Raw genomic sequence first — 61,904 nt, 5'->3', positions numbered from 1 at the left:
GACATTTGGCATGGAATTGATAAGAATGATTTCTGTTTTTTTTTGCCACATACATGCTTGCAGACTTCTGACAGTGTGTGCATGCCTAGTTTGACAGCCCAGATACTGTATGAGGATGTGAAAACACAACTTCTCTTCATAGCAGATGGTGTAATTCGAGGCATTTGTTGAATTACTAAAGCTTGAATGTCATGGTTACAGCCTGGAATCACCCAGATATTTACTCAACATGGGACATAAACAAAAGTGAACAATAGTGACCGACAGATTGGCTCTTATTATGAACAGTCACAACACAACCCATGTTCATACCCTTCCTGTTATTTTTCTTACCTCCAATAATTTTCTAAATGTGTTTTTGCTCATCCATAGCTCAGGCCTGTTTTTGGAGAACATTCATGAATGAATTATCTTTAAAAATGATAGTAATCGTGTGTGCCTTTATTGAGACTACGACAAGGGATCTAAATTGTCCAAACTGAGAATTGCTTTTCAGACTCCTCACCCATCCCTGTGACTGACTCCTCCTGTCCTTTCAACCTTGACAATACTGTCTTTATAATAACTCAGAAAGTGTGCTTGTGTAAACTGGTCATTTCTCAAAAACGTTTGAAATTATGCTCAAATTTTCACTGTCTTTTTGTCATGGTTATTGAAGAAAAGTTTCAGGACATTTTAAGTTAACTTATACCCACATGAAAATAGTGTTTTAAAAAAATCGTTGAATTTCACTTAATCGTCAGCTCTACCTGTTTCTTATTTGTGAGAACAAAGCGTAACCTTCTAAGAAGACACTGTGAAATAATGGTTTCTTCAGCCATTCAGTCTGCATTCACACTGGAAGGTACTCTGCACTGACTTGCTGTAAGCATAATACATGGATACCACAATAAGGTGGCCTCAATGCCTGAAAACAGTGTGACTGAACATTGGAGCCACATGTAAGCAATTACGATACAACCAATGGATAACAAACGTACATCTCTGGTGGATCAATTCTCCATTACTGACTCTTGGTTGCTTGTTTTTTATAAAATCTGCCCACATCACTTGCTCAAATCACAACAAATGAACTATTATCTCAAGACACTCTATAAAAAGAGCAGGACTAGACTCAACCCTTTGTTTTTGCTGTTCACAAAGACCCAATGTCAAGATGGGGAACACACAAAGAAAGATAGAAATTGAATTGAGACAGCTAAGTGTCCTTCCAGTGCTCATCTACCAAGCAGAGCTAACGTAACCTCACTCTTCATTTTATTGACAGACTCTCAAGTTTGAACAAACCACTGCAGAATAACTGCTGACTGTGGGTTTGAATGAACATTATCACAAAAAGCAGGGGCTGTGAGGAGTTTCAAAATGATCTTGAAATATTCTCCCTTTTTGACTGACTTTAAAATGAGATTATCAGCGCCAATGTTACAGGTTATTTCAAAATGCTACTTAGTAGCTTCCCTGTCGTTTGAACAGGACCAGATTGATTTGTGTCACCTCTAGTTTTCCAAGTCAAGACCACGCTGGCTGGTGAAGTTTAGAAGTAAGAAGATGCGCATGTGTTTTTCTCTACTTGAAAATAATTTCTGTTATTAATTTTGTAGTGATGGTGGACACGGGGGCCTAACTGTCAGACAGAAGAGCAGAAGAAAGTTAAAGGCTAAAACAGGAGCTAAACTATTTGTGATAATGTAGGGTGACCATATTTTGATTTCCAAAAAGGAGGACAACGGCACTGGCCTCAAGGCACAAATTCAGACAGGCTTCTTATATTCTTAATATTTTCACTGCCCCGTGGTTACTCCCGTCTGTGGAAACACCACAGTACTGGATTTTTTTGAGTGCTTCATGAGTGACTTCAACAGAATGGGGGGCTATAACACCTAGAGATGGGTACCGAATCAGGTACTTCAAAAGGTACCAACCAAATTCTGTCAAAAGTACCGAGTACCGATTCATGTACAATCAAAAGGTACCATGTTTGGGTACCTGAACACATCCTTGTGACTGTGAGGAAGTGAAAGAATAGTCGATTTTCCATGATGGACATGAACACAGCATTGCAAGGGTTTATACTGAAGGATATATATGTTAAATTGAAATTTTTTTTTTATAATATTGTTAAAGAAATTGATATTTTTTACCACATAACTACAAAAAGTGCCGAAAATTTGTACCGTTGAGTACCGGGCATTGGTACCGTATCGGTTCGAATGTGAAAGGTACCCATCCCTAATAACACCATTGACAATGGCTTCAGTCTTGGTGCGAGCACTACTAAACTTTTTAGCAATGTTAGAATCAGGAAATGTCTTTTTTTTAGCAAGGCACTGGTGCAATCCATGGACCTGTAGCTGTTGAGGTGTTTTACAATATGAAATGCCATTGCACCCTCCGCTGCATTTACAGCAACCTCTGTTTGCCCAGGTCTAACAAAGAACTCAGTCAACTTTGCAGAAGAATTCTCACCTCGCACAGCTTTTTTGTGTTTTTCGGTGTCCATGTGAGCTTTGAGATCTCCAGCACCTTCATTGGACACTAAGACATATGTGCCAGCTTTGCACACGGTACACTCCGCCTCCCACTTGTCCCGACCAGAACGGTATGTCCGAAAAAATTTTTTGCAGTTCATCTGTGAAGCTGCACTTACGCTTAGGCATCTTCCGTGCAATACAGCTCCCCCTGTCTAAACAGCCCCCTGTCTTCTCCGCTCTCCGTCTATGGGTGCTTCCCAATGTGCCAAAATGCAGTCTCCTATCTCCTCTCTCCTCCGCAACACCGGAAGTACTTTGTGAGCAGCCATATTGGAGGACATTTCAAAGCGCCAAATGTGCTTGGAGGAGAGAGGATAGAGGAGAGAGGAGACTGAGCTGGAGGAGGCATAATCGAGGAAACACAAGTGCAGGCTTCGCGGAAGTCTTTTCACTGACCTCCCCCTTGTGACGTATCAGAGCCGGCTATAAAGCGTCAGCTGTCCACATGTGTGAAATGTGAGCTCCATGGAGCAAGATAAGCTGTATAAGTGTAAAGTCTGGCTCACACTACAGGATTCTCGCCCCGATTTAACCCAGATTCGGTCCTCCCCACTATCAGGGAAGAAATCTGGTCTGGGACTAAAATCAGCCCCAACGTTTGGCAAAGATTATCTTCTAGTGTGAGCGGTTGACAGATGAATCCCTAACCCCTACGATAGTCTCACAGACTCGTTGGAGCCGCCCCGATAATTTTCAAACATGTTTGATATTTATCTGGATGATTACAACATTCATTCTCACTGAGGATGACAACAGACAATTAGAAACAGCCCCAGAGACTGGACAACAGACAACAAATTTAGGCTTAAAGTGAAACTGAAAGGCTCCGGGTCAGCTGACTGCACGCTCCACTGGCCCACTCGAGCCAGTTCAATAATGCCTTTAAAAATAACACATAACCACGCCATTTTCATACAGTAGCAAACTGTTGTTTTATCAGTGATTGGAGTGAGATCATGCCATTATTGGCTGATACAGCAACAGTTTCACCTCTGTCCCTCTGCGTGCGCGTAATGGATGAAAGGCACCGCTGCAGACAGCTCCGCTTCTCTCTCCTCCTGTCCCACCAGTGCGCTAAGCAGTGCTTATAGCAGAATAAACACATTATTTATGAACACAAAGTGGCCATTATTTTCATTATTCTCATTATTTTCACATTATTTTCCTTAGTTTAGTTTGTCTCATGCGTTCAGACCGGTTTATCCAGCTGTGACGCCGTCATCACTAAAATACGTCGCTTCATGTGACGCTCCAGAGGAGAGGACATCTCAATGCTCATAAAATGAACCTCCTCGTCTCCTCTCTCCTCTCTTCGTTTCCTCGCGTCTCTGGCATGCATCTCTGGTGGGTGGGACTAAGACGCAAGTGGAGGAGGCGAGGATGGAACTTTGGAGCTTTGAGAAGCACCCTATGTCTCTCTCTCTCGCCTTCTCTCTGATCCTCTCACTCTCTATGTGTGTGTGCACGTGCAGAGCAGACCTGCCCACAAGGCAGCCTCTCGATAAGTGATGCCCATCATAGTGTTGTTTGCAAGCGCCAGTCAAATTACGGACTTGTGTAATGGTCCTATGAAAATCAGTGAACACCGGACATTTTCGTGAATTTATTAAACCAAATTTATTAAAAAGTGGACATGCCCGGGCAAAAGAGGACGCTTGGTCACCCTATATAATGTTCACTCCAACCCGCATGCAACAGCTATTCTGAAGTGGTCTATTCAAACTTGAGAGTCCATCAATAAAATGAAGAGTGAGGTTATGTTAGCTCTGCTTGGTAGATGACTGGTAGGACATAGCTAACCAGGATTTACTGACTTTACACATTACTGACACGTCTCACAGCATTAGGTTGTCAGTAGTGCCACATATGGACACCCAGATAGCAAAAAGAGACTGGGCCGGATCTGGGCCGAATCTACTGTGAAATCCGGCCCAGATCCGGACACCAGATCCGGTCCAGTGTCTAGATGCACGATGGCCCCAAACCGGCCCACATCCCAATTACAGATCAGACCCAGATCAGTCCCAGAACTGGTCCAGTTCTGATTTAAAAGTCTCATATTTGTCCCAGATATGGTCCAGGTGCAGGATCTCCCTCAGAAAAAGCCCCATATCCAGATTTGGCCCGGATCCATAAATAACCTTCAGATCATCTCTGACCCTGCTCAATTTCACACATATTTGCTGCACACCATAATTAATCAAAGACATTTGATTGTAATAATTAAGTAAAGAAATTGGAGAGTGGCTTAATTTTTTTCAATGCTGTAAAATCCCTGCACTGAATGACTGATGACTGAATTGTAGAAGGGCATGCAGACAGATGAAGTCAGTGAAACAGCCTAATACTCAGTCAAGCAAAAATGCAGACACTGCAGACTGTATTTTTAAAGTCAGGTCATTTTTATTTTCATTTTTATTCATAAGGTCTTCATTCTATAACCAATGTAAAAGCTGTAGAAAACCGGACTTAACCTTAACTCCCCAAGCCAGCCCTCATTGTCTTGTCCTGCTGCGTGCCTGACGCCCACCCTCTCTGTCACTGGCCAAACAGCACCTACACACAAGTAAAAACAGTGGTGAAAAAGAATGGTTTCGGCACATTTATCTCATAATTTTGCTCTGGTCTAATAGAGCTATGAATTAGCCACTTACGCATCAGTAAGACTTTGGCTCCCATTTGGTGGAAGGCCCTCTTCCAATTTACCCCTTTCCAGTTGATCTTCTTTGCAACGCTGCATGAATACAGGCGTGCAAGGATGTTCCACGTCACTTTTTTGGGGTCTGGACCCTCAATAGCTGTTAAAGCAGAAACCTGGGCAAAGATGTGAAAAACAAGGGGAGATAAGACCATATGAAGTGCAGAGTAAACACCAAAACCCCAATGATACATCGACCCTTTGCAGCTAACCTCGGAATACAAGCAGCTATTGGAAATCATATTTACAAAAACACTAGTTATCAATGACTTATACAATTTAAAATGAAATGTAACAACAATTTGTCTTTTGTATTTTTAACAGATGTTGGTATGTAGTGGGGTTCTTTATCCATACCAAGTTCTGCTTCCTCCCCTGGTTTTCTGGATCCCGGATCCAATTCTCAAAGTCTTCAACTTCCTCTAGGTTGTCCAAAGGAAACTGAAACTCCTCTGGCAGTTCAGATGGCACTGGGGTGGACCCCAGCCTGCTCAAAACCATGTTGACTGTGTTTGCCAGTTGAAACTGTTGTTGCTTTAGATTTTCAAGAAGCAAAAGGATGTGTAGTTGGGCAGCTAAGAAAAAAAGAAAAGAAAGACAAATTTCTAAACAAATCAAAGATCGACATTAATCACTGGATACATTCATATTTAACTTATTTTCCAAGATACCAAAAGAAACTTCACACATACTGGAATTGCTTGCCTACCTGAGCAGGGAATTTGGGCACCACTTCTACTACCACCAACTCTGAATGCAGGTCTGAAGTAGTGCTCCGCCCTGGAAACTAAAGAGCCACCATGGCCTTGACAGTTTGCTGTAATGGGGACAAACAGAGGAAATCAATTTATACCCAATTCACTGTTAGATGGATTTTTACAGTAAAAACAAAGTGGTCAAAAATTTACATTTTGTGGAATTTCATTTGCTAACAATAATAAGCAGTTCTATAGCTTGACTGCAGTATGTTTAATTATGACTAAATGACAGCTCTCACCCTATTTTCTTATTGGTTAAGATGTATTATGTGACGTGTTTCTTAGTTAAGCTAGAGCCAAGAGCACAATAGTTTTCGACCATGTTTGTACAAAATTATTGTTCTAAGTTTATTGTACATTTTTTTATTTTCTAATTGAAAGAATATTTTTCGGTAAACATTGCAAATGAAGAACATGGACTGCAGAGTCTTTTTTTTTTTTTTGAAGCATGTGTAAGCTAAGTGCCCAGGCTCCACAGCTGTAGTGGATTTTTGCAGAAAATAGATGAAGCCAAATTAACAATCACTACCATATGCTGTAAATTGCTGTTATGGACATCCTTTATAGAGAATATACCCTGAAATGCGCTATAGAATTTCATGCAGCAAAAATGTATGTTTGGACATCTCTTACCAGCAAGCCCCTGTGGGTCCTGAACAAGGTTCTTCCAGGTAGATGGAGCTTGATGGAAACCCATTTATTTCACTTCGGGGGACAGTGACTGAGAGGGTCAACAGAAAGAGAGAAATGTGTTCTATCAATAATGGACTTACTGTCTATTGTAGGGCTGAGCGATTATGGTAAAAATAAGAATCCCGATTATTTTAAGTGATATTGAAATCACAATTAATATACACAATTATTCATTTATTCAAAAATTTCAGTAGTGATTTAAACACAACTTTAAAGAACCAGCAAGTGGCACATACAGTATTATTGATACACATAAGTCACACACACTCGCTGTGGCTGCACTTTAACTGAGGTCAGTGTGTTGTTGACATGTGAGTGATCAGTCTGCGACGGAGTGGATGATTGCGCGGCAATCAGCGTAACTGGTCAGACGTCAGATCATGAATCTATTTCACAGTTAGCCATCAAGTCCTCTGTTGTCCCCATTGTCCTAGCCCTGGGTTTAGTAAAGCCCTCGTTTTGTAACACAGAAGACACATTTATTAACGGGAAAGTGAAAGTTAAATTAACACAACCCTGTTGAGCCTCTTCGTAGTGGTTATGCGGTAATTCAGTGTGGGTTGTTTTTCTATTTTCTCCGCAAGTCGCACTGCTGCGACCTTGTCGAGTTTTAACTCGCAAATTTGGTAGCATATGCGACCTAATAGGCATCACTCTGGAGCTCTGCATAAGCGTAAGCCGAGGTTGATTAGCTATAAAATAACTGACCAGGGAGAACGTCCTAGCTAGCTAGCTTATCAACCAACAGAGCTACTACTTGCTTTGATTTATGAGTCATACTCGCACTCTTTCTTGACATAAACTTTGTTTCCATAGTTGTAAACGTAAGTAGCATTAAGGTTTATTACTTTTACAAACACTATAAAGAGAGACACTTACCGTTTCTGTCAGTCTGTGGTGTAGCGGGGGTGACAGGCAACCGACAGAAGCAGGTAATGACGTGAACTACGGTTGAGAGGGGGAGTGGTCCATTGCGTTGGGACAGAACCAGCTTCGTCAAAATGATTCTTTTACCCAAAAAGAGTAATTAACAAAACATGTATTGTCTTATTGTTGACCCAAATCACCTTTGAGTTCCTGGTATGACATTTTTATAGGCACATTTATTTAATTTTCATTTTTTAAATAATGATGCCCCTGTAATCATAATGGTACAGCCCTCATCGCTGTATTTACGGATTTAATGTGATTTGGCCCAGATCCGACCAGCGCCGCACAAGCTGATTTGATCTCTGTATTTGGCGCCTTCGGCTCAAGATCTGTATAACATATTCGGGCCGAAGCCGGTTTGTCACGCACATTGTCATTTAACCTCAGCTTTTGGCGCTTTCGGTTGAGGTCTGTATTACATGTGCGGGCCACAACCGTTTTGCACTCACAAACTGAAAGGCCGTTTTACATGTGTTATCGTCTTTCGGACCAGATCTCGTAAGTCAGTTTAGCCCGTGTGTGCATTACAGCCGGATCTGGAAGCTTTAAAACTGATCCGGCCCAAAGACTTATGCTATCTGGGCAGCTACTAAACTACTATACGAACAGTTTGCTTGTTGTCATGTTAGCCCATGGATACCTCTTAGAGGCTGCTAGTAGCGCTACTGATACATGGTACAAACTTACTTTTGCTTGTTGTCATGTGTCAAACAACAGCTCTACTGAACTGTACTGATACTTTACCTTGTTGCTTTGTATCTGGTAAAAAGTTGTGTTGTACAAAGAAAATTTGGTCCATAACAAACACACATTTTGTTCAAAGTTACATCTTTACAACAGTGTGCGTGACACTCTGGGCCAAAGGGTGGCAATGCAGTCAAATTAGCATCTCTAATCCGTGTTTTGTGATCACAATAAGTCTTGTGAGAGTTTCCCAAGATCACATACAGTCCTTTGGGGTTTTCAATGGGCCTTTTTGCACAATTATGAAATGTACAGTATTTTTCAGTTTTGAGTAACTCAACCTTTTTTAACCTCTGGCAGTGCACTGCTTGTCTTGAACTGCAATTTTAATATAGGCCTACGGGAAAAACCGGGATGTTCTGTAACTTTTGCCCTATAGTGTGTATTTCTGGTACAATGACCCTGATTTAAAGCATTTCAAATGTTATCAAAACATTTTTTTGACATGCTTTTCAAATCTGCTTCATCATGTCAGTCATTCAGTGTCCTCCGGGCTCTGCAGTCCGCAGACAAAGCGGATCTCGTCGCCTCGCCTTTCTGCAGCCAATCAGCGCCATCATTGTTGAATGACGTCAGAGAACTGCCAACTTCAGGAAGCAGTAAAAGTTAATGCGACTTTCTGTTTAACTTTGGTACTAATTCGACAATTTTAAGACTATAATCTATTTAGGGACCGAACTGTCCCCGTAATTTACACCCTAAAAGCTGTTTTTTTCGTCAACCATTGTGTTAGCTTTCCGCGGGAGGACGAAGAGGACACAAAGTTTCCACACATCACTACATCAAGATGTTATCCCCGAGTGTACTGGCTAACTACTGCTCGGAAAACCACGATGACCAAACACAAAAAGTAAGTTTTGGAGGTAAAAAGCTTGGAGTTAGTTCGGGGCAGTTTTCAGAGTGTGCTGAGTAATGTTCTGGTGAGAAAGTGATAATCGGGGTCAACAGGTTGCACGGTTCCTGGGCTGGAGCACGTATACGTTTGAGTGGAAATACTCCTATTAATCAGCTGTATTTCTAACGTCACCCAGACGAGGGATCTATGAAAGCTTTTTGATACCGTAAGTAAAAGGTTTGCCCACACAGTTTCTAACAGGCGTTATGATTGATCGAGCTCTTGTTGATCAGTTTGAATTAAGGGCCTGGCTGTCAAATGCCGTCTGTATCACGAAAACAAAACCAGCTAACTAGGGCTGAGCTACTTTAATGACTTGTTAATGCATCTCATAATGGCAGACGAGCAGCGCCTTTCAAACTGTTGTGTTGCTTTTTCTGTTACTCGGGCAAATTTAATCCTTTCACGTAGTGTTTACTCCTAATTTGTTTTCTTTTTTTTTCTAATGCTGTTTAATTTATGGCGCAGTACGCTTTCCATATTTTCATTTTAATGAAGTTGCTTGTTGTCCTGCTGTTAAGCATAACCTGCTATTTGTTCCTCTTTGATATTGTCATTTTTGTGGTGGACAGGTGCTATTACAGATACTTCCTACAAAGATTTACCATTCATTCAAAACAACTTGAACTTCTACTGCCTGTATATAATCAGTACGTAAATGCTTGTGAGAACACTGTGTGGCTCTTGAGGTTTCCTTTCATGCACACTGTAGTCTGAACACAATGTAAATTAGTGTCTTAAGAGCACCTGCCTTATGTGTACATTTTTTTAAAACGCTTTTGCTTGCTTCCTATGCTCGCAAAGTAACCCTATGCCTTACCTACCATGGGGGAGGCTGTGTTTGGGGAATCACCTACCAGTAAACAAAGCTGTGCTGTCATTACAGAGCAAGGACTCCTTGAATTTCAAATAACAGAACAGAGATTGAAGTATAAAACTCATTTTGCTGCCTTTTATATAGATTTCACCACCAGCTGTTGTATCACACAGAATGTTCCATATGCTGGTTGAAAAACCTAAAATTTTTTCATCATATAATGTTAAACTGATAAAAGTGTAGTAGTTGGGGACTAACAGGGAGCAAAGGAGGAGGGAAGTGTCATAAACTGAGCTCATGACCATGTCAGTTAATGTGAGCCAAGAGAATAAGTGACTTAGAAGACAAGCTACTGGTAATTTTTACTCATGTTTTATCTTCTTCAATCACATCTGATCATGATTTGAGCCTCTGTGTGATCTCATATAAATGGAATTGTTGCAACAAACGTCAAGTATGTGGTGGAGTGGTCTTTTGAAAAATGTGTGTAGTAGTCGCAAGATTGTTCGTTTGCTAAAATGTTTTGTGTGTAAACAGAGCATATCTGCCTTCCTTTGGCTCATCTAAATAGAAATGTGTGCCTCCTTGCAATATGGTCAACCGATACATACCTCTAGAAACCGGTTAATCAACTTCACCACAGGCTCAACATGCCCCTGTAACTGTCCTGTAATCTGCATCTTTTTCATTGTTTGTTCACTAGTCAGCAGACTGATCTGAATATGGTTAACTTAACATTGATGGTTATGTTGTTTGCCCAGTTGTGTCTTCCTGTTTGATGAAGTCATGCCTGCATTTCTTAATCATCGCCAGCTGCAGGATGTTGTGAGCACATGTGACATAGTTGCTTCAGAGTTGAAAATCCCGTTAATTTGTCCACTTAAGCTGACTTCACAACCCAAACTAGTCCCATGAGCCTCTATGTTAGTTTGCCCCTCTTCACTGCATAATTCACCACGTTAACCTGTTTCCATAAGTGGATATGAATATGTAGTGGGGCTGCATTGTTTAGTGAAATTGTGCCACACGATGTAGTAACTAACTTTGCAAGTTTTGGTACAGGATTTCTTTCCGTTCAATGTCATTGTAAATGAGAACAGTGTATATTACCATATGCTAGATGTTGCACCCTGCATACATTTATTCCTCTGTAGATGAACGAGAATGCAGCAGCACGTCTGGTATTTAACCAGCCTCAAACAGCACGTCACCCTGTTAATCTCTCTTCACCGGCTTCCAGTAGCAGCTCAAATCAATTTTTATTAAATTTAGAAGTGAATTACCCAAAGCAATACAATCCACAGTCCCTTTCTACTTTTGAGAGATGTCTGACGACTCGTCTGTTCAGGGAACACTTAGGCCCAGCTCTTTGTGAACACGTAGCATTGATCATTGAATGTTGTTCAAGGTTGAATGATACAGTTGAGGTTGATTTTTAGTCATGGTTAGCTGTGGCTACATTATTTTAGTTAGGGAAAAACAATAACGACACTTTTTCTGGCACTGGATTACAGCACCTGCAGGCAAACAACTTGAAACACTTTGTCGCACCAAGGTTTTCCCTATGTTCTAAATTCTTGCTTGTGTTGTACATTGCTTTAGACAAAAGAATCTGCTACATGAAAGTGTAGAATTGTAGAATGTTGTGTTTTTTTCTCCTCTTTTGATGAGTAACACATCCCCTCTAATGTCTAAATTCTGTATAGGATTACAAACGGGGACACCAATAAGTTGGCATTGTTCATTAAGTATATAAGTAGAAATATGGTGCAAATTTGGTAGCCGTCACTGAAGCAGCAGCCACTCTTCCTGGGGTCCACACTAGGGATGGGTACCTTTCACATCTGAAACGATACGGTACCGATGCCCGGTACCTGGCAATCGGTACCAGTACTCAATTGTACCAAGTTTCGGCACTTTTTTGTGTTTATGTGGTAAAAAATATCAATTTGTTTAATAATGACATACAAAAAAAAAATTCAATTTAACAAATTTATTTTTCAATATATAACCTTGCAATGCTGTGTTCATGTCCAGCATGGAAAATCACCTACTCTCCCACTCCCTCACAGTCATAAGGATGCATTTAGGTACCTAAACATGGTATCTTTTGGTTTTATGTGAATCGATACCCGGTACTTTTGACAGAAATTGGTCGGTACCTATAAAAGTACCTAATTCGGTACCTATCCCTAATCCACACACACCTTCCCTCAAAATTATTCATACAAAGTTAATTTTTGTTAGTTTTTTCAAAGAAATGAAGGCCCTTTGTCATGTTTGTTTAGAAGTCTTATGTATCAATTGTCACTTGGGCCTTGGTAATGGTCTGAGGGATGTTGGTGACCACTCAACAAATTTTCCTGTCAATTTTGGAGGGCACTTTACTCTTCCTGCCACACTCACTTTAACAGTGCTCAACCTCTTGTGCTCGTTGATGCTGTGGACGGTTGTCATAGAGACATTGTACTGCTTTAAAATAGCTTTGTAACCTTTTTCTTCACTGTGGGAACTCACAAGACATTGATGAAGGTTCTCACTGAGCTCCCTCAGATGACCAGAAAAGGAAAATGACCTGAACAGGTTTCCTTTATTCAAACTCTTCTGAGAAGATGTTATTTTAAATCACCAATTAACTAACGTAGTAGCTTTTACAAATGAAAAAGAATGTTATTTTCCTCGATGTACCAATAATCTGGAGGACGACTATGCACAAAAACTCTCAGGGGTCAAAGCCCTGAACTCCAAGGCTGCATCAACTTCAGCTCACTTTTGACCAACAATATCCCGAGGAACAGGCCTGTGTCACTCAGCAGTGCAAACTGAGCTGCTTTTAAGCAAACAAAAATGTTTGTTTACATTTCAGGTGCACAATGCCTTTAACAAGTGTCTGTTACCATGCAAACTGTGAGCCAGATTGGTTATATACAAGCGGCAACCTCCAGTCTAAGAATATGAGACAATGCTGAAGTGCTAAAATCTGCTGTTTCTCGAGTGTCCGCTTGAGGCTGGCTCTGGAAGTAGTGGAAGTCACATACACACCAAGCCATGAAAATCCATTTTCAAAGCAGAAATTAACCCATTTACAGCCTGGTTCAAAAAAAGTCTCCTGTCTGAGTCGCTAATTTTACTACCGGCACCCACTGTAGGGGGGGTGAATTTTTTCTAACTCGGCCGTTCAGAGGATATTAAGATCCCGAGCTCCCCCAATAAGAGGCACAGCTGAGGGTCACGTGACCAACAGGCGCCCTATGGCTGTAGGCGAAGCCCTTGCCACTACCAATATGGCCGCTATAGCCAATGTGCTTCATTTTCTGTTTCAGAAACAGACAGGTGATGTCGGCGAGACTACGTCCATTTTTTATACAGTCTATAGTTGTATACCATAGTTTGCACTCACCCTTCAAAGAGTTGTTGAGATGCAAGTTGTTTCCGTACTGCAGAATCTTTGCATGAAAATGATCTGTTAATTTAGTCTTGAGAATTGAAATGCATGTAGTGTTTATTAATTCATTCATAGTCTCCTTCACCCCTAATGATTTATCCTCTTTCAACTCATTCAGGTGAACAGATACTTGCCCCATCTTCAGCTCTCAGTTGAGACCATCATGGACGTGTCGGTAAGGTTTCGACGGGAGATGGACAAAGGACTGTGCAGAGACACCAACGATGCAGCTGCTGTCAAGATGCTTCCCACATTTGTTCTCTCCACTCCTGACGGAACAGGTAAGGAGCACATCTCCTCCTCCCTCTGCTTCGATGACATCTTCTTGCCCTGCTGTTTTTTTTTATTTTTAGCATCACAGAACAGACAAACTAGTAAGAACCATCTGTGATTCTGTATTTAGTGGTCTGCCAGACGTGCTTCAGCAGGAAAAAAAATAGTTGTACTAACAGGACATTGAATCAACAGACATATTTGATAATAAATACTCCACAAATGGAAGATGATATTCCTCATCTTTGACTAAACGTTCCCATCTTTCACAATGTACTTCTAAAGTATGACTAATCCGTCGTCATGCTCTCTGCTTTCACTTTTACGCTGACGATATCCAACCTTACATCTCCACCAATTCCATCACTGCTCCACCCCTTTTCACTCTGACCAACTGCCTCACAGAAATTAAATCCTGGATGCAAGTCACCTACCTCCAACTCAATTGTGAAAAATCAAATCTGTTAATTATTGGCCCAAAATCCCTCAACACAACCACGAATAGCTTCAAGCTCTCAGTTGACAATGTTTTCCTCAGCCCATCCTCACACATCCACAACCTTGGTACCATTCTTGACTCCTATCTCACTCTGGAACACCATATCAATCAACTTACCAAAACTGCCCTTTTCCATTTAAAAAACACTCCACTGCTCACCAGCTCACCCACATACAATCCCGAGACCACATCACAGCTGTCCTCAAAAACCTCCCCTAGCTCTCATCAAACAACAAATTGATTTTAAAATCCTCCTCCATAACCAGATCTCTTCCTACCTCTCCAGCCTGCTCCATCACTTCACCCCCTGCCGCCCCCATCCTCTGGAATTCCATACCACTTTATTTTCCTAACTGTCTCAACCTGTCCTCGTTCAAAACACCCACTAAACCCTCCTTTTAAAAGATGCTTTCAATGTATGCCTGCCTATACTGTTTTGTTTCTTGTTTTGCTGTCTCATTCATGTTTAATTTTCTTTTCATGTTTTAGTATTGTGTTGTTGACATGAAGGTTATGTTTTTTGGAGAGTTTTTCTGTCTCACTGTTAGTCTGTGAAGAACACAACTCAAAAAGTTACAAACAGATCTTGACGAAATTTTCAGGAAATGTTTAAAGTGGGATAAGGAAGAAGTGATTGAATTTTGGAGGTGATCCGGATCACCAGGATTTTTTTAAGGATTCTTTATCATTGTGAGGTAGGGCCGTTTTCAACATATGTGTATATAACTCCACGATAAATGGTCGGATTGCTTTGTGAAACAATACAAGACAAAGTCACAATAATTTCTGACAGATGTTGAAGTACGATCCAGATCCTGACAATATTCTGGATACTAAGATCCACAACATGAAATATGTACTGGGTCATCATAATTTTTAACGTTGTCAGGAAACAAATTATTGTACAAACCTGCAACTAACACCAAATTGTAGCAGACAGTCTGCTGAAAGGGAGTATAACATTAAAGTAGGACTAATGTGTTGGTGATAATCACAATATGCTTGGCGGAGGTCTGCGCTCTCTGAGTGCTTTTCTAGTTTTATATGATGTTTCTATTTTCTGAAAGTGTCTTTGAGTGTTTTTAAAAAAGCTCTATAAATGATATGTATTATTATTATTATTATTATTATTATTATTATTATTATTGTTATTATTATTATTATTATTAAAGGGTGTCAACCAACCAAATTTTGTTTGGATTTCCAAAAACAGATGAGCTATTTATTTTCTTACTTTGTCTGTACCTCTGCTCCTCCGCCTCAGGTACATACACATTAAAAGGAAAAAGCATGCTGGGATAAGACAGAGCAGGAAATGTTAATTGATGATTTAATCAACAAAAAATAAATGTCACATCATAAAATGTTCCAGTTGGTTTATTGGCCAAATCTCTTACTAAACCTTTTCCCAGAACAGGTAGAATGAATTTGAGGATATTTCTTGAGGCAATTTGATATTGGTAAACGCGTTAATTAAATTTGTGACATCCAATAGCATATATATAAGTAAATCACCTGAAACAATAATTACCAATTAATAATTATTATTATTATCATTACTATTGTTGCATAATTTTTTCCTGAGGTTTTTGATAACTCCAGCATTTGATTATTTTACAAATATGACAAGAAAGTAAGAAGTGTACATGCAAACATAAGTTATCTGAAAGCTATACTGATCATTCATGTTAATGCAGGAGGGTTTGCCTTAGAATTTAACAGAAGGAACCTTCATTAAACTGAATGTTAACATTTGTTTTTTATTATTTTCCTAGAACAAGGTGAATTTTTGGCCCTTGACCTTGGTGGGTCTAACTTCAGAGTGCTCCTGGTCAAAGTTAGGGCCAATGACAAACAAGAGGTGGAGATGGAAGATCAGATTTATGCCATTCCTGAAAACCTGATGAGAGGCAGTGGGACAGAGGTAAGAGTGTTTTACATTACCGCTGCAGTGACACTGAGATACTTTTTTCAGCTGTTGCGTTCCTCTGAGATTTCACAGCTCCTGTATGAAGAAGAAGTGCAACATGCATACACTCATACTATCATGCACAAAACTGAAAGTAAACCCTAATAATTTATTAGTGTTTTGTCATTAATTTATCAATCTTCCTTGTGTTTTCCCTGAAGCTTTTTGATCATATCGCTGAGTGTCTGGCCGACTTCATGGAGAAGCTTGGAATAAAGAATAAAAGGCTCCCTCTGGGTTTCACCTTCTCTTTTCCCTGTCAGCAGACAAAGTTAGATGAGGTGAGTGGTTTCATTCAGTCAAACTTTATATTTTCATGTAAATCTCTTGTTTTGATATTGGCTGGCAAAGCTTTTTACAAAGCAATACGTCCACACCTTTTTTTAAGTTTAGTACACAGAATTGAAAAAAGTTTCCAAGTTGCCAGTAAATAATAAAACTGGTGCCATGAGCTCATGAAGCCAGTGACGTTGTTCGAAAACATCACAGATTGTCTAATGTCAAGCGTATAAACTAGTTACAGGCTGTCTTTGCTATGCGCCACATTTATATTCAAGATTTCTGTCATCGGTTGAACTGGTGCTTGCATCTGGGGTTCATTTTTAACCATTTTCTAGGTAATGTTATATTTATATAGAATAGAAGACATATACTAGGTCCACTTCATTTTGTCACAATGGTGCCACTCACTGAGAGAACAGTAAAGTGGGTTCCTGGAAAATGGAATGGAGTTTCTCAGCTAGTAGCAGTGATTGCTTATAATCAGGGGGATGAGTCAGTCAGGTACGTTAGGGTAACACTTGGTCATCTCTCAGAAGAAAGGATCATTGTTTGATTCCTTGATCCCAGGCCTGCTGTCCACATTACCAACTGTCTTTTGGTAAGACACTAAACATGTCTGATGACCGGCCCAGTGGTGTGTGGCTGGCATCAGTCAATATTGATGATGATGATGGATGCTTCACATAGCAGTCACTGCCATCAGAGTGTGATTGTAGCTGTATGAGACATTGTGGCATGTATATAAGAGCACTATGATTAGAGCTCTTGGTCCAGTCCATGTACCAGGAACCATATCTGCTGCTTTGTCTCTTACTGTATCTATATTGTCAAGTGACACACACACACGCGCACACAATAGGCCTTGGCAATATAATATATATATATATATATAATATATATATATATATATATATATATATATATATATATATATATATATATATATATATATATATATATATATATATATATATATATATATATATATATATAATTTCAATAGAATTCCTGATTAGCAAAACGTGTCTATGGAAACATAGACAAATGGAGCAATGCCAAGTCTGATTGAGGCACACAACAGATATGCAGCTGCCAGCAGCAGCACATGTGCTGATGGTTATGTTTGTAAGTCAGAGGTTACAGAGATTATTGACCTGATCTACTTAAGGTTTGCATGTATAAAAACACATGCAAAGCTGACTTGCTAACCCTGTGCACCAAAAATTGTGTCTGTTAAATGAGCAAAATAGCAGGTGCAGTCCATTTAGCATGTTTGCCTTCATGAACATGCAGAATATTTACAGATCATCTGAACATGCAAAATTCAGGGAGGAGGAGATGCAATTATTATCATTTCGTGCCCATAGAGTAATCTATCAATCCTGAAACTGTCAACGTCCGCTGTTTCTGCATCTATATTCAGCACATTTGAAAGACCGGTGCAAACTGACAGCGTTACGCACAAACAGCTGTGGTTTTTATTTATTTATTTATTTATTTATTTATTTATTATTTATTTGCACATTTAAAAGAACAACATAATTAGAAATATTAACATAAATCCTTTGTGCAGGTGAGATTTAGAAACCCTGTGGGGTTGTGAGCTTAATCCCACCTTAGAAAGTAATCATAATATACAACTTAAATGATACAGCAAGGCAAAGAAACAACAATAACAATGCATATAAGATAAAAAGAAAGGAAATAAATAAAATAAAATATGTATGTGTGTGTGTGCATTGTGTGTGTGCGTGTGTGGGGTGGGGGAGAGAGAAAAGTGAATTCAGTTTATCAGATGGTTTCTGAGCTTGTGTTTAAAATGATTTAACAAGTTCGATTTTGATGAGATTCCTATATAGCTGTTCCATAGCTGGGCCCCCCTATACCTGATAGAAAACTGACAGAAAGAAATATGAAACTTTGGGACATGAAGATGGTTTGCCTGTCTTGTTCTAAGCTGATGCACATCACTGTCAAACTGAAAAATGGCTCTACAGGGAGTAGAACATGAATCTGGCTGATGAAGGAGCTTGAAAATAAAACTGCAGGTTTGGTATTTATTTAGATTCAAGATTGATACGATGTTTAGTTGTTTAAAGAGAGGGCTAGAATGAGCTGACCAATTACTATGTGTGGCAATCCTGCAAACTTGTTTTTGTAGCATACAGAGTTTCTGTAGATGAGTATGATGAGTAGCTCCCCAAACTACATGACAATATGTAATATACGGGTAAATTAAGCTATAATATTGAGTTAGAAAACATTTATCTAGAATCAAACTATGGAATTTGCCAATAATGCCAATAGATTTTGAGATTTTATTACATACATGGGAAATGTGTTTATCCCACGTTAGCCTTTCATTGATATTACTCCAAGGAAAGTCGTTGATGAGACCTGATTGATGGGGTTATTTCCAATGGATAGACAAGCATTAGATTTACAGTACTTCTTGTTTTTTGATGTAAATATAATAAAATTAGATTTTTTAATATTGAGTGATAATTTATTTAATTTGAACCATTTTGAAATACTTTCTAAAACATGATTAGCCTTTTCCATAAGTACAGAAAAATCATTTTGTGAGATAAATAAATTTGTGTCATCAGCAAAAAGGATTGAAGACATGGAGGACAGAGCTGCAGCCAAGTCATTAATATAAATAATAAATAATAGTGGGCCTAGTATGGATCCCTGGGGGACTCCACATGTTAAAGTGGCATTTTCTGATGATCTTCCATTAACTGTAACAAATTGCTGTCGGTTATGAATATAATTGTGAAACCATGTATAAGTAGTCCCTGTAAACCCATAGTGTGATAACTTATGTAATAATATCTCATAATTTACGGTATCGAAAGCTTTAGATAAATCAAGAAAAAATCCTAAGGCATATTCATTATTATTGAAGGCATGATGGACTTAATCAACCAGTTGAAGTATAGCCATTTCTGTGGAATGATGTTTCCTGAATCCATACTGGTGATCATACAGAATGCTACATTTCTGTAGATGTTCCATCATTCTGTTATAGACCAACTTCTCTAAAATTGTGGTGTGGATGTGCAATGAAAGACAAGTGAGAGAGGGAATCTTCTGTGTGCGTATCAACACAGTTGGATTGTCAGATATAAAAATGCTGGACACATCGTTCATCCATCCAACATTGGGCCTCCCTCTTTATTCACTGGCGGCTCAGTTGAAGGACAACTGCCACTGAATGATCTCCTGATTGTTTCCACGGCATTGACTGTCATTGTCAGCCCAGACACAGCACTGACCAGCTGCTTCGTGTGTGAACCATACTGTGACCCATACTTCTGATTTCTTTTTTTTTTTTTCTTGTTTTTTTTCCCTTGTCTGCATTATCTTTTCTGCTGAGCACTGTGTCATATGACAGCGTTGAAAAGACCAATGCATATTTTTTCTAGCAGTCAGAGAGATGTAAATATGATTAACTGCTATAGTGACCATCACCATCCCTCCCTGTAGGCTTCTACATCATTCTAAACTTTATTTAACCCCTGATGTGAGCTGAAGGGGACCATGCCATGCCACACCACAGTGTGAAAGAAGGGGAAATAATGACAGGCAGGACGAGACAAGACAAACAGAAGGAGGACAAACTATTGTTAATCTAAGATAGCAGCTCAAGTGCTGGGCCAAATCAGTATAGGAAGTAGAGGTTGTACGAAACCAGGGACACCAGAAATGTGGGGTCTTGATAGTGTGGGGAGTGTGGACCTACGTGGACAGGAGATGAAGTGGCATGCATCACAGGATGTGAGAAGATGTGTAATAGTACCCGACTCAGCATGCTCTGACGGGATCTATCATATCTCTTAGTTAGTCTCAACAGAAGCTTGAGTATCTGCATGCGTGTGAGGTGGTCACCAAATACCGAAGTAAGTAAAACACAGCCACGGGCGCCCCCCGGGCCACCAGGGCACCCGGGCCCCCCCCCACACAGTCCCCAAACCGCCAGGCCCAGGAACAACCCCAGGACTCAAGGGGGCACAGACCTCCCTCCCTGCCGATACCAAAGACAGCACCCAGGGCCCAGAGCAGCGGCCCCCCCTGCATATAGCACCCGCCCTCCCCGACCACCCTGTTCGCCCCGCCCCAAGCCACCCCCACCCCGGCAGGGAGGCCGGAGGTCCAAAGCCTCCCAAGAGCCAGCTCCCCCTGGACCAGACCCCTCCCCAGAGGGGAAGCCCCGAACCACAGCCAGGCCAGGTGGGGCAAGATGTGGGCATGTAGCCCCGAGGCCATGAGAGGCCTTGGAGACCGCTGCCCAAGCAACAGGATAGCCCCCACCGGCAACCTGCACAGGACAGCACCCCACAGGGAGCGCGCCATGCTGAGGCCCCCAGCAAGTAACAGACCAAAGGATCACGCACCAAGCCCACCTGATTTCTTTAAATCCATGGCTTCAAACTTCATTTTTAGGGCCCGAGCCCCAGAGAATCAGGGGGGCGAAGCCCTCTTGTAACCGTTAGGATTATTCTTCTGTCTTCTTTGTTTCCGTCGAAATAATGCCACTTTGCGTGCCTTGGCCTTGAAAAAAAGGTGAAATGACCTAGCCACAAAATTCAAACTCGGCGAAAAATTTATGATTTCAGTGTCTGTGCAAAAATCCATCCCCCCTCGCGCCCCCAAGGGGCTTAAAACTGCAGCCCCTTGGTCTACTTTAAGGTACAGCCCTGAAATTTGGAGGGTATAACAAGCATGCCCACATGAACAAAAAAGTCTATTATGACTATCATGAATTCTCAACACGAACTTCGCTATTAGCACGTAAACTTTGGATTTTGACGATTTGTAGCCTACGCATTTGAACGAACTAGTCCTAGGGCTTTTGTCACACCAACTCCAAACTTGGCATGTGTATACTAAACACATTGAAGATTAAAAGTTATCATACAATTTGTAGAATAGTTTTCCGTTTTGCTAGGACACGGGCTCAAAGTTTGGCTTTTTTAAACTTTCTCCGATCTGCACCAAAATGAACACACATGTTCAGTGTTAAGCCCCGGACGCAGCCATGTCACTATTCCCCCCCAAAAGCACAACGCCTCCTGATGGCAATGGCCTGAAATTGCCAAAATTACGTTTTCAGGCTATGTATTTCAATGAACTACTCACAGCTTTTCAATCTGATGCACTCCAAATTTGCCTTGTGGAAACTACACACATTGAAGATGAAAACTTAGAATACAACTCTTATTATCTTGTATGGCGTGGCCACAAATTGCCGCCAAAGTTCACCAATTTGCTGCTTCATGAAATTCTTAATAGCTCTCTTGTACAATGTAGGAACAGACCCCAAATGCACACACATGTTAACTGTCCCATCCCCAACGCATCCATATACTTCTTTACAGCTAACAGTACAGCGCCCCTTACTGTTAACAGGAAGTCATGTCTTTTCCTCTGTCATTTATAGCTTCTTCATTTTTTGGCATTTTCTTTTTCATTCTTCTTTCAAATGTCTCTCATGCCTTCATAAAGCATTACAAATCAGCTCATGTCCTGAAGGTCAATGCTGTGTATATGCCACTAGCTTCACCTCGCTAATGTCAAAAGACAGCAGGAAGTAGTACTAACTCAGTCATTTAAGGTCTAATATCCTTCAAACTTTACACACACCATGAAAGTCCATCCCCTAACACTTCTATAACCTCAAATCTCTGCTACTGCAATAGTGCCACCCTCTGGAATTGCATGACAATATTAATACTTTCATTTTAACATTCCCTCCCAATTTTACACACATAAAGTAACTCCCACTCCTCACTGCTGTTTACATGCATCACAGTAATAATGCAGCTCCCCCTATTGGACACGGGGATCCTGAGTGTGTGTGTGTGTAAGAGGTAGTATCCTCTGGCTTTCTGAGACAGGTTTGAAACCAAATAATAATCATATCAACTAGGATTCCAATGTACCATGTAAGCTTGCTGCCAGGGCCAAACCTCATCCATACACATAGCTCTTGGCTAAGGCACATTTTGCTGCACTTTGGCTACTTGGGAATTGCCCCAATACGGACTATTTTCCGCGGGGCTCGGGCCTGTCATTGCTGCATGCAGCTATATTTTTCTTTGCAGCCTCTCTGCTCCTCCAAACTATCAATGGTGGCAGAAGGCAGCATGGGCTAAATTCTCATTTATTCATTCTCATTGGGCAGTTTGCTCCTGTTATCAATTGTGCACAAAGTCTTAGTAAAGCACCTGCAACACACCCACTTATAACGTGCAATTTTTTTAGTTTGTCCAATTTAGCGCATGTTATTTGGAGTCTTAGTAGATCAGGCCCTATGAGTGTTCCCCTGGGAGAAAATCTGTCTCTGCTCTCTGATACCCACCAGAAAACAACCTGAGTAAGGCATATGCAGCAAAGGCAACAGTCTATTGAGTTTGCTCTCCCCAGTGTCGTACCTTACGACAAAAACAGAAACAGAATCTGGAAGAATGAGAGATTTTGAGAATTGGTTTCGTATTATAATATTTATTTTATTCATTTGGCATTTATTAAGGGAGTTTACATGTCAGCTTTGTTTCTGCTCTCCCAGAAAACTTGAACGCATTAAGATTCATTTTCTGAATTAAGCTTTTATCTAATTGAATTTGTTCAACAGAGTTAATGGTCTGTTTGTCTCTTCTTTAAGTTAAGTCCAAAATAGGTGTTCCTGTTTTATTTAACTGAAGTCTTATGTTCTTCAGTACATCTGGCACTTTCAACCTCTGACAAAAAAATAAACCATGTCTAAAATAACCTTCTGACGTCTTCACAACTCAGTTATCTTAATAGGATTTTCTTTCGTATTGCCCAGCCTTAACACACACACACACACACACACACACACACACACACACACACACACACACACACACACACACACACACACACACACACACACACACACATTTATTTAGACATGTAGACACTGTGAAGACTTCCTGCTGAATTTCAAACTGAGCATCGTAATGGAGGAGAGAGTTGATTCAAGAGACTTTGGATGATAAATGGTTGTTGGTGCCTGCTGGTCCAAATGTTTCAGAAACTAAATTATTTCTATGTTATGACAACCCTTCATGAAAAAAAATAAACCATGTCTAAAATAACCTTCTGACGTCTTCACAACTCAGTTATCTTAATAGGATTTTCTTTCGTATTGCCCAGCTTTAACACACACACACACACACACACACACACACACACACACACACACACACACACACACACACACACACACACACACACACACACACACATTTATTTAGACATGTAGACACTGTGAAGACTTCCTGCTGAATTTCAAACTGAGCATCGTAATGGAGGAGAGAGTTGATTCAAGAAACTTTGGATGATAAATGGTTGTTGGTGCCGGCTGGTCCAAATGTTTCATAAACTAAATTATTTCTATGTTATGATAACCCTTCATGAAAAAAAATCTTATAGTGGGTTAAGCCAGTTTGTGTCCCTTTAAACAGAGCCATATTTGAAAGGACTACTGTGGCATGAGCATCAAAGCTAAGTAAGTGGGTTGCATGTATGAAAAATTTGTCAAATCTTCTCTGCCAACTTACTTGATGTTTGTTTAATTGACTGGATAATTGAAGTCTGAAGAAAGAAGAAATATTGGCAATTTAACTATTTAATCTAAATTTATACAGTAAATCCCTGGTGCAAACAACATCACAGCCTAATCATCTAAACCTTCTCCTGCACCTTAACCCCCCAAATAAATAAATTAACAAACAAACAAAAAAAAAGGAACCAGAAAGTTTGTCTTAACAACACACACCTAAAGAGGAAGCTTCCTTCTGCCAGTCCCTCATTCTCAACACTCTTTCCTTTCTTTCTTTCTTTCTTTCTTTCTTTCTTTCTTTCTTTCTTTCTTTCTTTCTTTCTTTCTTTCTTTCTTTCTTTTTTGGTCTGTCATTGTGATAGTCACTGGTTCCAAAATTGCTATGTGATAATCTTCATTATCAGGTCAACCGCCCTGATTGAGTTTAATAAAACTTTTCATTCATTTCCTTGTTGTGGTATTTGTAGGGTGTTTTGATGTCATGGACCAAAGCCTTCCATGCAAGTGGAGTAGAGGGCAACGATGTGGTCACCCTCCTGAAGAAAGCCATTGCAAAACGAGGGGTAAGCATCTCAATTACAGTTTTGTGATCAAGCGAAACTATGTTTCCATAACCTCAAACCTGTTTTTCTTCTGAAGACACAGAGACATGTATCTACAGTGTGTAGAAATATTTTAAAAAGTGTACACTGCCAACTGACTGGACCCTGCTTCCCATGAGCACTTGGTCCACACTTTTGTGGATATGACATGACTATTGACAAGGCGTGCATTTGTTTTAAAAAATGAATTGACATCCGATCTTCTTCTCAACACTACTTTTCTTTGGTTAAGCCAACTTTTTACCAGTTAAAACACAACAAGGTAATGTGTTTACCGAAAGTTGTGTAGCACTGTTTTTGAAACATGACAACAAGCAAACTTTGTAAACTCAGTTTATAGCGTAGTTTAGTCAACAGCTGTATTAAGCGGCACTCACAGCCCGGTTTCTATGAAGAACATGTCCGTACCTTATAATTTAAGCAAATCCTGGTTATGTCCTGCCAGTCATCTACCAAGCAGAGCTAACGTAACCTCACTCTTCATTTATTGATAGACTCTCAAGTTTGAACAGACCACTGCAGAATAACTGCTGACTGTGGGTTGGCATGAACAAAGAGCTTAGCTCATGTTTTAGCTTTTAGCCAAGTTTTATCACCGTCCTGTTTAGCTTTCTTTAGCTTTTCTGTCTTTTTTCTTTCCAGCAGACTTCATTGTAAATCAATTCAAACCGATTAGGGAGCTGAGAAATATGATGTAAAAATAACCCATTGTGGCGATGATAATGTCATTTTAAGTTGTGGATTACAATCATGCATACACCTGGAAGTGAGACTTTTTCAAGATCAATTAGAAACTCCCCACTGTCCCTTTAAGAAGAATGCCTATTCTAGCCCTGAGAGAAAAAAGGACACTTAAGATAACTTGTGATCTAACAGAACCAAGCTCTACCCTCCATTTTTGGCAAAGAGCGAAGCTAAAGTAAACCCACAGTCAAGCTATGATTGGTTGAAGTATGTATGCATTTGCGACATTGAGCACAACATGTTGAGCAGGGGTCATACGGCCTGCCACCTGATGTTAGTTGAAGTGAATCCCGGCCTGCCAAGTTCATGGTGAACAATATGACTGTTAAATAATTCATTTTATGACAGTTCAGTACAGTTGAACTTTTTCATTCTTTGGAGTTGCATTCAAAGTGAAAAAATTACACAAGTTTCAAGAAAAATTGATTAAAGGTTAAATTCACTCAGGGTCCATGTGGGAGTTAAAAATTTGTCTTTTTAGTTACACTGTTTGTAACTGACGGCATTACAGATTGAAATCAAAGATTTCTCTTAGTGCTCTGCCAAAGCCAGCTACACCATCAGGAAGATGATCAACAGTTTTTGTCATTTCTGTCAGAGAAAGCACATTGTGCTTCCAACAAGGCCGCTTCAATTTCTATAGAAAGAGCAGGTATAGCAAAGGGAGTGAAAGGCTTTGTTCACACTTACTGCTCCTGACTGATTCGACCTAGAACGTGCGTCACTGAATCTAAATGAGCCATATGTTGACAGCTGACCCAGCACAGTTGTATTTGATAATTCAAAAATGAAAAAAATAAATGATCTGCTGCACACTGCTCATATCTGTCATCTTCAAACGATGGGTGTATTTTCTAGTCAGTCCCTTAACCTGACAAAAAAAGCTTTTTCCTTTCAGCTCCTGACATATGAAGAACATCTGGGATTCACAGCTTTTATTGATTGTCAGTGACCTTCCAGCTGATGACAGCCCTGGGTGCCCATGGCGCTGCAGCTTGATACACAACCACAATCACTCTGAAATGAATCCAGCTGTACAGCAATGCAGGATTTCATCTGTCCCATACTAGATTAGTGTATGCTTTGTGTTTGCGTTCACTTTTTTTTTCCTCAACCACATTTAAAGAGCTGACGTGGGAAGCTCGGTGGTGATCAGACACACTGCCTTGCCAAAAAAAAAAGTGGCCACCTGGATTTAACTCAGCAAATAGGTACGAGCCTCATATTGGATAATTACTGCATGGGTGATTATCTTTTGGCTGGCAACAAGCTATTTTACCCCAACTGGTGCAACGAGTTGCTTCTCATTTCTTTAACATCCCTGTGGAAAGACACATCCGTGGTGGTGGAAAAGATGGTAGTCTGTTTGAGAAGGGTCACATCATTGGCATTCATCAATCAGAGGTAACATCTAAGGAGATTGCAGAAACTACTAAAATTGGGTTAAAACTGTCCAACGCATTATTAAAAACAGGAAGGATAGTGGGGACCCTTTGTCTCCCAGGAAGAAATATGGCCCGAAGAAATCGCGGGGTGATCGTGATCGAAGATCACTGAAATGCTTGGTAAAATCAAATCAAAGAAAAACAACAGTAGAACTCAGGGCTATGTTTAACAGTTAAAGTAAGAGCATTTCCCCACACAATGTGAAGAGAACTCAAGGGATTGGGGCTGAACAGCCGTGTAGAAAACCACTAATCAGTGAGACTAACCAGAAAAAAAGCGTCAGTTTGCTAGGGAGCATAAAGACTGGATTCTGGAGCAATGGTAGAAGGTCATGTGGTCTGATGAGTCCAGATTGACCCTGTTCCAGAGTGATGGGCCATCAGAGTAAGAAGAGAGGCAGATGAAGTGATCACCCAGCATGTCTAGTGCCTACTGTCCAAGCCTGTGGGGGCAGTGCTATGATCTGGGGTTGCTGCAGTTGGTCAGGTCTAAGTTCAGCAACAGTCTGTGCTCAAAGGATGAGGTCAGCTGACCACCTGAAGATACTGAATGACCAGGTTATTCCATCAATGTTTTTTTCTTCCCTGATGGCACGGCCATATTCCAAGATGACAATACCAGGATTCATCGGTCTCAGTTTGTGAAAGAGTGGTTCAGGAAGCATGAGACATCATTTTCACACATGGATTAGCCTCCACAGAGTCCAGACCTTAACGCCATTGAGAGTCTTTGGGATGTGCTGGAGAAGGCTTTGCACAGCGGTGAGACTCTACCATCATCAATGCAAGATCCTGGTGAAAGATTAATGCAACACTGGATGGAAATAAATCTTGTGACTTCGCAGAGGCTTGTTAAGACAATGCCACAGCGAATGCATGCCGTAATCAAAGCTAAAGGCAGTTCAACAAATATTGGAGTGTGTGGCTTTATTTTATGGTGGCGACTTTTTTTTTGGCCAGGCAGTGTATCTTTTAACCTTCCAGCTTCAAACCTAAAGCCCATCAACAATAGAGATATTCAAATAACATCGAGTGAATCTTGAAACTTTTTGAAGGGTTCAGCAGTATTTCAGTGATGAACCAGAGATCCAGGGGTTAATGTTTCTTGAAAATTCTTCAGTAGCATTATCTGTGCGGGGATCCAGTACATAGAAAATTTGCAACTCCTTACTCAACAAATTATTCACACATGACAAATCAGACTTGTGGAGAAAGAAATATAAGGGTTAGTCCCTATTAGTTATTTCCTCTCCTCAGCAATTTTCTGAAAAATCTTGCATTCAAAACAATGCCTGTTTTTTATTGTGTTCAGATTCATATCATGCTTTTTAACTTGCTTGAGACTAACACGTGTAGTGACTTAAAAAATTTGATGTAATGGTTGAAATACTGTGTGCAAAATTTCTCATCGAAGCTCAGCTAAATGAGAAGTTCCATGTTTTTCACGCCTCATCTTGTGTCAACAATAATGTCTTTCTTCAGGACTTTGATATCGACATCTTAGCTGTGATCAATGACACTGTGGGAACCATGATGACCTGTGGCTATGATGATCATCTCTGTGAAATTGGACTCATTGTGGGTAAGTCAAGTGTGGACGAATGGATACAGACCTCACGGACAACAAATCCCCTCCAACCAGCCAGTTTGAGATCATGTTAATACCATGACCAGTGTAATGTATGGTCTGTGTTGTTTGTCTGTTTCTGAAACAGTTTTAAAGCAAATCATCAGAGGGGGCAATATTAGAAATAGGACGGGCTTTGAGCCTCCACTCTGACAGCTACAAGGCGCCTGCCTGTCAATCAGCTGAGCTCTGCCTTAGATTGGGTAAATTCGTTGTCCAGATTTTTTCTAAAATTACTGAGTTAGAAAAAACATTAGCCTGCGTTGCCAGTTAACTTCTTTTTTTTTATGTCTTTTTTTAGTCCATTTGAGATCAGTGGACACAATGGCCACCAAAAATTATACATACATTTTTCACAGCCTCCAATTATTCTCTGAGCCCTTGTGCCTGGAGCTGATTGAAGAAATCAATTTATCAATAAGTTGTTTCTTCATAATTAAGTTTTGATTCAGACCATCAACTGAGACTGTGGCTGAATGGTTGGGTTGGTTGTCAGTCAATTGGAAGAAGCCCAAGTGTCCTCAGGCAAGCCACTTAGCCTAGAATTCCCTCTGGTGCTGTGCAGTCAGTGTGATAATGAGTGTTTACACAGTAGTCTGCCATCAGTGTGCGAATGTGTGAATGAGGGAATGTGACTAAATTTTAAAGGTCTTTGAGTGTACAGAGGTTTAGGGTCAAATAAATACAGCCCATTAACTGTTTCTTTTCTTTGTAACTCCTGTTGGCTCCTGGTTATTTTCACTCTCTCAATTCAACAACTGTTGTCAGCAACATGGCAACATTGATGGACAGTGATGTAAAGTCATCGCTTACATCTTTAAAGCTGATGATTGGACTTAGAATTCAGAAATGGAAAAGAAACAATTCCTAAAGGTCATAAAGCTAATACAGGATGCGTGATCCTGCTGAGCAGCTTAAGTCTGCATCGTTTCAACAGGAAGGAACATTTGGGTGCATGTCAGGCTACATGCATAGGCTTCTGGGTCCAACAAAAGGGCTTCTCTGACCTATGGTGTAGGCTACACCATCTACAAGACAAAGAAGTATAAACCAGTAGGGATGCACGATATTGGATTTTTGCCGATATCCGATATGCGGATATATCGAAACCCCTTTAGGCCGATACCGATAATCACAAGTTTTTTGTTTTTTGTCACTGTAAGAAAGCTAAGTCTATCCTGTACTTGAATTTATATGTTACTCTTATTGTGACGATCTTATTTGTTTAAGAAACACACATAAAACAAGACAAAAACATTTGATTTTACCATAAATAAGAAATGTATTATTTTTTTCAAACTCAAGACATTCAGTATTGAAATACAGACAAATAATTTCTTTAGATCACATGAACTTTAAATGTACAATGCATTTTTAAACATAACCAAGTTGCATTTGATTATTTTAGAGCTACTGTAACAACCTGATGACAGACACAGAGCTCTGCAGTGCAAATAAATGAAGTGCTACATTTTATTTAAGGAGCTTATTTTTCAGATGGAAAATAATAATAATCCTAACTGAATAGCACCTTATTGGCTGTGACTATTGGCAGAAGTTTTCGTATCTGCCGATACCAATAAACATGTTTTTAAGCTTTTATCAGCCAATACCCATATTGTGCCGATAATATCCTGCATCCCTATAAACCAGGCTTTAGAGGCTAAAGCTTTGATTGATCCCAGATCACCACAAAGCCGTCAGGCAGGCTGACTTTCAGCTTTAAGGGTTTTCGAGTAACATTTTATAAAAGCAGGATGTTTATCATAGGAAATTATTTATCCATGTCAGTGCAGATGTGGATTACAGCTTCTCTTTAAATTCAAAGTTGACTGATTGGACACAAACAGGCAGGAAAATACTTGTTAATAGCACCAACCAGAGCTGAAATATCTAAAACGAAAGAGCAGACAGGCAAGAATTTCTTTCTTAGTTTAATTTCGATTGTTATCTTCAGGAAGAAGGTGGCAGCATGTCCTTTTGACTCAGACATAAATGATCGACATTACAGAAATGCTTTTGTTACATATGCTTTTATCTGGCTGTGAAACACTGTAATTTTCAGTCTTCAATCCTCTCCCTGAAGGAACTGGGACGAACGCCTGTTACATGGAGCAGATGAGGAATCTTGAGCTGCTGGATGGTGATGAGGGCCGAATGTGTGTGAATACAGAATGGGGTGCTTTTGGAGATGATGGCGCCCTGGAGGATCTGCGCACTGACATTGATCGCGAAATAGATGCCGGCTCTTTAAACCCTGGAAAGCAGCTGTAAGTAGCTTTGAGATTGTCTGACAAGGTACAAAATAAGCTTCACACGACTAAGGTATCTGTAAATTCCATGGTTACATTTGTAAAAACTCATTTGTGGGTGAAACCCTCTTTAACCTCTGTTCATGTTATTAGTTTACTGTTCACAGTTCCTGTTGGATTTACATCTTTTCTCATGACTGGTTTGGGTAATTTTCTCTTCACATTTTGTTCTTGCTGGTTAACATTATGCTCTTCTTACCGTATTTTCTGCACTATAAGATGCATCGGAGTATAAGGCGCACCTTCAATGAATGGCCTATTTGAAAACTGTTTTCATATATAGGGCGCACCGCATTATAAGGCGCATAGAATAGAAGCTACAGTAGTGGCTGGGGTTGCGTTATGCATCTACTAGATAGAGCTGCGCTAAAGGGAATGTCAACAAAAGGGTCAATAAGTCAGTCAAACTCAGGCTACATCCACACGGAGCCGCACATTTTCCTATCCAACTATTTTCTTTGCCGTGCGCTGTAAAGACAAAGCCGTTTCTGCTGTCCACAAAAACAGTTTCCAGAGATCAGTTCACATGCCAGACCTTTGGGGGAGCGCTGTATTGCTCTAATAAATAACAAGAGAAGAAGCCTGGGCCAGCCTGCGGGTTAACATTAGCACTTAGCAGAATTCCTCTGTTACTTTGGTGACGCCCCCTGAACATGGTAGCCATGGTTAATCAATATTGATCCATATATAAGGTGCATTGGATTATAAGGCGCACTGTCAGCTTTTGAGAAAAGTGAAGGCTTTTAGGTGCGCCTTTTAGTGCAGAAAATACGGTACATGTATGATATCAACTCAAAGCAGACAGGTGGCTTTCCTCTTGTGTTAGGAGTATGTTTGATTCATCCCTTTTGACTGTGTATACACAGATGTGTCAGGTAGTCAGTAGTATTTTTCAGTCTCAATTAAACTTCTTTGCTTCTAAGTAGGGCTGGGTGATGTGAGAAAAAATCCTTTTACCCTATTTTTTTTTATCAGTCGATATTGAATATCGATCAGGATATAGATCAAACAACTATTTTGTCAAGCTTAGACTCATAAGTGAGTTGCGAAGATGTCAGAAGGTTATTTTAGACATGGTTTATGTTTTTCATCAAGGGTTAAAAGTGCCAGATGTACTGAAGAACATAATATAAGTAATTCAGATAAATAGAACGAGAACATCTATTTCAAACTTAACTAAAAGTCTGAGCAGACAAAAGCTTTCAAGTCTTCAAAGAAGACACAGACAAAACAGACCATTAATTTTGTTGAACAAAACCAAATAAATAAAAGCTTAAATCACAAAATGAATCTGAATGTGCTCTGCTTTTCTGGGGGAGCAGAAACAAAACTGATATACAAACTCTCTTGTTAATGTCAAATGAATAAAGTAGGTATTATAATCCAAAACAAATTCTCAAAATCTCTCATTACTCTAGATTCCATCTCTTTGTTTTTTTGTCGTAAGATATGACGCTGAAGAGAGCAAACTCAAAAGACTGTTGCCTTTGCTGCACATAGGGATGGGTACCTTTCATATTTGAAAACAATACAGTACCAATGCCCGGTACCTGACAGTTGGTATCGGTACTTAACTGTACCAATTTTCAATACTTTTTGTGTTTATGTGGTAAAAAATATAAATTTGTTTCATAATAAAATGACATTTTTTTCAATTAAATGTATTTATTCTTATAACCTTGCAATGTTGTGTTCATGTCCAGCATGGAAAATCACCTACTGTTCCACTCCCTATCAGTCACAAGGATGCATTTAGGTACCTAAACATGGTACCTTTTGATTTAATGTGAATCGGTACCTGATACTTTGGACAGAATTTGGTCAGTTCCCATAAAAGTACCTCATTCGGTACCCATCCAACAAATGCTAAACCGTACAAACTTAAAACAAACAAAAAAAATTGCACGTTATAAGTGGGCGTGTTGCAGGTGATCTACTGAGACAGTGTGCGCAGTTGATAACAGGAGCAGACCTATTTAAATAAGAATGTAGCGTGTGCTACCTGCTGTCACACTGTAGAGTATGGGAGAGCAGAATGGCTGTAAATGAAAAATGAAGTTTGAAGCCTTGGAACTGGAGAAATCAGGCTTATGAGTCACAGGCTATAGCACAGGAGGTGAGAGCTGTGTTAGATGTGACGCACACCTGCCGTTGTGACACTCCGGCTAATTGTTGTGCACACGAAGCAGCTGGTCAGTGCTGTGTCTGGGCTGACAATGACCGTCAATGCTCTGGCAACAGTTGGGAGATCTTTCAGTAGCAGTGGTCCTTCAACTGAGCTGCCAGTGAATAAAGAGGGAGGTCCATTACCCACAGGGGGGACAAGAGCAGCTGGCGAAAACACAAAGCCTTAAAATGTGCTGAATATAGATGCAGAAACAGCACACGTTGACAGTTTCAGGATTGATAAATCACTCTGTGCTAAAGGATAATAACTGCATCTCCTCCTCCCTGAATTTTGCATGTTCAGATGATCTGTACATATTCTGCATGTATATGAAGGCAAACGCACTAAATGGACTGCACCTGCTATCTTGCTCTTTTGATGGACATAGTTCTCGGTGCAGTGGTTCAATAAATCAGCTTTGCATGTGTTTTTATACATGCAAACCTTTAGTAGATCAGGTCCGTTATCTCTGTTACCTTTGACTCACAAACATAACCATCAGCACCAGTGCTGCTGCTGCACATCTGCTGTGTGCGTAAATCTAACTTGACATGGCTCTATTCCAGTGGTTCCCAAACGTTTCTACAGGCCCCCCTTTTTGAAGATAAGAATACCCCCCCTTCACATGCAGCATTCACATTGAGAGCTGCACCAGCACTGTTCAGTTATATTCTACTTAAAATTTTTTTTCTTAAAAAGCTTTATTTAATTCTAGTTTTATTTTTTGTTAAAGCTGTAGCCTGTTAATACCTAATTTTGATGCAAACAAATAAGCAAAGTAAATGTTATTTATTCAAGTGTGGACTCACAAAATTCATGCCTCCCTGCATAAGTGAGTGCACTGTAGGGGGCACCCCAGTCCAAAAAGTCTGGACCCGCCCCTGCTTGTCAGAGCGTACCCCGTGGCAGATACCTTATGTTGCTCTGCTCATCAGCGGATGGATTTATGCTGAATGGAGGGTTCAGTCTGTAGAGTAGAGAGAGTTACAGAGAAAGACGGGACTCACCTTTCCCCAGGTAAAAGTCAAACAACTTCTCAAGTGTTTATGTCCATGCAGCGCCACTCTGGTTGATTGCCTGTCTCCTTCTCGTCTCCCTCCCGCAGTCCATATTCGCAAATCATGATCCGTCCATATCAACAAAAAGAGGGGATTTTCTTCAGTAGAGTGGGGATGTCCTGAAAAAAACAGCTGTATAATTCAAAACTATCTAAATCTAACATTGATCAGAGTATTATCTTTGAAGAGGAGCAGGTTTCACGCGTGACAGTCACATCATTAATAATCTGCAGGTGAACCTAAAGGGTCCTGGCTTTGTAAATGAATAAAATCAAGATTTGAAAAAACAAAGTAAAATCACATTCTGCAAAACCGGTTGGTGCAGTTTTGTTAAAGTCAAACCTTTTTTCAACCCACCAAACTGAGCCAGACACCAAACAGTTGAGGCATACTGGTTAATCAGTGGACCAGTCTAATCTGATTTCAGAACGTCATTTTGGAGTGATCTGCATGCTTGAGCTGTAATTAGGAAACAAAAACCATGCAAGACACTGCAGACAGCCTCACCAGTGTGGCTGCTGTCAAGCACCAACACTGTTTTTACTGATGTTCAGTTTATAATCTGATGGAACATGACCTCTATGCCACAGATACTGTCTTGATTGAACTGAACAGCTGACCTGGTTTCAGTTTTGTGACACTTTATTAATGGATTGACCATGTGGATTGATCTCTGGGTTTTGTTTGCATTATTGAGCCAATCTGTTCTCACCTTATGATCAGTAAAGCATCACTTGGTTTTTTATATTGTCTTTAGATTTTCCTTCCATCATACTTAAAGACTGTCTTGACACATAATCTCCCTTCCAGGCAGTGTTAATTTCATTGACTAAGACTATGATGGAAAACATTTGTCAATAAACCTTTTTCATGGGAAAAAAAAAAACAACTAAATAGAAAGTTGGACATGATGACCAAGACTGTGACAAAATTTAACAGACGCTTTTGTCAACAAATGAGAGGTGAAAATGTTTGAGAGGAACGCAGGCCCGGAGTGGCACTGGGTTGAAAATTATGTATCACAGAAGCTGTTAACGCCGTCCCCCAGGATGTCTGCACCAGCAGCTCTTTGTTTTTCTTGTACGCAGCCGCCCGTCACCTTGACAACATGTCTTTGCACGCATATATGCAGCAGTGCTTGTCAGAGAATCATGGGAATGAGTACAAACCATTATTGTTATTCATAGTCAATAGTACAAACGCAAGAATATGGACAGTAAGAAGAGCAAGAGTGGTGCGGAAAAGCTAAGAAATAACAGAAGGAAAGCATCTGACGCCACCACATGAGCCAAACTCAGTAACGTTTTTTTATCAAGGCGAGCTATGGGATGAAAAAGAAACTCCAGATGAGAGTATGATGGCAAAATGTAAGAGTAACTACAACGCTCCCTGTCAACCATCATCCAAGTTTGTGTAACATTATAACATAACACTAAATTATTTAATACTAGTATTTTAACATCCATCCAGGCGCTTGAAAGATGATGCTGATTTGTAATGCAATGCTTTATTAAACAGTTCACTATCGGCCGTGACCAAGTCAACAAACAAGTTGGAGAAAAAGAGAATAAATGAAAATGAGCCACACCTCCACTCCTCCCTTCTGCTGCGCTCTGACTTACAGCCTTTCCTGTTACCTTCACTGACTTAACCCTGTGGGAACAATGAACATCCTCACTAACGCGTTGCAAATTGAGTTGTTAGAGTTTGATGCGACGCCACATAGCCTGTCAGGTAAACGTCATTGTCCGTAGCCCCTCAACCGCAGTTACACAGTAGGAGAACAAAGACAATTTTTCAGAACTTAACACAGTTTTCAGGAAGTTTTCCCACCAGTTGGATTGTTTACATGGTATTTGATTAAAATCTGCTGATATTTGAACGACTAAAACTACACTATGACTAAAACTCTTATGGTATCTAGTCAACTAAAACTAAAACTAAACTAAGACTTTCAGATGAATAAAATATAACCAAAACTAAATAGTGTGTTATTCAAAAGACTAAGACTAAATCAAAATTTGCTGTCAAACTGCTCACAGGTACTGATTTCAATATTGTTTGCACAAGTAAGCAACCATAAGCAAGCATGGTAACAGGGAAAACTGACTTTATTGCAGCGCATTTATAAACAGATATTTTATACGCCACTGAGACGATGTAAATCCTCAAACATGTATTGATTCTGTTCCTCAGTGTCGAGTGCTTCTTCCTTCTTCATTAACCAGCCAGCCCCAATCAATTAAACAGCCAATATGATATTGATAGAAATGAAAGGTGAAATGTTTTGTCCCGTTTTAGGTTCTCTGTGCTGATTGATTTGGGTTATAAGCCTGTTGTGCCAGTGGTTTGTGAGACGCTGGTGTGTAAAAAGGCACAATTGAAATTGAGTTGTGATATGAAGTCTGTGATTTGATATGCTCTAGGTAGAGGTATGGATGAATGAGTCTTAGTATGAGCGAGCTGAGCAGAGAGATCTCTTCCACAAACAAAGAAATGGATGGAATGAAAGCTTTTCCCTATCTTTTATTCATGTTTGCACACAGCTTTGAGAAGATGATCAGCGGCTTGTACATGGGGGAGATGGTGCGTCTCATCCTGGTGAAGATGACCAAAGAGAGGCTGCTGTTCCAAGGCAAGACGACAGCTCAGCTCCTCACAACGGGGAGCTTCAAAACCAGCTACATCTATAACATTGACAACGACAAGTAAGTCTGTGTGTCAATCTGAGAAACTAGCACTCGTAGGAAGCAGACGGTGGGTTCATTTCAACATAAGGCGGCCATGAGTCGTGCACTGTTTGCAGTTGTTTTTGCATTATGATGTAAAGGCACATCTCTTTTAAAAAACACAAGGGAAAGCCTTTCCTTTAGTTGAAGTGACTGCACCTGTACAAACAGCCTTACTGAAAGATGACTTTTGTCCTAACCTGCAGAGATGAAGGTCTCCTGAAGGCTGAAGAGGTGCTTCGTGACCTTGGCCTGGACCCCTCGCTGGAGGACTGCATTGCCACTCGGAGGGTGTGTGAGATAGTATCTACACGCGCTGCTCATCTGTGTGCTGCGTCTCTTGTGGCTGTGCTGCGGCAGATCCGGGATAACAAAGCAGCCGAGAAGTTGCGCACCACTATTGGAGTAGATGGCTCTGTTTACAAGAACCATACAGAGTAAGTGTTTCAAACAACCACCTGCCCAGGTGTGTATTCCATAAACACACACCTGATTAAGACACCTTAGTATTTGATTCAGTAATCTGAGTGAATGTAGGACTAAATGTGTCCAGCAATTGGGTAACAGAGCATGTGAAGTAATTTTTATATGGCTTGGCTTTGGTAAAAGTCACTGTATAAATTGAAAACTCGTTTGCTATGAACAGCTAGAAAAAAAAACATTTATTGATGTACAAACATGTTTTACCTACTACTACTATGACTCTTGAGCTGCCATATTCAGTCTTTTCTTTGTTCATTTGGGAGTTATATTTTTGTTTTGAGCTTTGGCACATTACGCTTTCTTTTGAAGATGCTTTATAAAACTTAATACAAGACTGCAGGGAAACTAATTTTAAAAAGCCAATTGAGTCTGAATGTATATAAAACATAAGTCAGATGAAGAGTGTAAACACGTCACAATAAAACACAGAAATAAACCTTCCAAGTGCAGAGTCCTAAGACGCTTTGCGTTCATCACCTTCACTGACCTGAGCAAGAGAAAAAGAAACACAGATGAGTTTGTGTTTTTAAACCTTAATGCATCTTCTTTTCTTAGGTTTTCAAGGAGGCTTCACAAGATGGTACGGCGGCTTGTGCCAGACTGTGATGTACGTTTTTTGACCTCACAGTGTGGCAGTGGGAAAGGTGCTGCTATGGTAACTGCAGTTGCCTATCGCCTTGCTGCTCAAAATGCAGAGAGACAGCGCATCCTCGACACTCTACGCTTGAGTCGTGAACAACTCCTTGAGGTGAAGAACCGAATGAGTGAGGCGATGGTGCAAGGCTTGTCAAAGCAAACCCATGAGCAGTCAAGTGTCAAGATGCTTCCTACCTATGTGAGATCCACACCGGATGGAACAGGTAGATACAGGATACACACAGCTTCTGCTTGTTAACACTATAATCCCAATTGTGTCATATTTGATACATGAGTTTCAAAGACCTCTATCTTATCAACATGATAATTTAGTTTCCTTAAAAACCTGTTCAAAAATTAAAAAAAAAAGTATTTTAACCCCCGTAAGGATTATCATTCCACTGCAGGCAGCTGGAGTCATTTGTGGGCCCTTTTCTGTACAGCTGTTTCATGACATCATCCACACACTTAAAGGGGCTGTTAGGAGTTTGAATGTGAACTTGACAAAGTCTTCCTCCTAGATATATGCCTGATCGTAATCCAAACTTTAAGATGAGTTAAAATTAATCAGTTGTGTCGAGCAAGACTGGATTGACAAGTCTCTATGATAACAGCATCCCAGCTGACGAAGTGTAGAAGTTAGAAGAGAGAGAGCTTTTTTCTGCTTGAAAACAATTTCTGTGATTAATTTTGTAGTGATGGTGGAAAGAAGAGCCTACCTGTCAGACAGAAAAAGGACAGAAAATCAGAGGAAAGATAAACAGGAGAGTGATACAACCTGAGCTAAAGGCTAAACAGCCATTATCTCGGGCTGTATCACTCTATAACACAGGGGCTAATCTGTTTTTGATAATGTTCATTCCAACTCATAGTCAGCAGTTATTCTGCAGTGGTCTGTTCAAACTTTAGAGTCTATCAACAAATGAAGACTGAGGTTACGTTAGCTTTGATTGGTAGATGACTGGCAGGACATAACCAGGATTTACTTACAATATATATTACAGACATGTCTCACAGGATCATACTGTCAGCGCTACACATGAATAGCTACTAGACTACTGTACAAACTGACAGTTTGCTTGTTGTCACATAAACCAACAGATACGCCGTAACACTGGGCTGCCGATGTCGCTAACATGTAGCCGGCTACTGACGTATGGTACAAGCTTACAACGTTTGCTCGTTGTCACACTTAAAACAACAGCACTGCGTAACTGTACTGATAAATACCTTACCTTGTCACATTGTATCTGGTAAAAAGTGGTAGATACTAAAAGTGGTTTTCTTGATCTAAGAAAATTTGGTCAGAAACAAACACACACCTGGTCAAAAGTCACATTTATACGACAGGGTGCATGAGACTCTAGGCCAGAAGGTGGCGAGGCAGTTCAATTAAAACAGATCCTCTTCATAGCATCTTTAAATTTAGGAATTTCATTGCTAATTTTCAAGAACTTCTTGTAAGAATAACATCAACATTGTTACTTGAATTTTTTTTTATAATATTCCCTGCAGTGAAATAGTACATGTTTACCAAAAAATACTTCAAGTTGCCAAAACTGCCCAACTTATCAAATAATGGACAAAAATTATAACATTAGCAAAATAATTTAGCAGTTATTTTTATGGATTCTGCTCAAAAAGTTAATAAACATCTTGCATTAAAAAGAAATAGATTTTTCTGGCTATTTTTGATGGGTCAGAATTTTTAGGGTTTAAGAGAAGTTAAACATATTTTCTATCAGGCTACTGTAAAGTTCTGACTTGGTATCCTTTTTTGTTTCCCTCAGAGCATGGCGACTTCTTGGCTTTGGATCTTGGTGGCTCCAGCTTTCGAGTGTTGCTGGTGCAAGTGCGAAAAGGAAAGAAATCTACAGTAGATATGCACCAGAAGATCTACAGTATCCCACAGGAGACCATGCAGAGCACAGGGGAAGAGGTAAAACATCAATCTGGCCACCAAGATATTTTACATACGCAATTATGAAAAAAAATATGATATTGTAGAGAAGCACTCCTTTTTTGGGCAAGGTTTTCTTTTAAGTTTAAAAATCTATTTTTCAACAATTACATGACATCAGTTGATCTGATCCTAAAATAATGTCACTTTGTTGGAGGCAAATAGATAAAACTAACATATATGTACTTTATAGTCTCAATGTTACTAAATATTATATCCAGGTGCCAGTGTTGCAGTCAAGTCATTGCAGCTTGAGTCTCCAGTCCTCGGTGTTTGAGACAGAGTTATCAAAGAAAAAAATCTGAGTCCAGCCTGATTCCAATCCGCGGATGTTTCCTCTGTATTCCTTTCAGTCGCCATCTGTAGCAGCTCCTCTTCTGTGTGCTCCGGTTCATACAGGTATCCTTTTGGTTCCAAAGTGAATGGAACTTCATCGACGCTGTCATAGTCACTCATTTTGAATTTCCTATGCTGCCTCACAATCCTTAGAGTACAAACAAAAGAATTATGATACTTGATCAAACTTACACTGGGCTACAACCAGCGCCCGAAGCATAGCTTGTTTACATTCCCTACAGCTGAAAGGAGGAGGGGGGACGGAGCGCACTAGCGCTGCGGGGAAGGACACATGACCAGTTAGTTAGGTCCAGATAAATTTTTATATTTCCGAAGACTTAATGCACTTAAAACATATTTTATGTAGCGTACTCTTAAACTGTGGTGTTACTTTTTGATTTTAGTTCTTGTAGGCAGAGAAAATATCCTTTGAATTTGGTACCGTCTGTCCCTGTTAGCGCCTATTTCCTCGTCACCATTGATTACAGTCTGTGTCTCACTGAGGGAGAGGAGACAACTTTCTACTGTATCAAATGTCCTTAGCGGTCACATAGAGCTCATTCAACCCCACTTCAAAAAAACGTAACTATCCCTTTAAGACTTGAACCAGGTAACATTACAACTTAATTAGCTACGACTTTGTTTTTTCTTGGATTATAACAACTTTTTTCAAGTTACCTTGAATCTTCATTCAATATAACTATTTTATATATGTATCAGTTTGACTTAATTAACATAGCTCTACAACTGTATTCTGTTATTAAAAATATTTTTTTCGCATTTTAAAAAGACTCAATTCACACAACATCAAAACTTTATTCATGTAAGATTAGACGACAGAACAACTTGAATCTTGAAACTACAAATTTTTCCCTTTTTTGTCTTTACCTCTAAGCCTTCATTATACCAGTTTGATACCTTTTCTATTACATGTGATGAGTATTTGAGTCAGACTGTAAAAGTAACATTTATGTCACATAAATTTCCAAACACAAGTCATGAAGCATATTCATACTCTGCATGAATCTCTAAACTTCTATTTCAATTTCTGTTTTACCAGCTTTTCGACCACATCGTGGACTGTATCGCTAAATTCCTGGAGTACATGGGCATGAGAGGCGCATCCTTACCTCTAGGATTTACATTCTCCTTCCCTTGTCATCAAAGCAGACTGGATCAGGTAATTTTTGATAACATTTTGATGAAACTTCTAGCAAATAATCATAATGATACCATGTTAAACATGTGTATTTGATTGCACATTAACCTGAACCTAATGTCTGGATAATGTTAAGACAGCATTACAGCACATTTCTTCCTGCCCAGGACTTTAGAATATGGGTCACTCTTCTGCCTTGTTGCTAACTGAAAATGGTTAGTGGTTTACGTGCGAACTTCTTGAGGGTAAGACTTGGCTATGTGATTTGAAAAAATCTGCAGCTTCTGAGAAACCAGAACAAGTATCCCCACTGCTGGTCGTCTGGCAGACCATCAAAAAACTCATTCAGATAGGCTTCATTCACTTTATCTCATTCAAATAGAATAAAAATGTTTATACATCTTTTGTTTTCTTTCACTTGATTTATTGCTGTTCTCCTGTCAGTGATAAATATGACACTCATGAACATACACGTTCACCTTGACCAGTATCCGCAATCCATCACGTTTGTGTTTTGTCTCTGAAGAAGAGCAGGAATAGATGTAAGGCTTAAAGAGAGGGATAGTGATGGATTGAAAGGCAGATCTAAACATGCTGAGATTAAAAGAAACACTCTGATCAAAGGTTGAGGGAAATATGGCTCATCCAAAGTGCATCATGGGAGCATTAGAGCAGTGTGAAGTCCATTTTAAAAACACTTACACATATTTTGTCCTCACTCTTTCTTTGAAAAAAGAGTTTATATAATGCCACTCTGATTTAAATCACGTATCTCATGTTCTTGTGAACTATAAGTCATGACCACGGCTCACATAAGTCTACCTTTTGATATGTGGAACTAAGGCATACTGTCTACATCTTCAACTTCAACTTTATTGTCCCCTGAAGAGAAATTGGCTTTGCAGGTGGCAAGTAAAAAAAGCGAGAACACAGAAAGCACGGTCACATCCAGACTCCACACTGAAATAGACAACGGAAGCAGGAGGCGAACTGTGACCAGGTTTACTCTTCAAATAACCTTGAAGGGGCCGATTAACCTGGGTGCTAGCTTGCGGCACACTCTCTGACCAACCCAGGTACGGTGGTGCTCGATGTCAGTGGCGGTCTGCAAACTTTTTCTGGCGTGCCATTGATTCCAGAAGTGAAGTATTGACTTGCCTCCAAGTGACTTTGCAGAGCTGAATGAACTGGACTGCTGAGGGCACCCCCACCTCTCTTTCCTGTTTTGGAAACAGTGGTGGCTGATAGCCATATTGGCACTCAAAAGGAGAAAGGCCAGTGGCGGCATTCTGCAAAGTACTATGTGCATGTTGTGCCCAGGCAAGTCGATTGCTCCAAGTGGTCGGATTCATAGAGACCAGACAGCAGAGGGTCCTCTCCAAGGTTTGATTGGTTCGCTCTGGCTGACCATTGGTCTCCGGATGAAACCCTGAGGACAAGCTAGCAGAAGCGCCCAAAAGCGAAAAAAATGCCTTCTACAACCAGGAAGCAAACTGCAGACCCCGGTCTGACACAATATCAAGAGGAAGACCATGGCGGCAAAAAATATGCTGGACCACCAGCCTGGCTGTCTCCAGTGCAGAGGGGAGCTTGGGTGGGGGGTGGCAAGAAAAAAAAACCTGAACACAGAAAACACGGTCACATCCAGACTCTTCACTGAAATAGACAAGTGCATAGATACTCCGAAGGATAACTGGAGGTAACACCATCATTACAAAACAAAAGCACAATAATTTTCACCTTCACCTTGAATTTTTTATCCTGTTAGATTTAGCTTTTGGCAGTCTTTGTCCTCTGCAGAGGTTAGGAGCTCACACTCCCCATGGAGGGGGTGATCAGGGCACTGCATAATGTCCTGAGCCTTAGAGAAGTATTGACATTAATCAGACAATATCAGACACCAGATTCAGTTTGATTGTTCTGAGTAAGCACAACTAGAAAAGCCGTTGCTGAAGAAGTTCTGCCATGAATGCAGAAGGCTCACTCAACCTTTGCTGAATGAGTGGATGATTAATTTAATGAATTAATGGTTCAAATGAAAGAAAATTGTGTGAAAATAATGAATGAAAGAATCAAACTTGAAGTGTGACCTTTAAAATCCTGTCAAAGTGTCTTGTGTGTGTGTGTTTCATCATACACACCTTTCAGCTGGGGCCTAGCGGAAGTCAGGTGTTGCCATCATAGCTTACTAACCTCCATCAGAATGTTGGTTTTGACTTTTGATTTCCACAAGATTTCTCTGGGCTGGTATTTTTGCCAGCAGAAACAGAATATAAGTAGAGTCATAGATTTTTGTTTACATTACATATGATGAGGTAGAGAGGGAAAAAAAGTTATTGTCTTGATTTTCACAGGTTAAATGCTGGTGTTTTTTCTGTGCACACAATGTTCATCAACGCACATGTACTGTCTCTTTTCTTTCAAGGGCATTCTCCTGAAATGGACAAAGGGCTTCAGGGCAAGTGGTTGTGAAGGCCAAGATGTCATTAAGTTACTCAAAGACGCTGTTCAACGCAGACAGGTTAGTATCATTTATACCATTTTTTTTCAAAGTTTTTTTTTTTTCCCCCAAGACATAGTCTTTAAGTGACTCTTTAGATGATAAGGCGTCTACCGTCTACCCGAGGTCAACAGACAGCATGTAACCATCTGGCAGGCAATGTTCTTTCCTCTCAATTGTGACTCAGGAGAGCAATCATTTGCGTGAGAGTACAATCTGTGTCAAAACTGAGTTGAAATTGTGTCTCAGGGGATGTTGGTTTTCTCTGACACATGGTTTGATTTATGGGTCAAATATTTAAATGGCATTGTTTTCACTCTAAAGTTATCACTTCATAACTACATTCCTTCGTTCCCCCCTCCACTTCCATCAAATCTGATCTTTATAATGTTATAATTAAACACAAACAAAGCATGGAAAACACTTTTTTAGCTATTGAAATAAATAAATAAAATTTGATTTTCCACATCCACGCTGCCGACGCCTGCAGCAATCTCCTTGCAGACATGGGTATTCCTGCTCTATTTAATGCTAAACATCTGACCATCTTGGCCATCTGAATTTTAAATGTTTAGGGCCTTGTTATTTAAATGTCAATTGTCTTCAGCAGCAGTTTTTCAGAGCCAGATTTACAGAGCCAAAGTCCCCCCTTTGTCATGTGGTATTGGAGCAAGAGATGAATCCAGAGTGCATTCAATCAGTGTTTTGAATATTTAGATATTTTGAACTCACCATTGCATGGTTCTCCCAGTATTCTACAGGCTTGTCAAGATGCTGTTTAGCAAACTTTAAACAAGCTTCAACATGCCTTTTCTTGAGGAATGGAGTCTTGCGGGCTGAGTGTCCATAGAGGCCATGGTGGTGGAGTGCATTGCCTATTGTTTTCTTAACATTCATTTTCGTAACAATTGTACCTGCTGCCTCCAAGTCTTTCTGGAGCACTTTCAGGGTGGTCCTTGGCTCGTTGAGTACTCTTCTGACTATCTTTCTGACTCCTTGGTCAGAAATCTTGCAAGGAGCTCCCGTGAGTGGCCTGTTGATGGTAAGGTGGTGCTTCTTCTACTTGTGAATAATGGCCCCAACGGTGCTGACTGGAATATTCAGGTGCTTTGATATAAGTCTGTGACCAGTTCCATTCTGATGCTGAGCAACAATCAGGTTGTGAATGTCTTCAGAGAGCTCTTTGCCTTTACCCATCATGAGATGCGTCGTATTTAACTGCTTGGTGAAAAAACAACCTTTTTTAAAGGACCATCAGTTTGCTCTGGCCCAGCTGATGTTGGTTTGCACCAATTGGAAGTTCAAGTAATAATTACTGACAGATTTCAGGTGGTATGGTGCCTTTCCTTGCCAAAGTATTCAGCCTTTCCATGGTGTGTTCAATACTCTTTTCCTGTGTTATCGTACTTAATTCCACATAATCATTTTTTATGGACCTGAACGTTGTGATTTCTTTTCATGTGTGGATTATTTGAGTTAATACCAATGTTTGGTAGAAATTTCATTTGAATTGCAGCTTTGGGAATAAATATAATGAGAAAACGCGTTCAATACTTATATTTTCCCCACTGTACCTCTCTTCACCTCATCTGGAATTATAGGGGTTTTTGTTCAGAAATATCAACTTCTAATAAGTTTGTTGTCACTTCTTCCAGGAGTTTGACTTGAACTTTGTGGCAGTGGTCAATGACACAGTGGGGACAATGATGACATGTGGTTATGAGGACCCTAAGTGTGAGGTGGGACTCATTGTAGGTAAGTCTGTTTGCCCCTGTGATACTTTTGTTGGAGCTGGTCTCGAGGTCTCTCTGTACCTTTTTTGAACTGTCAGTCTAAAAATTTAATCAACTGTACAACCCCAATTCATAACCAATGTTACCTCAAGGCGTGAAATAAAATAAAAAGAGCAGGAGCAGATTGTGTTCTTTTTTTGTACAGAGATGCATGAGAATCTCACTGTGAACTTGTTTTTCTGGAGACATTTCTTTTTGATGAGTGATAGAGAAAAACCAAATACTGATTGAAATGACCTAACTGTACTTGTAATATGTCTGTCACTTACTCAGGCACAGGGACCAATGCCTGCTACATGGAGGAAATGCGGAACATCGAGCTGGTGGCAGGTGATGAAGGCCGAATGTGTGTCAACGTGGAGTGGGGAGCATTTGGTGAAAATGGAGAGCTTGATGACTTCTGCACCCAGTTTGATCACATGGTTGATGAAAGCTCTAACTACCCTGGGAAACAGAGGTACTGGATCCGACCAATGAAATCTGCACCGTCAATTGTATGAATAACCAAAAGCACCTCAAACTGCATCACATGTGGACAGTCATTCAGTATAAACCAAATACTTTGCATGAATCCAAACGATATTGGATGATCATACATGAAATGTAATTGGATTGGTTTGCTCTTCTCAAAATCACTCAGAGAGACTTTGTAGAGCAGATAAACACACAAATGTTTATTTCATTCCTGCTTCTGTGAGTACAGTTGGACAAGGAATTACAAGATTGGCCATCGCACTTCTTTAAGTAACCTTGCAGAGCCTTGCATGGTGTGTCTCTCTTTTCAGTCTTTAGATGAACCAATACATCTTATTTATCAATGTCAATATCAATTTAAACTTTAATTATATAGGACATTTAAAACAGCTAGTTGCCTACCAAAGTGCTTTAACAGTAAAATGGGCAGAAACACTAAAACCTAGAAAAACAAAAAACTTATTAAGCATCACAAGCACAAAACATATAAAAACATAAAAAAAACAATGCAGATTAAGGGTAGGAGAAAAAAATAGTAGTATGGGGATTTTTTTGTAAAAAAAAAAAAAAAAAAAAAAAAAATTCAAATTTAAGTCCTTCATCAATACTTTGTTTATAAGCTGGATTGAAAAAATGTTGAGAGGTCAGACCCCCTGAAAAAATCATAAAAACTGACACACATGTGATGTTCATTTTTGGGGGAGAATATGGCTCTAGATATAGTCTGTAAACATCATCATCTTTCAACTCTTTTACTTGGTCTGGTGTTAAAAAAGTGAACTGATGATCACAGAAATCGGGAATATTGAAGAACCGCATTTTGGTTGAACTGGCATCCCAAAAAATGTTATAGAATATAATCAGGAGAAAGCATATCATCCCAGCCCTAGTATAGATAGGCATAAAAGACCCAATAAAATTTAGAGCCCGACCGATATGGGATTTTTGGGGCCGATGCCGATACCGATACTGAGGGCAAAAAAAAGCCGATATCCGATATATCGGCCGATATCTGATATATCGACCAATATCCGGTATAATGGCTGATATATATAATAAATTCATTGATATACACAGGATATATACTGTATATAAACACTAATTATTATATACCCATATGATTCAAGACAGAGACAAAACACTATTAAATTAAGACAAGGAACTTTAATTAAAAAACTGTCAACATAAGAACTGTGGTTTAAACCAATGATAAATAAGAACAAGCTGTAAACACAATAATAAATAAATAAGTCAAACTTTAAACACAGTAAGTAGAAAGAAAGTCAAACTGTAAACACGCAATGATAAAGAAAAAAGTCAAACTTTAAACACAATAATGATTTTTTTTTAAAAAGTCAAACTGTGAACACACAATGATTAATAAGAAAAATTAAACTGTAAACACAATAATAAATAAGGCAATAAGGCAAGTTTGTGTGAACAAACTAGTGCAAACTATTTTAAGAGTACAATGAAAATAAATATTCAAAATTAAAGTTTTCAAACTGTAAACATGTAAACAGTTGCATAATGCATATATCATTTCACAAAGATGCTACTTAAACTACGTTAAAAGGTCGTATTATAGTCTTACATTAGATAATGGTGGGCGTGTGAATTAACTGTAGCATTTATCTCTGTTTATCTCACAGAAAAACAACTCACACGACGTTAAAACACCGTATTATACTCTAACATTAGATAATGGTGGACGTGTGAATTAACAGTAGCATTTGTCTCCGTTCATCTCACAAAAGCTGCAACTTACACGACGTTAAAACGCCGTTCTATAGTCTTACTGTAGATTATGGTGAACGTGTGAATTAACAGTAGCATTTATCTCTGTTCGTCTCACAAAAGATACAACTTACATGGCGTTAAACACACTTCAAAACTTACGTGAAAAAACCTTGAATGCGCTTCCTGGCATGTCTTAACAGTGTGTTTTTGTCATGGAGCACTAAAGTGTAGAGTTACATTGTTTTGAAAAGTCACAGCTGACGATGGAGTAGTTAAAGTTTTTGCCGTCCTCTCCCGTAGCAGAGTGAGTGGGGGAGACGAGCGGCTGCAAAGCATGGTCTGCGTGTGAGGGGGAGGGGCCGGGCACTCGGGCAGCGTGCAGCCCAACACACAGACTCACAGGAGCAGCAGAATTTCCGCAGAGCCAAATTTTTTTTTATAATCGGCTACATTTTGGCCGATGTTGATTATTCTGTGACAGGCTATAATCGGCCCAATTAATTGGCCCGCCGATTAATCGGTCGGGCTCTAATAAAAATGGCTGTCACTTCCACACGCTAAAAGCCCAAGTGAATAAGTGCATCTTTAGACGGGTCTTAAAAGTGGAGAAGCCATTTGCAGTCTGCACAGCTGAAGATAGTTTCACAGAGTGGGAAACTGCAAATGTATCAGTACATCTGCTATTCACTGAGAAAGCATTCTTCCATCTGAAAAGTATCAGGCAGTGAGCTAAGAGAGTAAGCAACTACCCTTTGTTCCTCACCGCCCCCTTCCCCTCAGGAACCTCTTCCCAGAACCTCTTTCAAGTTAGTCCATGATCTATACATGTGGATCATTGTGACCTCAGAAGACAACATCTGTCATGTGGTGCTTATAGGCGAGTATATCTGGCCCAGTTTGGATTTAAAAAGATGAGCTTGAAGCAAAGATTGCCTGAAGTAATCCAAGTTATTTCTTTTATTTGGAAGTGTTATTTCAAATCATCTATAAATTCTGGACATTGAAAGGAAGTCATTTTTACAAAAACATGTAGAGATTGTATCAAACTCAAATGAAATGTTTGTACGAACTTTCATGTTTAGAGAATGAACCATCTTTTAATTGCACCTTCAATTTACCAATCTTGATTTATTTATTTATATATTTATTCACAACAAATGTTGTCTAAAGGTGCTTAAGAAAACATAGGTAGGTCTAGACCTGCCAAGACCATTACCATAGGTCCAACATTAAGACAGGAGCCTTATCTTATCTTAAACCGCCACAAGTCGAGAGGAAGCCTGTTTCCAAGAGGTAGAAAAGAAGACACTGACCCTAAAACAAGCAGTCCAAAAACTTAAAGTTTTTACTCCTCAGTGTGACTTGGTTTCTTAAAGCAACATGTAATTTTGACTTGAACTCGTATTCATCTTCTTATCTGATGTTAATTTAGTATCTCATATTTTAACTTTTATGTTATAATTTAGACTTTTTCTTTTCTCTGTCTGTAAGACTTTACCTATTTTACTAAAACTGGAATGAGGAATTTTTTCATCGCCCTATATGTCTCTAGTTTTTTCTTTCTTTTTCATTTTGTGTATTAGGGCAAGCCTCCATGTTTGAATTTATTTTTCTCCAGCATCCATAATTTAGCAAGTTACAGTTTCGGGGGGAAAACATCCTTTGAATGAGCAGAAACCCTGACCACATCCAGGGTTTGTAGAGAGAGAAGGAGATGGGTTTTGTATGTATCTGCAGTTTTGGCTTCAGAAGCACTAATTTTATCAGTTGTGCCTTTTGCTAACATATTTTAAAAGCCATATATGTCCTGAGTGTTTAAACGACTCAAACAAAGGCGTTATGAGAGAGAGAGCACTGACTTTGTGCTGTACGTAAGGGGGGAGAACTATACGACGCATGCATAACCCAAGTGTAAACACAGAGGACTAAAAGAAAATCCCTGACTCCAGCTGCTCATAGTAAAGAGGAATCTGATGCTCCTGCTGTTTAACAATACCAGCCCCCTGGTATGGGCCATCAGCGGGGAGGATTGATCTGTTTTCAGTTTGAACACAGCAGTCTAGATGGTGCACCTTATGAAGCAGTCCCTCCAGCGATTGCCTCTGTTTGGGTTAAACCTATGGCCCACTTTCCTTCTGTCTATTTCCCAATTTTCTTCAAATTAAGGGCTTAAAATGTAAAAAAATGTTCACTTCATTTGAAACATTTTGTAGACATGTAAAACTAAAGAATGTGCTTCTCGAACTGCGACAAACCCCTTAAATCAGCAGTCTTCCAGAGGAGAACACAGGGAGAAGACGATTTACACTTCTTGGATGTTAAAGTAAATTGTGAGGAGATGATAGTTGGGCATGACAGCAACTCCAACCTCTGCAGCTACAGAGCACAAACGTGTCTTTATATTCCTTTCCTCATATCTTTCATCTCTAAAGTAATGAGCCCTGGAACTTCTTTTTAAAAAAAAATTTCCAGCATTTTGGACCATCCATAAAGTTTGCTGCTGAGAGTAATCACTTTGTGTGTGTTTTTTTTTTCTCTGAGGTATGAGAAGATGATCAGCGGCATGTACCTGGGAGAAATAGTGAGGAATGTACTCATGGATTATACTTCCAAGGGCCTGCTGTTCAGAGGCAAGCTGTCTGAGAGGCTCAAGACGCGGGGAATCTTTGAGACCAAGTTCCTGTCACAGATTGAAAGGTGAGTGACTCGCAGCCCTTTAAATGCATTCGTCAATCTAATAAATTCAAACTAATTTTAAGCCCAGAAAAAATATACCTTTGAAGTACTTCATATTAAATTACACAATTAATCACCAGAATAATCCACACAACACACACACACCAAGTCATGTGCTAACACACCACAAATAGCTACCAAAAGCTGTTAACTTAGGAGAAACATGGTCCTGTGAAGATTATGTGTATTAGGCAAGTGATGCCTTGAGAAGCAGTAAATAAATAGCAAAAAAAACACGAGATAAGATAAGATAAGATAACATAAGTCTTTATTGATCCCCAGGAGGAAATTATTTTGTTGTAGCATACAGCATGTGAGGGGTAAAAGAGCAGTGCAGTGACATAAAGTACACAGTAAAAACACATAGCTAACTTTAAACTTTATTTCATTCTAATTGTATTATTGTTACTTTGTTTTGGAATTAAATGGAGATAGAATCAAAACTAATTTTCCTTGTCCAAGACAACTTTTTACTGGATGCAATGCGCAGAGGTAGGGGACTTATCACTATAGTTAGGAAGCACTGTTTGAAGTATGACATCAAGCAAATGTTGTAGTAGCTGGCTATATGTAGCGCTATCATCAGCCCAGTGCTACGGCGTATCTGTAGCTAATGTGACAACAAGTAAACACCGTCAGTTTGTAAGTAGTTTAGTAGCTGTTTATATTTAGCGCAGTTGGCAGCCCTGTGCTCTAACATATGTCCGTGATGTGTAACGTTATTAAATCCTGCATAGCTATGTCCTGCCAGTCATCTACCAAGCAGAGCTAACATAACCTCACTCTTCATTTTATTGATAGACTCTCAAGTTTGAACAGACCACTGCAGAATAACTGCTGACTGTGCGTTGGAATGAACGTTATCACTGTTTAGCCCCTGTGTTATAGAGTGATACAGCCCAAGCTAAAGGCTAACTAGCCTTTAGCTTGGGCTGTATCTCTCTCCCGTTTAGCTTTCTAATGCTCTTCTGTCCTTTTTCTGTCTCACAATTAGGCTCCAGTGTCCTACAAAATGCTACTACAAAATTAATCACAAAAAATTGTTTTCAGTAGAGAAAAACACAGACCTCTCTTACCATTTCTAAACTTCATTAGCTGGCATGGTGTTGTCATAGAGACCTAGATGTGCGGCAAATCAATCCGGTCCTACTCAACCCAGTCAGGACGACAAAGGAGCAACAAAGTAGTATTTGGAGATAACCTACATTGTTGCTGATAATCTTACTTTAAAGTGTGGATTGCGATTGGGCATAAATCTAGAAGGAAAACTTTTGCAAGATCACTTAGTGACACAGCCCCTTTAAGTACATCTGGGTGAATTATTTTACTGAAACTGAAGATGTTTTGAAATAGATAAGAATTTTATATGTATCAAGCCTGTAATGCAAATACTTTTGTATCTTAAAAAATGTTTAGCAATACTGGCCCTGTATTTACATGGTATTGGATCCATGGTATTGGAGTTTTACAGTGTCACACACCACCACTCCTCGGACTGTAACGGGGCTGCTGACAGAGATACATACGGGCTTAAAGAACCAGTCAGCATTGCATGCCTTGTTTTCAAATGAAAACCTTGGGCCATGTGTAAACATTCACTCTGTTACTGAACATACAGATCTCAAGGCTCAATCACTGAGCAAAGGATCTTCCTGCCTCACTAAGCTGGTTCTTTGTTTTGGCTTCATCGACCCACCCTAGTAAACATAGATTCACATGACACATCTCAGCTTTGTAGTCACTAAACAATCTCGGAAGTCCTTGTTGAATGCCTTTGTAAACGTAATCTCTGAGATTGTGTGTGTGATTTACCCCAGCAGCAAACATCTTATTGTCCTGTCTCCAGTGTGTGTGTGTGTGTTCATGTTTTATGTTGGTTTAAAGTACCATCTGGAGTGTCGGTTTATTGTTGCCCATATTTCATCATCATCATTCATATATTAGTAGTAAGTCTATTTATAGGTGTGTGTAATGAAATTGTCAACTCAATCAACCAATTAATTAAGGTCTCACAATACAAAATACTCATGGCACGTCCACAAAAAAAACCAAGCTGCCTTTTCTTCTTTATTCTTGTCTTGTCACTCCTTCTTGAAGAATTGATTCTTATGTCTCACTGGAATCATTATTTTTAGAATTAGGAGTGATATTAGGGTTTTGAATTTGTTAATTGTATTGCAGCGCAATAAAAAGCGCAGACTAGTGTCTTAGTGAAAAATACCACCCATCCACAATAGCTTTTCCACAAGCAGGGCAGGCTGGGTGAATAAATCACACACACTCTTCCCAACACTGTGTGTTTATGAAGCAGCTGACAGCTCACAGTGGATCAGTCTGAAAACAGTCAAGTCATATCTCCTGTTCAGATCCTCAGAATTTAACTGTAGACCTTAACAAACAACCACCTGTTTAGAAAACAAAAGCACTTAGAGGGGCTGTTAGGAGTTTGAAAATGATCTTTAAAAAGTCTCCCTTCAAGGTATATGCCTGATCGTAATCCACACTTTAAAATGAGATTATTAGCGCCAATATTGCTGGTTACAGGTTATTTTAAGTTGATACATCTCAGCTTCCAGGTCCGGATTGATTTGGATCTAGGTCCCTATGAAAACACCACACCAGCTGATGAAGTTTAGTTGTGAGAGGAGATAAAATACAGAGATCTGTGTTTTTCTCTGCTAAAAATGATTTCTATGACCAACTCTGTAGTGATGATGGACAATGGAGCCTCACTGTCAGACAGAAGAGCAGAAAAAAGCTAAACGGGAGAGTGATACAGCACGAGCTTAAGGCTAACACAGGGGCTAAGCTGTCTGCAGTTATTCTGGAGTGGTCTGTGCAAACTTGAGAGTCTATCAATAAAACGAAGAGTGAGGTTACTTCAAAAAACTCAAACAGGTGTTCATTTTCTGTTTCATGAGATTCAAACTAAAAACACTTCCTCTTCTTCTAACTTCATCATTCTCCTTGATCCTAAAGGGACCGTCTGGCAATGCGACAGGTCCGCTCCATCCTGCAGCACCTGGGCCTCACCAGCTCCACGTGTGATGACAGTGTCCTGGTGAAGGAGGTTTGCAGCGTGGTCGCTAGACGTGCAGCTCAGCTCTGTGGTGCTGGTTTGGCAGCCATGGTCGACAAGATACGAATGAACCGGAACTTGAACCAGATGTCCATTACTGTGGGAGTGGACGGCACCCTTTACAAGACACACCCTCAGTAAGAAGTTGTGTTTTTTTTATTCCTGTTTCTAAATGATTTCACAGCTCTGCAGGTCACGAAACAGAAGCATGAATTCCCTCCTGGTCTTTCCCTCTGGGGTTTTTAATTTTTATCAACAGCTCTGGTGTTCAGCAAATGTCTGACCACGTGGGTTTCTTTCAGGTGTCTCAAAAACCTCAAATCAAAATGTAACTGATTTTTTATTTGTTTTTGTGAAAAAACCTAACAAGGAAAACGCATGGTCAAGTCGAACGGCCCATCTCAATTTCTGAGATTATTTGCCAAAAACACAAGTCCATCAACTTGTTTGGGATCAAGAGCAGGTCTTTTTAATTTTAATGAACACATGCTCAGAGCGCTCAGAAGTTCCTGGCACACACAGGTATTTACTGACCAGCTTTGAGAGTTGAGGGTACCGGTTGCAACTATGTCACTCCACCAAAGCAGCGGGTGTCTGTCTGCAGACAGAAGAGTCTCCTTTACGTAGGCTTGCATCTCCAGGATGCCGTCATGGCTGCCTTTACCTAAGTCATCGGATTGATACGAGTCCCCAAACAGGCTCCCCGTCACACCCAGGGCATCAGCTGCCTTTTCACCCATACGAGAACACTCACGTAGCTTTGTTTAGTGATGGGTCAGCAGGGCATGTGTTAACATGGTAGTGAATTCTTAGAGCGCCACCTGATGAATAACAAGGCAAACTACATCAAATTGCCTGATTCATGTGTTGAGACTACAGCCAGCGTTTCGAGCACACTGTGAGAGTTCCAGCATGAACTTTTCACCTCATGTTCAAACAACTGTTCGAAACTCATATAAAAAGTGACAGCCCTACAGCATAATACAGTTAAAGCTATACAGTGGTGTTAGTACAAACTGCTGCAGATTGTTCTGGAGTGAGGAGACATTTTTTTAAGAGAGGGAAAGATAACATGAAGAAAATGTTCACTGAGAGATGTTTCCAAACTGAAGGAGCTCTGGAAATAAAGGCTTTCTTTGCTTTGTGATCAGGAACAGAGAGCTGTGCCGAGTTTTCTCAGGCAATCGTTAAAGAAGAATGGCATCATGTTGTTTTAGACAATGAGGGTAATAAAGATGTATCCATTACTATACACATTGCAGCTGCCGCTACTTCTGTCTTGTTGTCCTCTTATTGTTGAAGAAGGTTGAGCTACTCGGTAAAGCATGATACAATAAGAGCTTGTGAAAGGACGACATGATGTAAACCCTACAGAGTCTTTTATAGGCTCCATTAAGAGGAGGAGGACCGGTGTTCTGTGCAACCTGGTACACAAAGTATGTCTGTTTGTTTGGTGGTGTTTTTTTTTTTTTTTTCTTTTTTTTTCAGTGAATGGAAAGAAGTTTCTGGACTGGCTAAGGTCACCAATGCCAGGGTTCATTCTAAAGAATATGACTACTGTGATGCTTGAATACAATACATTGTTTCTTTATAAACTCAGGCAGAATGAAGGGCACTTTCAAATGGCTGAAAGCTCAAAAAGAAATGACTCATGGTAATGCTGGTCATAAAACACAGTTTATTCTTGTGTTTGATTAGTTTGGTTAATTATTATGTTTGATAATTATTTCAGGTAAGACGGGTTTTATTCTACAACAAGAAGTAGGACAGATGGAATTTTGCTTTTGTGCCAAACAATGAAAAGTTTTGCTCAGTGTGAAACCCCTGCTGTATGATTTCAGTCTGACTCAAAGTATCCACTGTGACACTCCATTAATCTCTCCTGTCCTTCCTCTTCCCTAAAGTTTCTCCAGCATCATGCAGGAGACGCTCCAGGATTTGGCACCACAGTGTCAGGTGACTTTCCACAAGTCAGAGGACGGCAGCGGGAAGGGAGCAGCACTGATCACAGCTGTGGCATGTCGGGTCAAAAGAGAAGAGCAAAACTGAACAGTTTTGACAGCAGCTGAAAGGTAGAGCCAGAGCCTGACTAAGACTGACAATCTGTAACGGGCCAGCGAAATAAAGCCCCACATGCCTGGGCCTGAGTTGAAATCTTTACTACTGTAGCATCCAACCTAGCTTAGTTTGTATGTGCCGCTTCACACACATGTGACTCTAAGTTTGTTGCCTTATTTTATTTCATAAATACAGAAATTAGTCTGTCATTATAGTAAATTGTTCAATTTTGTGTTGATGGATTTGCACCTTTAGAGACATATGACTGTTACAAACTGTGAGGATAATTTGTGTACACTCCCTTTACCAGGTCACTCAGCATGTAACAACTCATGAAAGCAAAAGAGAAGACAGAATATAATGAAATTTGGAGAGTTTTTTCAACAGCAAACAAAAGAAATGAGAACAAGGAAAGGCATGATTTTATTTAGATAGTTCTTAAAACATGGGTTTGCAAAGTGCTGTAACATGAGCAAAAATAAACAGGACAAACAAAATAACATGTATTGATAAAATTACAGGAGACAGCCAAATCTGACAGATGTTTGCTTGAAATAATCTGAGTTACACACCTGCAGGATTTAGACTTTTAAAACTGATTTTTTAAACAGTGCTTTTAGACAGGCTCTTTGTTTTATCCGCTCAGAAGTGAACTTTCTTGATCACAGCAAATTAATGGTTTTACATCAACATTGCAGTCACCCTTATGACTTGTAGTTTAGTGTAACTTCAAGTTCTAGATATTATAATATGACGTAATTGATTGTCATTAAATGCATGTTAGTAAGAAAATCAGTTCGAGTATTACCGTGAAGACAAGAAAAGAGACAGAGTACGTCCAACGAATGTAAGACAACCAAAGGTTTCTTCAAACCAAATGTACGAGCACAGGTCTCAACCCTGTTTAACCCAACAATGGAAACCACTTCATCCAGTCACAAAGAAACTCTGTAAGGGATTAATGAGAACAAGTTTATTCTCTTCACTGAAAGGGGAACTGAATTGAATCACAGAGGTAAGCGGTCCTCCTGGGGCTGAAGATTAAGGGAATAAAAAGGCTGTTAAATCTTTTATGTTGACCTGTTGTTTGATTGTATTTATTTTTCTCTTCTCTTGTATTTAAATTGGAGTGTGTGAAGAAACATGGTTACTGATGAGTTTTGATATCAAGTAGTTCTTAACAGGAATCTCTAATAGTTTCTGAATTAAATGGGTGGAAATGTTTCAAAACTATTAACACAAGTATCCAGATTACAAATCAGCACCAGTTGTTTTTTTCTGTTTTTCACAAATACCACGGTTATGTCATTGTTATGTCCATGTTAGTGATTCTTTCTGTGTTTTTAAACTGACACTCTTTACTTTCTTAAGTAGGTCTCCTTTATTTAAATATTTTATTTTTATTTTTTTCGCTATTTGTAGATTCAGGCAACTGGCTGTTTTATGATGACTGACGATTAAAGAAGAGCTGCTGTCTGTACAATGTCATCAAGCAAAAACATTCACAACCGAATTCTGACTTTCTGTTTGTCTTCATTTATCATTGTTGGTTTTATTGAGAGGCTTAAAACTGTTGACACCAGGGGGGTATTGCACAAAACCAGGATAAGGGATTGAGCTGGCAAACATTGGTTATCCTGGATGAAGTTAGCCTCAAGTCGGTTGAACAAAAACTGGCCAAGTTTATCCTGGACTAGTTACCATGGCGATTTATTCTCTGCAGCTAGCCTGCTCCAGACCAGGATAACTACCAGGATAAGATTAATCCTGCTATGGCTCTGCTCTCTGTAATGTAAGAAATGAGCGTGGTTTACAGCATTTCCATGCTTTTTCTACACATTACATCATTTCATCATCCTGCATCCAAATCTCACAAATGTAGTCATTGCATTTGCTGGTTGACTTTAGTATTGTTTATTTGCACAGATTGTATGAAGACAAAAATAACTTTTAACACAGACAGTTGATAATCCTTTCTTTATTAATACAAGTCCTACAAGAAAAGGTTTAAAATTATTATAAAGAAAATTGAAAAAACAGGCCTCACTGAAATCAGTACTAAACCAAACTGATGAAAAAAACAAAACAAAAAAAAACAACCCTAAACCTGCAGAATGAGAAAGAGGAGAAACAAAGGAAAAATAAATATATCACACTACTGAAATGGACGACAATATAACAGACAGAATATAATTTTGTCTTTACTGTCTCCTTAAAATAAAATCATCCTATTTTAAGACTCCCCCTTTAGGAGTGAAAGGGTCCCACATCATTCTGACTTCACTTTTTAACTTAAACAATCTTTCTATTCATTCATTTGGTCTCATTGTCAGCCCTGCTGTTATATTGCAATACTAATAAAGACAGCTTGTCAAATTGCTGTCAGAGGTTTAACTAATATGTATATCACTACCTGTCACAGCCCCCCTGGATCCCCTCCATCACTGACCTCCCTTTATTTAAGTCAAGTGCCAGCTCCTCTGCTGGGGTCAGGTCCTGGCTTGGTGGGCCACCCCCTGTGCTGGTTTGATGTGTCTTTTTTTTCACGGCTAAAATTGTACAGAAATTCATTCTCAGCAGACAACAAATGTATCACTTCATTTGATAATTGCTCTTTGGGCTGCGCATAAGTAACTTACCAGACTGCAGAATATTTTTATATTTGGTTTTCACCTGCTGCCAGGTTCTTTTCTGGCCAGACAGGTTTGTTCTTCATGACAGATGAGGGATGAAACAGAACACAACATAAGATAAATTGATTCAATAGATAACACGGACGCAGAGTTTAAATTTTCTTTGAACTTAATTATACTTCAAATAACCTGAGTAACATGCACTTCTATGGGCCACATTAAAGAAAAACACAAGTATTGATTAGCGGACTTGAAAAGTCATCAGCTCCACATCCTAAAACTGTAATTATGACAGTGTGTGGAGTACTGTTTCTTAATTGTACATGTTCGCGCTACTTACGCATTAAGCCGGTCCGTTATTAACTGGCAGGCTTTTTCCCCCTCTCCTTTTTTTTTATTTTTTTATTTATCTATTTATTTTTTTAACCACACTCGTGTAGCCTTTCTTGTGGATTATATGTTTTGATTCTTTATTTAGTTGAAGAAGCATTGCCTGTTCATACCGCATGAAGAAAGATGCACGTCCTTGTTCCATTTTCAATCTGTAATTCTGTGATCGATCTCGTGGTCTTCTTACGGAGGCTGTGCGTCACAGCGGTGCGTCAGAGGCTGTCCCAATACGGGGACTCCTCCAAATGCGGCCGACGAATCCGTTTCGGGGGCCGCGAAGGACGGGTTTGGTGAATCCTTCATAGCCTCACATATCCCAAGATTCATTGCGTATGAATGCCGAACATGATGGACACGGCCGAACTCCAAAAGGAGTCCTGATTTATACAGATATGAAGGATTTCTGGCAACAACTATGTGATTGTGTTTCTAAAACGTGAAAGAATATTTGGTTTTTCCGTGTGAAAATGTGTTGTTTGGGCTATTTTCAAGTAATATACAGTGGAAAAACAGTTCTTTATGAATCTTCTCATTATTTTATAAAAAAATATGTCCATAAATGTAAATTCTCTTGGGAAAAAAACTTACTTGGAGTTTTTATTTATTTATTTATGTATTTTTTACAGGGAATTCACAAAAGACATTAAATCATTTCAGCAGCTTTTATTTTATACTTATTCATTTATCATCCCCCCAGCACTTGATCAAATGTTGAAAATGTACGTTGTTGCCTTACTCTCATGTAAATGGTAGATCTATACTCTATCAATAGGGATAATAATAATACAAATGGTATAATGATAAAAATGATGATAATAATAATGATAATAACAACGCAAAGTAATAAAAATATAGTAAAAATCATCCTGTTTAAATGTAAGGTTTTGGTATTCGTGTGTTTAAAAGTAACGTAAGCCTGACAGGTGAGGGCGGTGCTGTGTGACGTCGAGGGTGACAAACAGGAAATGCTTCGTAGACCAGACTGTCTCAATTCAGTTCGGCCTTTGCGGTCTTCGCAGGCTATAAAGGCCGTGTCCTCCGAAGGCTACAGCCTCCGTAGGCTGCAGCCCCTGAATTGGGACACAGCTCTGGCTTGACTAAACCGCGTCTTTTCATCCTGGCTCGCCAATCGTGCAACCAGTTAATCCGAGAAAGCGCCGACCAGGCTCATTCAAGCCGCGCCTGCTCATTTATCTTGGATGTATTTATCCTACTTTCGTGCAATACCCCTCAGGGCTAGCTCTCAATCAAATTTATGGAGTTTCTGAGATTAGCCAGTCTTTGCAAATGGTAATGAAACAGCAGCTATTCTTCGCCAAAACAACAAACTGTAGGTTTTCAATCATTATGTTGAAAGACTGGAGATGTTCTGCTCGGGGTTTCTTCATTTCAGACTGCTTGAACAGAAAAGTACATTGTTTGGCAGGATGTCATCTAAGCAAAAACAAACATTTTTTTTAGTCATTAAAGGGCATATTGCAGGTTAAATCTTTTTTGGAGTTAACATGGTCTGATAAAGGCAGTAGATTAAGTCAATCACTGATTTTGTTTGATATTCAACAAAAAAAGGCACAAATTTAGAGTAAAAAGTGGCTGTTTTCAGTATAGCTGTTTTAAAGGCTCTTTTTTCAGCATTGCATGGCCAATCATAAACATAAAAGTCGTGCGGGTGCATATGTCTTAATACTCCATCTATCACAGGCACTGAACAAGACATTGTGGATTGAATTCTCCCTCTCCTTCACTGGCACAGTCAGTTTCCTCCACCTGAACTCTCCCTGTTCTAAAGACAGAGCGCTGTCGCGTACACGCGCAGCGCGTATGCGCATCACACACCAGAGACGGACAGAACCTTACAACGACACGCGTTTCACTATTTCAGAGTCAGCCTTCTCACTATATGATTCACGCTGCTCTAAACTCTCCTGATTGAAGAGGATGCTACGTTAGAGCAGAGCTACGTTAGTTTAACTCACGACATGTCAACACCAAAAAAGAAAGATAGAAAACAGCTATTGCTCTGATCAACTCTTCATCAACAAGTGCAGCACAGTTATCTGTCTGGGTCTCTGAGGTCTCCTGCAGCGTCTCTGGATCAAACCAACTAAGAGAGAAGGGTGGATGGTTTCTGAGTTTAACTAAGAGAGAAGGGTGGATGGTTTCTGAGTTTTCGATACAACGCCCAAGTACAGGACTTGATTTGACTTAGTAAAATATTAGAGCTCACAGAAGCATACTTAAATTTCGGGGACTATCAGGAGAAATCACAAGCCAGGAGAACAGCGGGAGAAATGGTTTAAAAATGGGAGCTTCCCTCCATATTCAGAAGTGTTGGCAGCCTGCCAGCACTCTCAATCGGTAAAAGTGAGTTCATGTATGACAGATATTGACAAAGACGAAAACTTAAGACATTTTCTCTTTCATTTTAGGATTCAGTATTTTTTTTTTTCTACTTGACCTATACACCACAATTTTACATAACCTAATATAAACATTTACAGAGTGCTTTATTCTTCTAATTATCAGTTCCAGCTATTCAAAATATTTAATTTGGAGCATTTTACGATGGAAGAAAGTTGGTGGCCCTCTGACACAATTCAGGTTCCTCATGTGGCCCCTGGTAAAAATTAATTGCCCACCCCTGATTAAGATGAATCAGAGGTGGATGGATGGATGCAGAAATATTGGTTAACATGACATTGAGTCCACCTTTTCGGACTCGGTGAGTTAGCTTTCGTGCTCGGATTCGTTTTTGTGCAGCTGACAAGATGGGGCTTTATTGCTGCATCGGTCTCAAAAAAATACCGTTGTCTGTGATGCCCAATTCTCGACAGGAAGATTGATGTGATGGAGTCTATTTTATAAAGTCTATGGATGGTTCAGGATGGGATACCGGAACCAGGTGAGACTGCTTCACTGGGAGCAGCAACAGCCCCTAGCCCGGCTCCCTAGCCCGGTGACAGACGTAAACCATGATTGCCAGAGATTCAGCTCGAGATTCAACTGGACAGAAACGCAAGCTGAGCACCATAGCCTAGCACCGAGGTGGGGATTTGAACCAATGTCCTTGCTGTGAAGCTGCAGCGCTAACTGTTGCACCACCATGTAGCCCCAC

At 39.8% G+C, this 61,904-nt stretch overlaps 1 protein-coding gene across 1 annotated transcript; it reads left to right on the top strand.

Moving 5' to 3' along the window:
• Positions 1-8,870: 8,870 nt before the first annotated feature.
• On the top strand, positions 8,871-57,295 carry hk2 (hexokinase 2). Its single transcript, XM_074669869.1, has 18 exons — positions 8,871-9,204; positions 13,630-13,792; positions 16,059-16,207; positions 16,414-16,533; positions 24,596-24,691; positions 28,402-28,501; positions 30,633-30,816; positions 36,630-36,791; positions 37,019-37,249; positions 37,851-38,155; positions 39,722-39,870; positions 41,288-41,407; positions 43,812-43,907; positions 45,542-45,641; positions 45,953-46,136; positions 50,435-50,590; positions 53,609-53,845; positions 55,613-57,295. The coding sequence occupies exons 1-18, from the start codon at positions 9,142-9,144 to the stop codon at positions 55,755-55,757; spliced, it is 2,760 nt and encodes a 919-aa protein (XP_074525970.1). The 5' UTR covers positions 8,871-9,141; the 3' UTR covers positions 55,758-57,295.
• The last annotated feature ends 4,609 nt before the right edge of the window (positions 57,296-61,904 follow it).

The sequence above is a fragment of the Halichoeres trimaculatus genome, unplaced genomic scaffold (genome assembly GCF_033239565.1).
Source record: "Halichoeres trimaculatus isolate MK-OKI-2021-1 unplaced genomic scaffold, fHalTri1.1 fHalTri1_scaffold_5, whole genome shotgun sequence".
In the NCBI taxonomy this organism is placed as follows: domain Eukaryota; kingdom Metazoa; phylum Chordata; class Actinopteri; order Labriformes; family Labridae; genus Halichoeres; species Halichoeres trimaculatus.
Note: the sequence above shows the minus strand (reverse complement) of the source record. Positions and strands in the feature narration are given on the sequence as shown.

Bases quoted from the DNA above. Each gene is read 5' to 3' on its own strand.
- hk2 (XM_074669869.1), top strand. From the start codon at position 9,142: ATGTTATCCCCGAGTGTACTGGCTAACTACTGCTCGGAAAACCACGAT. The intron at 13,793-16,058 runs GTAAGGAGCACA...TTATTTTCCTAG, and splicing joins CTCCACTCCTGACGGAACAG to AACAAGGTGAATTTTTGGCC. The intron at 53,846-55,612 runs GTAAGAAGTTGT...TCTTCCCTAAAG, and splicing joins CTTTACAAGACACACCCTCA to TTTCTCCAGCATCATGCAGG.